General features: G+C 38.3%; 3 pseudogenes; all 3 read right to left on the reverse strand.

Annotated features, from left to right (window-relative positions):
- Nucleotides 1-14,913: 14,913 nt before the first annotated feature.
- On the reverse strand, nt 14,914-16,860 carry LOC105713814 (ATP-dependent RNA helicase DDX18-like; annotated as a pseudogene).
- A 10,502-nt stretch (nt 16,861-27,362) lies between these two features.
- LOC135275353 (ATP-dependent RNA helicase DDX18-like) lies at nt 27,363-29,284 on the reverse strand (annotated as a pseudogene).
- A 27,087-nt stretch (nt 29,285-56,371) lies between these two features.
- Nucleotides 56,372-57,367, reverse strand: LOC105713815 (breast cancer metastasis-suppressor 1-like protein; annotated as a pseudogene).
- Between the last annotated feature and the right edge of the window lie 14,722 nt (nt 57,368-72,089).

Raw genomic sequence — 72,089 nt, forward strand, 5'->3', positions numbered from 1 at the left:
ACAATATGTTAAAATGAAAAACACTTTCAGTATGTAAAATATGAATACATATTTTACAATAGTAAACCTTGCTACCCGTATTTGGTAAATTGGACAGTTTTCTCCTTTCTCTTCATTGAACCATGTACTTAATGCTGTTGTAGCAATTATAACACTTTATTTTACATATTGCGTCATATTTCTAATCTGCTTTCTGTAGGGTTTAGTGCCGTCACATGGCAAGAGATTGAAACATTTGTGGAATAAAATAGTAGTATCTGCCAGGTGTGGTGGCTCAAGCTTATAATCCTAGAACTTTGGGAGGCCAGGGTGGGCAGATGCTTGAGCCCAGGAGTTCCAGACCAGCCTGAGCAACATAGTCAGACCTTGTTTCTATAAAAAATAGCTGGGCATGGTGGCATGTGCCTATGGTCTCAGCTACTTGGGAGGATGAGGTGGGAGGATTGTCTCAGCCTGATGGGTGATTATTCTAGTACACTCCAGTCTGGTCAATAGAGTGAGACATTATCTGAAAAAAATTGTTATCAGTGTGAACAGGGACATCTGGGGTATGCTAAGAACTTCTGAGACAGATATCACAGGTATCAGCAAGGTTCTTCCTAAACATTCTAAAAGGGTGTCATAGTAAGAGAATATAGATGAGAGAATGAATTGTCCATGGACTGGAAGCAAGGCCAAGTGAATGTTCACTACACTGTATAGTGGCATTTAGGGCATTTAGGCAAAGGAGAGGCTGGCATATCTAGACTGGTCAAGAGACAGACCCATTCCTCAGTTTTGTTTTGACTTTGTGTGATTGATTCAATGGTTATTCTATGTAAGAGTAGGATAAAGTTGACATGATCAACTTAATTAATCCTCCCTTCTAGGCAATTTTTGTGCTATTTCTAAGAATGCAACTGGACACTTTATAGAAGGTCTTTTTCAAATTTAAAGCAAATGGGTTTTGATGTAAATCAAAGCATGTTATAAGTGCCAATGTGTAGCACGCAGAAATACATAGATTACCCATTATAATTCATTAGGGAAATAATTGAAGTGCTTGTTTTAATCTAAGATATTCAGATATTAAGTCATTCCCTTTGAGTAAAAGTAAACATTCTGCTTCTAACTAAGCCTTTGTTACAACAAAAATGATTCCCTCAGAATAGAGCATTATTAGATAATTATGATTTAAAAAAAATACTTGTTACCCTAATGCATGTTACAAGGACCGATCTATTGCCAGATCTCATACAAAATTGTATTTATACTTAATTTCATGTAGTGGAATATGATTTATTACAGAATTGATGCCTAAAAAATGCCAAACAAAATGGACTCTTTCCTTCCTTCCTTCTTTTTTTCTTTCTTTCTTTCCTTCCTTCCTTCCTTCCTTCTTTCTCTCTCTTTTTCTTTCTTTCTTTCTCTCTTTTCTTTCCTTCCTTCCTTCCTTCCTTCTCTCTCTCTTTCTTTCTTTACTTCTTCTTTCTTTCTTTTTCTTTCTTTTGACAATGTCTTGCTCCGTTGCCCAGGCTGAACCTCCTGGACTCAATTGATCCTCCCACCTAATAGCTGGGACCACAGGTGCATGCTACCCGGCTAATTTTGCATGTTTCTATAGAAATGGGATTTTGCCATGTTGCCTAGGCTGGTCTCCAACTCCTTGGGTCCAAGTGATCCTCCTACCTCGGCCTCCCAAAATGCTAGGAATACAGGTGTGAGCCACCATGCCTGGCTGCAGTTGACCTATTTTTAAGACCACTGTTGAAGTGGTAGCTCAACATGTTTTGTGAGATCTTTTATATAAGGATTCAGATAATTCTTGTTTGACTGTAGTTCTTGGAAAAAAAAATGTAAGTAACTCAACGTGTTTTCTGTAGACAGAAAATGGAACTCGTTACTCCGTTTTTGGCTCAATGTCCAAGAAATTAAGAGCCAGGTGAATTTCCTAAGTACTAATTCCTGTTTAACTGAGGTACCTGAAAATACTGTAACCTTTGATCCTCTCAAAACGTAAGTTCTACTTTATTCTTAAATGCCTCATCTTGCACTATGTTTATTTTAAATAAAACTATTTTTTTCTGGTGAAAAGAATGTGTATTCACAGCAGAAAATTAGAAGATATAGAGAAGTATATGATGAAAAAATCAGTAATTTCTATTCCAAAGAAAACTTACTACATTACATTTTCTTCAGTGTCTTTTTCTATGTGAGTTACCATATACTTGGTAAATATATTTATAGATATTGACTTATTCATAAATATTTACTTAATTGGGATTGCACTTATCACTTACCTTTTCTTTTCACTCAACAGTGTATCAAAGGCATTTCCTCAGCCCATAAACCATTCTTCTATTTATAAAGCATAATTTTTCTTGGATTCATGAAATTCCATTGTATTGACAGACACTTATTTTCCTTTTATCAATTCAGTGTAGGTAGATATTTATGTTTTTTTAAATGTAGGTAGACATTTAGAAAAAAACATAAATGATCTGTAACTAAGAAAAACAACCTTATGAATAATTTTGTGTTCATCCTAGAAATGAGATTGCTTAGTGAAAGGGTGTGAATATTTGTATATTTTTAAGACTATATCTATGTTGAGTTCTATTTCTACATCTCTAAATGTTGGATCACTCTATTTTCCTACCAGCTGCTTATGTGACTAGTCTGTTTCCTCATGCTCTCAATAATTAAATTTTCAACGATGCTTGACTGGTAAATTATATATAGTACTTCATTGTTGTTTAAACTTATTCTTTGACTATTAATTTATTGGCCACGTATGTTTTTTATTTTTACCATTTACAGGTGAGTTATCCTGTTTTCTTTCACATGGTTTCAATCTGCAACCCTAATTTATTTATTTTTTCTTTCCAACTTTTAGGTTTGCGGGGTACATATGCATGTTTGTTACATGGATAAATTGTGTGTTGCTGGGGTTTGATGTACAGACTATCTTGTCACCCAGGTAATGAGCATAGTACTCGATAGGTAGTTTTTCAATCCTCACCCTCCTTCCACCCATCACCAACAAGTAGGCTGCAGTGTCTGTTGTTTCTGTGTGTACTGAATGTTTAGCTTGCACTTACATAAGAGAGAACACATTGTATTCCTGTGTTAACTCGTTTAGAAAAACAGCCTTTAGCTGCATCCATGTTGCTGCAAAAGACATGATTTTGTTCTTTTTTATGGCTGCATGGTATACCATGGTATATATGTACCATATTTTCTTTATCCAGTCCACTGCTGATGGGCATCTAGGTTGATTCCATGTCTTTGCTATTGTGAATAGTGCTGCAAAACACATATATGTGCACATGCCTTATTGGTAGAATGATTTACATTCCTTTGAGTATATACTCAGTAATAAGCTTGCTGGGTTGAAATTCTGTTTTTCTTTTAATTATACTTTAAGTTCTGGCATACATGTGCAGAACGTACAGTTTCGTTACATAGGTATACATGTGCCATGGTGATTTGCTGCATCCATCCTCCCATCATCTACATTAGGCATTTCTCCTAATGTTATCTCTCCCCTATCCTCTCATGCCCTGCTATCCCTCCCCTAGCCCTCCATGGCTCAATAGGCCCCAGTGTGTGATGTTCCCCTCCCTATGTCGATGTGTTCTCATTGTTCAACACCCACTTATGAGTGGGAAAATGCAGTGTTTAGTTTTCTGTTCTTGTGTCAGTTTGCGGAGAATGATGGTTTCCAGCTTGACCATGTCCCTGCAAAGGACATTAACTCATCCTTTTTTATGGCTGCATAGTATTCCATGGTGTATATGTGCCACATTTTCTTTATCCAGTCTATCATTGATGGCCATTTGGGTTGGTTCCAAGTCTTTGCTATTATGAGCAGTGCCACAATAAACATATGGTATTTATAAATCATTTATAATAGAATGATTTATAATTCTTTGGGTATATACCCAGTAATGGGATTGTTGGATCAAACGATATTTCTAGTTCTAGATACTTGAGGATTCACCACACTGTCTTCCACAATGGTTGAACTAATTTACACTCACACCAACAGTGTAAAAGCATTCTTATTTCTCCACATTCTCTCCAGCATCTGTTGAATCCTGATTTTTTAATGATCACCATTCTAACTGGTGTGAGATGGTATCTCAATGTAGTTTTGATTTGCATTTCTCTAATGACCAGTGATGATGAGCTTTTTTCATAGGTATGTTGGCTGCATAAATGTCTTCTTTTTAGAAGTGTCTGTTCATATCCTTTGCCCACTTTTTGATGGGGTTGTTTGCTTTTCTCTTGTAAATTTAAGTTCTTTGTAGATTCTGGATATTAGCCCTTTTTCAGATGGGTAGATTGCAAAAGTTTTTTCCCATTCATTTGGTTGCCAGTTCACTCTGATGATAGTTTCTTTTGCTGTGCAGAAACTCTTTAGTTTAATTAGATTCCATTTGTCTATTTTGGCTTTTCTTGCCATTGCTTTTGGTGTTTTAGTTATGAAGTCCTTGCCTGTGCCTATGTCCTGAATGATTTTGCCTAGGTTTTCTTATAGGGTTATTATGGTGTTAGGTCTTATGTTTAAATCTTTAATTCATCTGGAGTTAATTTTTGTGTAAGGCGTAAGGAAGGGATTTGGTTTCAGCTTTCTGCATATGGCTAGCCAGTTTCCCCAACACCATTTATTAAATAGGGAATCCTTTTCCCATTGTTTGTTTTTGTCAGGTTTGTTGAAGATCAGATGGTTGTAGATGTGTGGTGCTATTTCTGAGTCCTCTGTTCTGTTCCATTGGTTCATATCTCTGTTTTAGTACCAATGCCATGCTGTTTTGATTACTTTAGTCTTGTAGTATAGTTTGAAGTCAGGTAGTGTGATGCCACCAGATTTTTGTTTTTGTTTCTGTTTCTTGCTTTGGATTGTCTTGGCTATGCAGTCTCTTTTTTGGTTCCGTATGAAGTTTAAGGTGTTTTTCTCCAATTCTGTGAAGAAAGTCAATGGTAGCTTGGTGGGGATAGCATCAAATCTGTAAGTTACTTTGGGCAGTATGGCCATTTTCACAATATTGATTCTTCCTAACCATGAGCATGGAATGTTTTTCCATCTGTTTGTGTCCTCTCTGATTTCCTTGAGCAGTGATTTGTAGTTCTCCTTGAAGAGGTCCTTTACATCCCTAGTTAGTTGTATTCCTAGGTATTTTATTCTCCTTGTAGCAATTGTCAATGGGAGTTCACTCATGATTTGACTCAGTTTGTCTATGACTAGTGTATAACAATGCTTTTGATTTTGCACATTGATTTTGTAGCCTGAGACCTTGCTGAAGTTGCTTATCAGCTTAAGGAGATTTTGGGCTGAGACAGTGGGGTCTTCTAAGTATACAATCATGTTGTCTACAAATAGAGACAATTTGACTTCCTCTTTTCCTAGTCAAATACGCTTTATTTCTTTTTCTTGCCTGATTGCCCTGGCCAGAACTTCTCATACTATGTTGAATAGGAGTGGTGAGAGGGCATCCTTGTCTTATGTCAGTTTTCAAAGGGAATGCTTCCAGTTTTTGCCCATTCAGTATGATATTGGCTGTGGGTTTGTCATAAATAACTTATTTTGAGATACGTTCCATCAATACCTAGTTTATGGAGAATTTATAGCATGAAGAGCTGTTGAATTTTGTCAAAGGCCTTCTCTGCATCTATTGAGATAAACGTGGTTTTTGTCTTTGGTTCTGTTTATGTGATGGATTACATTTATAGATTTGCGTATGTTGAACCAGCCTTGCATCTCAGTGATGAAGCCAACTTGATCATGATGGATAATTTTTTGATGTACTGTTGGATTCAGTTTGCCAGTAGTTTATTGAGGATTTTTGCATCCATATTCATCAAGGATATTGGCCTGAAATTTTCTTTTTTCATTGTGTCTCTGCCAGGTTTTGGTATCAAGATGATTTTAGTCTCATAAAATGAGTTAGGGAGGATTCCCTCTTTTGGTATTGTTTGGAATAGTTTCAGAAGGAATGGTACCAGCTCCTCTTTGTACCTCTGGTAGAATTTGGCTGTGTAACCATGTGATCCTGGACTTTTTTTGGTTGGTAGGCTCTTAATTACTGCCTCAACTTCAGACTTTGTTATTGGTCTATTCAGGAATTCACTTTCCTGGTTTAGTCTTGGGAGGGTGTAAGTGTCTAGGAATTTATCCATTTCTTCTAGATTTACTGGTTTATTTGCATGAGGTGTTTGTAGTAATCTCTGATGGTAGTTTGCATTTCTGTGGGATCAGTGGTAATATCCCCTTTACAATTTTTTATTGCATCTATTCGATTCTTCTTCCTCTTCTTTTTTATTAGTCTGGCTAGTTGTCTATCTATTTTTTTTTTTGAGACAGAGTTTTGCTCTTGTTACCCAGGCTGGAGTGCAATGGCGCAATCTCGGCTCACCACAACCTCCGCCTCCTGGGTTCAGGCAATTCTCCTGCCTCAGCCTCCTGAGTAGCTGGGATTACAGGCACGCGCCACCATGCCAAGCTAATTTTTTGTATTTTTAGTAGAGACGGGGTTTCACCATGTTGACCAGGATGGTCTCGATCTCTCGACCTCGTGATCCACCCGCCTCGGCCTCCCAGATAGTTGTCTATCTATTTAGTTGATCTTTTTAAAACACCAGCTACTGGAATTACTGATTTTTTGAAGGGTTTTTTGGTGTCTCTATCTCCTTCAGTTCTGCTTTGATTTTAGTCATTTCCTGCTTCCTTCTAGCGTTTGAATTTGATCTTGCTCCTCTAGTTCTTTTAATCGTGACTTTAGGGTATCAATTTTATATCTTTCCTTACTTCACTGGTGGGTATTTAGTGCTATAAATATCCCTCTGGATACTGCTTAATATATGTCCCAGAGATTCTGGTACATTGTGTCTTTGTTCTCTTTGGTTTCGAAGAACATCTTTATTTCTGCCTTCATTTCATTATTTATCCAGTAGTCATTCAGGAGCAGGTTGTTTAGTTTCCATGAAGTTCTGTGGTTTTGAGTGAGTTTCTTAATCCTGAGTTCTAATGTGATTGCACCGTGGTCTGAGAGAATGTTTGTTATGATTTTCATTCTTTTACATTTGCTGAGGAGTGTTTTTCTTTCAATTATGTGGTCAATTTTAGAATAAGTGTGATGTGGTGCTGAGAAGAATATATATTTTGTGGATTTAGGGTGGAGAGTTCCATAGATGTCTATTAGGTCCGCTTGGTCGAGATCTGAGTTCAAGTCCTGGATATCTTTGTTAATTTTCTGTCTTGTTGATCTGTCTAATACTGACAATGGGGTGATAAAGTCTCCTACTATTGTGTGGGAGTCTAAGTCTCTTTGTAGATAATTAAGAACTTGCTTTATGAATCTGGGTGCTCCTGTATTGGGTGCATATACATTTAGGGATAGTTAGCTTTTCTTGTTGCATTGATCCCTCTACCATTATGTAATGCCCTTCTTTGTCTCTTTTGATCTTTGTTGGTTTAAAGTCTTTTTATCAGAGACTAGGATTGTAATCCCTGCGTTCTTTTTTTCTCTCCATTTGCTTAATAAATCTTTCTCTATTCCTTTATTTTGAGCCTATGTGTGTCTTTGAATGTGAGATGGGTTTTCTGAATACAGCACACCGATGGGTCTTGACTCTTTATCCAATTGCCAGTCTGTGTCTTTTGATTGGGGCATTTAGCCCATTTACATTTAAAGTTAATAATTGTTGTGTGTGAATTTGATTCTGCTGTTTTGATGCTAGCTGGTTGTTTTGCCCATTAGTTGATGCAGTTTCTTCATAGTGTCGAAGGTCTTTCTGATTTGGTGTGTTTTTGCAGTGGCTGGTACTGGTTGTTTCTTTCCATGTTTAGTGCTTCCTTCAGGAGCTCTTGAAAGGCAGGCCTGGTGGTGACAAAATCAGCAGTTGCTTGTCTGTAAAGGATTTTATTTCTCCTTCACTTATGAAGCTTAGATTGGCTGGATGTGAAATTCTGGGTTGAAAATTCTTTTCTTTAAGGATGTTGAATACTGACCTTCACTCTTTTCTGGTTTGTAGGGTTTCTGCCAAGAGATCAACTGTGAGTCTGATGGGCTTCCCTTTGTGGGTAACCCGAACTTTCTCTCTGGCTGCCTTTAGCATTTTTTTCCTTCATTTCAACCCTGGTGATTCTAATGATTATGTGTCTTGGGGTTGCTCTTCTCGAGGAATATCTTTGTGGTGTTTTCTGAATTTCCTGAATTTGAATGTTGGCCTGTTTTGCTAGGTTGGGGAAGTTCTCCTGGATAATATCCTGAAGAGTATTTTCCAACTTGGTTTCATTCTCCCTGTCACTTAAAGGTACACTGATCAAATGTAGATTTGGTCTTTTCGCATAATCTCATATTTCTAGGAGGGTTTGTTTATTTCTTTTCACGTTTTTTTTCTCTAGACTTGCCTTCATGCTTTATTTCATTGAATTATCTTCAATCTCTGATATTGTTTCATCCACTTGATTCATTTGGCTATTGAAACTTGTATTTGCTTCATGAAGTTCTCCTGCTGTGTTTTTCAGCTCCATCAAGTCATTTATGCTTTGTCTACACTGGTTATTCCAGTTAGCATTTCATCTAATCTTTTTTCAAGGTTCTTAGCTTTCTTGCATTGGGCTACAACATGCTTCTTTAGCTTAGAGAAGTTTGTCATTACCCACCTTATGAAGCCTGCTTCTGTCAATTCGTCAAACTCATTCTCCATCCAACTTTGTTCCTTTACTGGTGAGGAGTTGTGATCCCTTGGAGGAGAAGAGGCATTCTGGATTTTGGAGATTTCAGCCTTTTTGTGATGGTTTTTTTCATCTTGGTGGATTTATCTACTTTTGGTCTTTGAAGTTGATGACCTTTGGATGGGTTCTCTGAGTGAAAGCCTTTTTGTTGGTGTTGAAACTATTTCTTTTTGTTAGTTTTCCTTCTAACAGTCAGGTCCCTCTTCTGCAGGTCTACTGGAGTTTGCTGGAGGTCCACTCTAGACACTGCTTGCCTGGGAATCACCAGCAGGGGATGCACAATAGCTAAGATTGCTGCCTGTTCCTTCCTCTGGTAACTTCCTCCTAGAATGGTACCCACCAGATGCTGGCCAGAGCTCTCCTCTATGAGGTGTCTGTCAGCCTCTGCTGGGAGGTATCTCCCTGTCAGGATACACGGGTCAGGGAACCACTTGAGGAGTCAGTCTGTCCCTTATCAGAGCTTAAGCACTGTGCTGGGAGATCCGTTGCTCCTTCAGAGCTGCTGGACTGGGACGTTGAAGTCTTCTGAAGCTGAACATGGAACCACCCCTTTTCCCAGGTCCTCTGTCCCAGGAAGGTGGGGGCTTTATTTGTAAGTCCCTGATGGGCTGCTGCCTTTTTTTAGAGATGCCCTGCACAGCAAGAAGGGAGTTCAGTGACACAGTCTGCCTGCAGAGGCCTTGCAGAGCTGCCATGGGCTCCACAGAGTCATTGAGTAAACTTCCAGGTGACTTTGTTTATACAGGCGAGGTTAAAACTGCCTACCCAAGCCTCAGCAGTGGTGGATGCCCCTTGCCCCACCAAGCTTGAATGTCCTAGGTAGAGCTCAGACTGCTGTGCTGGTTGTGAGAATTTCAAGCCAGTGGATCTTAGCTTGTTAGTTTTCATGGCAGTGGGACCCGCCAAGCCAGATCACTTGGCTCCCTGGCTTCAGCCCCCTTGTTAAGGGGAATGAGCGGTTCTATCTTGCTGGTGTTCCAGGCACCACTGGGGTATGAGGAGGTGCTGTTGTGGCTAAAACTGCTGTGGCTAAAACGGACACCCAGTTTGGAAACCCAGGGTGCTGTTGTTTTAGGCTGTACAGGGAATCTCCTGGTCTGCAGGTTGTGAAGACCAAGGGAAAAGCACAGCATCTGAGCCACAGTGCCAGAGTGTCAGGAAAAGTCCCTAATGGCTTCCCTTGGCTAGGAGAGGGAGTTCTCCAGCCCCTTGCACTTCCTGGTGAGGCATCGTCCCACCCTGCTTCAGCTTGCCCTCCTTGGGCTGCACCACTGTCTAACCATTCCCAGTGAGATGAGCCATGCACCACAGTTGCAAATGGTGAGATTACCCACCTTCTGCATTGCTCTCGCTGGGAACTATCCACCGGAGCTGTTCCTATTCAGCCATCTTGGTGGAAAAATCATGAAACTCTGTTTTAAGTTATTTGAGAAATCTCTACACTGGTTTTCACAGTGGCTGAAAAAATTTGCATTCCCACCAGCAGTGTGTAGGTATTCCTTTTTCTCTGCAACCTTGCCAGAATCTATTATTTTGTGACTTTTTATTAATAGCCATTCTGACTGGTGTGAGATGGTATCTCATTGTGATTTGCATTTCTCTTATAATTAGTGATGTTGAGAGTTTCTTCATATGCTTGTTGGCTGCATGCATGTCATTTTTTGAGAAGTATGTCTTCGCTCATTTTTTTTTTTGCTTATTGAATTAAGTTTCTTAGTGATGCTTGATATTAGACGTTTGTTGGATGCATAGTTTGCAGATATTTCCTCCCATTCTGTAGGTTGTCTGTCTGTTGATAGTTTCTTTTGCTGTCCAGAAGCTCTTTAGTTTTATTAGGTCCCACTTGCCAATTTTTGTTTTTGCTGCAATTGCTTTTGGAGTCTGTTATGAAATCTTTTCCAGGGCCTATGTCCAGAATGGTATTTCCTAAGTTTTCTTCTAGAGGTTTTATAGTTTTAGTTTTACATTGAAGTCTTTAATCCATCTTCAGTTGATTTTTATATATGGTGAAAGACAGTGCTCTTGTTTCAGTTTTCTGTGTATGGTTATCTAGTTATTACAGCACCATTTATTAAACGGGGAATTATTTCCTTGTTACTTGTTATCAGCTTTGTTAAAGATGATGTGGTTTTAGGTGCATTGCTTTATTTCTGTGTTCTCTAACCTGTTCCATTGTTCTATATGTCTGTTTTTATATGATTACGATGCTATTTTGTTTAGTGTAGCCTTACAGTTTCAAGGCGGATAGTGTAATGCCTATGGCTTCATTCTTTTTGCTTATGATTGCTTTATCTATTCAGCTCTTTGTTCCATATGAATTTCAGAATAATTTTTTCTAATTCTGTGAAAAATGATATTAGTAGTTTTATGGGAATAGCATTGAATCTGTAAATTGCTTTGGCTAGTATGGCCATTTTAACAATATTGATTCTTCCTATCCATGAGCATGGAATGTTTTTCCATTTGTTTGTGTTATCTCTGATTTTCAGCAGTTTTGTGATTCTTATTGTAGGGATCTTTTACCTCCCTGGTTAGCTATATTCCTAGGTATCTTATTTTTTTGTGGCTATTGTGAATGGGATTGCGTTCTTGATTTGGCTCTCAGTTTGGATGTTGTTGTGAAACCCTCATTTCTGTACTCAATGTTAGAAGAATTGGGTTCTAGTTAGTAACTCTGCTGCTAACTGAGAGATCTTGAAAAAAAAGTGACCTGTGGGGGTCTCTATTTTTCCACCTAGACAGTATAAAATATATTTTTGTCCTGATATCAGTTTGGTATGTTCAAGAAGCAAGTTTTGTTATGTCATTTTATTGTCTTAACTCCTTATGGGTATCCCTCAGTCTAGAAGGAAACATGTTTTTGGCCCCTGTCCTTAGTCATCTCTTGCTATGTGTGGTAGTGTCAGCTCTGTGGATAATTGATGAATTTCATCAATGCAGAATATGATAGTTGTAGCAGACAGCAGCATTGTGTTTCATTGGATTAAGTCAAACTCTGGTTTATGGTTTAGTGTTTACAAGTATCTCATTGACAAACTCTACTGGATTACTGGATTTGCAGTCCTCCAGTAAACATTATCCCAGTGGAGAAACCCAGTAACCATTTTCTGACTGTAAAAAATTGAATGAATGATGTCAAGTGGTTTATAAAATGGTCTGCCTATCAAAGGGTATCCTGAAAACCAGATGAAATAATACATGGAAAGATAATGTATCAGGAAATGAAATAATATTATGGAGTGTAATACAAATATAAATTACTCTCATTGGTCTGAATGTCATTAATACAGTTGACCTACATTATTTTTTAATGCTGAGAAAGTATGAAGAGTGACATGTTTTATATGAACGGATTTCCACCAAGTTGTCTATTGTCACTGACTTGTAAACTCGCGACTAGTTTTCTGCATTCCTGTGGATGTGATTTTGGAGCTCTGTTATTAAGACTTTTGCGATATTGGTGGAGTCACACAAAATGACCTAAAGACACTCTCAGAGAATCAGAAGCAGCATGTGAGCTTCAGGCAACTACATTCACACATCCTGGTACATATAATGGAAAAAGTATGAAGATACAGCACCTGTACTAACTGAAACACCCTTTTCATCATGAAACAGCTTTAATTCAATATACAGACCATGAGTAATGTATAGGGTGGCTTACTCATTACTCATTCACATTCATTCATAGAGTACACAACAGAATCAATACCAACTTTAAACAAAAGAATAGTAAAGCAGGGGAAATAGGGGAGGGACAGCAGGGGGTGGGGAGTTGGGGAGAGATAGCATGGGGAGAAATGCCAGATATAGGTGATGGGAGGGAAGGCAGCAAATCACACTGCCATGTGTGTACCTATGCAACAATCTTGCATGTTCTTCACATGTACCCCAAAACCTAAAATGCAATTAAAAAAAGAATAGTAAAGCATATTGTTATTTTCCATATACATTTTGTCTTTGCTTATGCCTAAGTTCACAGTATACTAGTTACTTGCTTTAATATTTTAATCATTGGTGTTTTCCATACTACTTCACAGCATATCATTGTGAGAAAACACTTTTAAAGCCAAGAATCAATGAATTGTTGGGAAGCTATTTTTATAAATACAACAGAAAATTATTAAGAATGCCAAGGATCCTTAAGAGCTGTGCTTGTCCATCTGTTGGGTTCTTGATAATATTGAACCTCATCTGTTTAGAATAACTGTTTTTTTCTAGTTAAAAGCTTTATACACAGGAAGTTTCAAGTACTTTTTTTGAGTGAAAAATATTCCAGTTGTTTCACACTCCTTCTTAGATGTCTTTTCAGTATTGCCCTACACAGTTATCTAACATTTCATGCAATGGAGTAAATTTTCCTGGGATTATCTCAGACTTACTCAAGTAAGTAATGTGATTGAATTTTATTTGTTTTATGTGAAACATTCTCTGAGCAGCTCCACTGCTATATGGGATCCTGTTGGAAGAGAATTATCTCTGAAGGATTTTTGGGGGAAGAAAGTGTTAAAAAGAATAATAGTGCTCTTGGTAGCCCAGATGTTAATACCACAACATCCTACAGAGGAGAGTCAGGTAGTGTTTCAGTGTGGCCTTCATCTGCCTATTGATACCAGTATGGAGTGTGGAGTTATGGTTAATCTGATAATGTAATTTTCCAAATCAACTGTGTGTTCTTTTTTCTTTAATTAAACCCTGTCTATAGAGTTACCATTCAGGTTGCTGCTGTTAAACTATGGAATCTTTTGATAATTGACATCATTTTCTGGTGTACAAACACTCCAAATATTCTAGTTTTCTCAGAAGCTTTTTTTTTTAAAATTTTTAAATTTATTTCACTTTAGGTTCTGGGGTATATGTGCAAGTCATGCAGGGTTGTTGCAAAGGTGCATACATAACCAGGTGGTTTGCTGCCTCTATTCCCCCTTCATCTATATCCGGCATTTCTCCTCATGTTATCCCTCCCCACCCTTCCCACTACCGGCTGTCCCTCCCCTATCCCCCCACCACTGCCCCCAGTGTGTGATGCTCCTCTCCCTGAGTCCACGTGTTCTCATTGTTCAATACCCACTTATGAGTGAGAACATGCAGTGTTTGGTTTTCTGAGAATGATGGTTTCCAGATTTATTCAAGTCCCTACAAAGGACACGAACTCATTGTTTTTTATGGCTGTGTAGCATTCCATGGTGTATATGTGCCACATTTTCTTTGTCCAGTCTATTATTGATGGGCATTTGGGTTGGTTCCAGGTCTTTGCGATTGTACACAGGGCTGCATTGAATATACTTGTGCATGTGTCTTTATAATAGAATGATTTATAGTCCTTTGGGTATATACCCATAATGGGATTGCTGGGTCAAACAGAATTTCTATTTCTAGATCCTTGAGAAATTGCCACATTGTCTTCTACAATGGTTGAACTAATTTATACTCCACCAACAGTGTAAGAGTGTTCCTATTTATCCACATCTTCTCCAGCATCTGTTTTCTCAGGTTTTTTAATGATCGCTATTCTAACTGGCGTGAGATGATACCTCAGTGTGGTTTTGATTTGCATTTCTCTAATGACCAGTGATGATGAGCATTTTTTCGTTTGTTGGCCTCATATATGTCTTCTTTTGAAAAGTGTCTGTTCATATCCTTTGCCCACTTTTGAATGAGTTTGTTTGTTTTTTTCTTGTATATCTGTTTTAGTTCTTTGTAGATTCTGGATATTAGTCCTTTGTCAGATGGGTAGATTGAAAAAATTTTTTCCCATTCTGTTGGTTGTTGGTTTGCTCTAATGATTGTTTCTTTTGCTGTACAGAGGCTCTGAAGTTTAATTAGATCCCACTTGTCTATCTTGGCTTTTGTTGTCATTGTTTTTGGTGTTTTAGTCATGAAGTCCTTGCCTATGCCTATGTCCTGGATGGTTTTGCCTACGTTTTCTTCTAGAGTTTTTATGGTGCTAGGTTTTTTTTTTTTTAAACAGTAACATGCATTTGTCTGTTTGAGGGAGGAATATTTAAAATTAAAATATTATATAATTATAAGAAAGACCAGATATTCCTTGCTCTGCCCTTGGGCAACCAAGAAAACAAAGCCTGTTTTGTATCTCAAAAATAAAAGAGAGACTTGACAGAAGTAACAGTGCTCAGTGCTTGCAACCCAAGCCAATTTGTACTCTTGTTATGAAGCCCAAATTCTAAAGGCTACAAAAATTCTGTTAAATCAAGGAGTAAAAAAAAATCACAGTGAGGGAACTGCCTGCTGTCGGATGATTTCTTGCTAATATGTTTAAAGATTTTGGATTTTTCAACTTTCTTTGTTTTCTGGTAGCCAAATCCACCACCGCCTCCTCGCTTTTTCTGCTTGCCTTCATTGCTGTTGACGTTCAGATCAACAAAGGGAGGCACCTTGAAACCAAATGACAGAGCAACTTGTGGCAAATTTAAGTTATTAACGTTAAAGATCTGTTTCAGAGAATGGGGATCATAGGCGCATATGTATGACTTATATGCTTCATGGGCTGACTTATGAAGAAAGTAGTTCTTTTCAATCGACTTCTCAAGCTGGGACTGAATGCCAGAAATTTTAGACCAGGAAAAGTCAAATTCACTTAATGGAACCTTGGATTGTTTCAAATAGCGAAGAAAACCCAATTCTTCTGGACGCAAAATGAGCAAGGCATGCCCTCTCCCATTTAGGACTCTGGTTGTTCTACCCACACGATGAATATATTCCTTAGGGTCATCGGGGGGATCATACTGAACAATCCAGTCGACTTCAGGAATGTCCAGTCCTCTTGCTGCCACATCTGTACACAACAGTGTTCCTGAATCTGCATTGCAGAACTGGAAGAATGTGGTTGTACACTTATTTTGTTTTTGCTTTCCATGAATGGCCAAGATGGGCAAATCAGTGTAATTCAGCAACTCATAGTGGGATTTCACAGACATACAAGATGAAAAGAAGACCATAAGTTTCTTCTTTCAGTTCTTCTTAAGGAATGTAGAAAGCAGAAGGAATCTCTTTTCAGAAGGACAAACAACATATCTCTGTTCAAGACCATCCACTGTTGCATTAGCTTTATCATCATCAACACCAACATACAATGGCTCTATAGAGAAATCCTTGCCAGGTCAACTTTTCGAGTTTGGGTGGCAGAAAAGAGCATAGTCTGTCTACATGTTGGCAAAAAAGTTTAATAATTTGCTTTAATTCCTCTTCAAATCCAACATCCAAGATACGATCAGCTTCATCAATAACTAGACACTGCAGGTTCTTATACATATATAAACCCTGGGGTATTCTGTATATGGTCCAGCAGACGGCCTGGTGTGGCCACAATGATGTTGATCCCATTAGCAAGTTTCTGTGCTTCAGCAGATCTGTTACTGCCACCCATTATCAACCCATAGGTATGCACATGGTGAGTCATTAGCTCCTTAAGAACACCGAAAGTTTGCATGGCCAGTTCTCTAGTAGGTGAGAGAATAAGGACTCCTGTTCCATTCCTGGGCATGAACTTTAACTTAACAATGAGTTCAACTGCAGGGATGAGAAAAGCCAGGGTTTTACCACTGCCTGTTTTTGCAGCTGCTAGAAGATCCCTGCTGTCCAGAAGTGGTCTGATACTTTTATGCTGAATTTCAGTCATGTTTGTAAAACCCATTTCTTTTATTGCCTTCAGAGTGTTTTCATTGACAAGATTACATAGAGAAGCAAATGAAGTATCCTCAAAAGCTCCTGTCAGTCCCAGGGGCAGGCTGGGCACCTCACTGTCATCTTCATTATCTGGCTTCTCCACATCATTTTCTGTTTCTTTAGGAGTCTCGGCACTTTCTTCTTCAGATTCTCCTTTGTTTCCAGTTTTTGCTTTTTTTGTGTCAGGCCCAGCATCATTCATCATTTTTCTCTTTTTCTTCTTCTTTTTCTTTTTTGATTCTGAATTGGGAGACTGCATTGCTGCCTCTCCATTGGTTAATACAATGGATTTCTGGGGAGATTTTTTAACTTTTGTATTTTCCACTGCTTCTTGAGACACATCTCCATTTTGAGCTTCTGATAAGCCCACATTCATAGAATGTTTTGATTTTTTAACCTGTGTACCTCCCATTGTTTCTTCAGACACATCTCCATTTTCAGTTTCTGACAGGGTCAGATTTGAGGCCCCCTGCAACTTTAGGTTCCGCTGCTGCAACTTTAGGTTCCGCTGCTGCAACTTTAGGTTCCGCTGCCGCAATTTGAGGCTCCGCTTCTTGATCTTCCTGCGTGGGAGTTTCATCGGGAGGTGAGACATGCTGTCCAAGAAGTGCGTAGACCACTGCGCCACTCAGCCGGTGTTAGGTTTTATGTTTAAATCTTTAATCCATCTGAAGTTAATTTTAGTGTAAGGTGACAAGAAGGGGACAAGAAGGGGTCCAGTTTCTGCTTTCTGCACATTGCTAGCCAGTTTTCCCATCACCATTTATTAAACATGGAGTCCTTTCCCAATTGCTTGTTTTAGTCAGGTTTGTCAAAGATCAGATGGTTGTAGATGTGTGGTGTTCCTTCTGAGGCCTCTGTTCTGTTCCATTGGTCTATGTCTCTGTTTTGGTACCAGTACCATGCTGTTTTGATTACTGTGGCCTTGTAGTATATTTTGAAGTCTGGCAGTGTGATGCCTCTGGCTTTTTTTTTTTTTTTTTTTTTTTTTTGCTTATGATTGTCTTGGCTGTTGAACTCTTTGTGGTTCCATATGAAGTTTAAAGTGTTTTATTCCAGTTTTGGGAAGAAGGTCATTGGTAGCTTGATGGGGATAGTGTTGAATCTATAAATTACTTTGAGCAGTATGGCCATTTTCATGGTATTGATTATTCCTAACCATGAGCATGGGATGTTTTTCCATCTGTTTGTGTCCTGTCTTATTTCATTGAGCAGTGGTTTGTAGTTCTCCTTGAAGAGGTCCTTTACATCCTTTGTTAGTTGTATTCCTAGGTATTTTATTCTCTTTGTAGCAATTGTGAATGGCAGTTCATTCTTGATTTGGCTCTCTTTACGTCTGTTATTGGTATATAGGAATGCTTGTGATTTCTGCACATTGATTTTGTATCCTGAGACTTTGCTGAAGTTCAGCTTATCAGTTTCAGGAGATTTTGGGCTGAGATGATGGGCTCTTCTAAATATACAATCATGTTGTCTGCAAATAGAGACAATCTGACTTCCTCCTTTCCTAACTGAATACCCTTTATTTCTTTTTGTTAGCCGATTGCTTTGGCTAGAACTTCCAATACTATATTGAACAGGAATTGTGAGAGAGGGCGTCCTTGTCTAGTGCTAGTTTTCAAAGGGAATGCTTCCAGATTTTGTCCGTTCAGTATGATATTGGCTGTAGGTTTGTCATAAATAGCTTTTATTATTTTATGATACGTTCTGTCGAGAACTAGTTTATTGAGAGTTTTTAGCATGAAGGGCTGTTAAATTTTGTTGAAGGCCTTCTCTGCATCTGTTGAGATAATCATGTGGTTTTTGTCTTTGGTTCTGTTTATGTGATGGATTATGTCTACGGACTTGCATATGTTGAACCAGCCTTGTATCCCCAGGATGAAGTCTACTTGATTTTGATGATTAAGCTGTTTGAAGTGCTGTTGCATTTGGTTTGCCATTATTTTATCGAAGATTGTTTAGTCAATGTTCATCATGGATATTGGCCTGAAGTTTTCTTTTTCAGTTGAGTCTCTGCCTGGTTTTGGTATGAGGATGATGTTGGTCTAATAGAATGAGTTAGGGAGGATTCCCTCTTTTTGTATTGTTTGGTATAGTTTTAGAAGGAATGGAACCAGCTCCTCTTTGTACGTCTGGTAGAATTTGGCTGTGAACCCATCTGGATCTGGACTTTTTTTGGTTGGTAGGCTATTGACTGCTGCCTTGTTATTGGTCTATTTAGGGTTTCAAATTCTTCCTGATTTAGTCTTGGTAGAGTGCAAGTGTCCAGAAATTTATCCATTTCTTCCAGGTTTACTGGTTTATGTGCATAGAGCTGTTTGTAGTAATCTCCGAAGGTAGTTTGTATTTCTGCAGAATCAGTGGTGATATCCCCTTTATCATTTTTTATTGCATATATTTGATTCTTCTCTCTTGGCTTTTTTATTAGTCTGGCTAGCAGTCTATTTTGTTGATCTTTTCAGAAAACCAGCTCCTGGATTTACTGATTTTTTTGAAGGATTTTTTGTGTCTCTGTCTCCTTCAGTTCGGCTCTGATCTTAGTTATTTCTTGTCTTCTGCTAGCTTTTGAGTTTTTTTGATCTTGCTCTTCTAGCTCTTTCAATTTTGATGATAGAGTGTCAATTTTAGATCTTTCCTTGTTTCTCATATGGGGATTTATTGCTATAAATTTCCCTCTTGACACTGCTTCAAAGGTGTCCCAGAGAGTCTGGTAAGTTGTGTCTTCATTCTGATTGGTTTCGAAGAACATCTTTATTTCAACCTTCATTTCATTGTTTATCCAGTTGACACTCAGAAGCAAGTTGTTCAGTTTCCAAGTAGTTGTGTGGATCTGAGTGAGTTTCTTAATCATGAGTTCTAATCTGATTGTGCTGTGGTGTGATAGACTGCTTTTTATGATTTCCATTTCTTTGCATTTGCTGAGGAGTGATTTGCTTCCAATTATATGGTCAATTTTAGAGTAAGTGTAATGTGGTGCTGAGAAGAATGTATATTCTGTGGATTTGGGGTGGAGAGTTCTGTATATGTGTATTAGGTCTGCTTGGTCCAGCTCTGCATTCAAGTCCTGGATATCCTTGTTAATTTTGTCTCGTTGATCTGTCTAATATTGACAGTGGAGTGTTGAAGTCTCCCACTGTTATTTTGTAGGAGTCTAAATCTCCTTTTAGGTCGTTTAGAAGTTGCTTTATTTATCTGGGTGCTCCTGTATTGGGTGCATTTATATTTAGGATTGTTAGCTCTTCTTGTTCGATTGATCGTTTTACCATTATGTAGTGCACTTCTTTGTCTCTTTTGATCTTTGTTGAAGTCCATTTTATCAGAGACTAGGATTGCAACCCCTGCTTTTTTTTTTGTTCTCAATTTGCTTGGTAAATCTTCTTCCATCCCTTTATGTTGAGTCTGTGTGTTTTGTATGTGAGATTGATTTCCTGAATACAGCACACTGATGGGTCTTGACTTTTTATACAGTTTGCCAGTCTGTGTCTTTATTGGGGCATTTAGGCCATTTACATTGTGTTAATATTGTTACGTATGAATTTGATCCTGCCATTTTGTTACTGGCTGGTTTTCTTGCCCGTTAGTTGACTCAGTTTCTTCATTGCCCTTTTGGTCTTTGCCAACTGGTGTGCTTTTGCAGTGGCTGATACTTGTTCCTTTCCGTGCTTAGTGTTTCTTTCAGGAGCTCTTGGAAGGCAGGTCTGGTGGCGACGAAATCTCTGAGTAATTGCTTGTCCTTAAAGGATTTTATTTCTCCTTTACTTATGAAGCTTAGTTCGTCTGGATATGAGATTCTGGGTTGAAAGTTCTTTTCTTTCTTTTTTTTTAATTGTACTTTAGGGTTTGGGGTACATGTGCAGATCACGTAGGATTGTTGCATAGGTACACACATGGCAATGTGGTTTGCTGCCTCCATCCCCTGTCACCTACATCTGGCATTTCTCCCTAAGTTATCCCTCCCTGACCTCCCCACCCCACTGCTGTCCCTTCCTTGGCCCCCTCCAACAGACCTCAATGTGTGATCCTCCCCTCCCTGTGTCCATGTGTTCTCATTGTTCAACACCTGCCTATAAGTGAGAACATGTGGTGTTTGATTTTCTGTTCTTGTGTCAGTGTGCTGAGAATTATGGTTTCCAGATTCATCCATGTCCCTACAAAGGACACAAACTCATCATTTTTTATGGCTGCATAGTATTCCATGGTGTATATGTGCCACATTTTCCCTATCCACTCTATCATCGATGGACATTTGGGTTGGTTCCAGGTGTTTGCTATTGTAAACAATACCGCTATGAACATACATGTGCATGTGTCTTTATAATAGAATGATTTATAATCCTTTGGATATATACCCAGTAATGGGATTGCTGGGTCAAATGGAATTTCTATTTCTAGGTCCTTGAGGAATCGCCACACTGCCTTCCACAATGGTTGAACTAGTTTACACTCCCACCAACAGTGTAAAAGTGTTCCTATTTCTCCACATCTTCTCCAGCATCTGTTTTCTCCAGATTTTTTAATGATCACCATCCTAACTGGTGTGAGGTGGTATCTCAATGTGATTTTGATTTGCATTTCTCTAATAATCAGTGATGATGAGCATTTTTTCATATGTTTCTTGGCCTCATATATGTCTTCTTTTGAAAAGTGTCTATTCATATCCTTCGCCCGCTTTTGGATGGGTTTGAAAGTTCTTTAAGGATGTTGAATATTGGTCCCCACTCTCTTCTGGCTTGTAGGGTTTCTGCTGAGAGATCCGCTCTGCGTCTGATTGGCTTCCCTTTGTGGGTGACCTGTCCTTTCTCTCTGGCTGCCCTTAGCATTTTTTCCTTCATTTCAACCCTGGTGAATCTGATTATGTGCCTTGGGGTTGCTCTTCTTGAGGAATATTTTTGTGGAGTTCTCTGTATTTCTTGGATTTGAATGTTGGACTGCCTTGCTAGGCTGGGGAAGTTCTCCTGGATAATATTCTGGAACATGTTTTCCAGCTTAGATTCATTCTCCTCATCACATTCAGTACACTGATCAAGTGTAGATTAGGTCTTTGCACATAATCCCATATTTCTTGGAGGTTTTGTTCATTTCTTTTCATTCTTTTTTCTCTTGTCTTGACTTCTCTTTTTATTTCATTGAGTTGATCTTCAATCTCTGATATCCTTTCTTCTGCTTCATTGATTTGGCTATTAAAACTTGTGTTTGCTTCACATAGTTCTTGTGCTGTGTTTTTCAGCTCCATCAAGTCGTTTATGTTCTTCTCTAAGCTGGTTTTTCTAGTTAGCATTTCATCTAACATTTTTTCAAGGTTTTAGTTTCTTTGCATTGGGTTAGAACGTGTTCCTTTAGCTCAGAAAAGTTTGTTATTACCCACCTTCTGAAGCCTGTTTCTGTCAATTCATTGCACTCTTTCTTGATCATGTTGTGTTCCCGTGTTGTTGAGGAGTTGTGATCCCTTGAAGGAGAAGAGGCGTTCTGGTCTTTGATGGTTTCATCTTTTTTTTGTGCTGGTTTTTTCCCATCTTCATGGATTTACCTGGCTCTGATCTCAGGAAGCTGCTTGATGAATCTGCCTATGGAGGTGCTACTGGGTTTCCAGGGTCTCCTTCAGGTTATTAGGTAGGCTTCCTGCGTCTTTTTTGTTGACACTGGGTGGTTAGGCCCGTGTCTTCCACTGACCTGGAGGCACTGCTGGGTGGTCAAGAACACTGTCCTGTTGATAAGTAGGCTTCCTGTGTGTTTTGTTAAACCATGAAGCCTAGTCCCACCTCTTTAATGGTGGGTTGTGCCCTTCCTCCACGGAGCTGGATCAGTCAGGGTTCAGCTCGGTCTTAGGCACTGAGGCACTGGCTGCGTGACCTGCTAGAGTTAGTGCTTCAGCCCTCTGGGGTTTGTGGGGGAGGGTAGGACCCGCCCGGCTGCACTGTCTGTCTCCCTGCTTTCAGCTCCCTCTCTCTCCGGGTAGGGGGAGGGGGCGATAGCTCCATCCGCAGGTCTCCTGGCTGGCTTATGGGGTTATGCGTCTGTTTAGGTCTGTGCGACAATCCGGGACACCGTCCCGGATTATTATTCAACTCTGCGCTTGTAATTCCCAGTGCTTGACTGGCAGAGATCCCCTGTTCTGTGTATGGCTGAGGCTTTGGGGGAAGTGATGTACTGGACCGGGGTGCCAGAGGAGGAGCCTCCAACTCACCGGTCAGATGCACTTTCTGGGTGAAGCAGCACCCCTCCCCGCCTTGGTCTGCTCTGCCCGGGCATTGCTCACCATCCAGCCGGATCCATTGAAATGTTCCTGGTACTTTGGTTGGAACTAGGAGATCTCTCGATTTCTGCATCTCTCTTGCTGGGTGTTGTTCACCGGAGTTGTGTCTATTTGGCCATCTTGTTCCCTCCTCTCAGAAGCTTTTAAAGAAAGACACTGTCTGCTTACCTTTGGACCCAGTAGGTTTGTAGCTTTTCGATATGGTAAATATTGTAGGATATAATTAAAATAAGTACTTATTTAGTTTGTAGAGTAATATTTTGGTATACTCATATGCTTTGTGTATTTTGGACACTTGGAAAAATGATTATCGTATTTAAGCTCCACACATCAAGTTATTGAAAAGCTCAGAGTTTTCATCAAAGCAGAATGTAGATAAGTTTTAGAAATATTTTATTGTATAAAGTTGTAAAGACACAATTAGACAACTTAGGCCAGCAGATGGCACTCTTACCTTTGTCCTCATTAAAAAGATGTTTGGGCTTGTGGCAACTTCTGTCATAAGTAGATCTCAGAAACTGTTGAGAATTGCATTTTCCTATTTTCTGTGTATGGTTATCTAGTTATTACAGCACCATTTATTAAACGGGGAATTATTTCCTTGTTACTTGTTATCAGCTTTGTTAAAGATGATGTGGTTTTAGGTGCATTGCTTTATTTCTGTGTTCTCTAACCTGTTCCATTGTTCTATATGTCTGTTTTTATATGATTACGATGCTATTTTGTTTAGTGTAGCCTTACAGTTTCAAGGCGGATAGTGTAATGCCTATGGCTTCATTCTTTTTGCTTATGATTGCTTTATCTATTCAGCTCTTTGTTCCATATGAATTTCAGAATAATTTTTTCTAATTCTGTGAAAAATGATATTAGTAGTTTTATGGGAATAGCATTGAATCTGTAAATTGCTTTGGCTAGTATGGCCATTTTAACAATATTGATTCTTCCTATCCATGAGCATGGAATGTTTTTCCATTTGTTTGTGTTATCTCTGATTTTCAGCAGTTTTGTGATTCTTATTGTAGGGATCTTTTACCTCCCTGGTTAGCTATATTCCTAGGTATCTTATTTTTTTGTGGCTATTGTGAATGGGATTGCGTTCTTGATTTGGCTCTCAGTTTGGATGTTGTTGTGAAACCCTCATTTCTGTACTCAATGTTAGAAGAATTGGGTTCTAGTTAGTAACTCTGCTGCTAACTGAGAGATCTTGAAAAAAAAGTGACCTGTGGGGGTCTCTATTTTTCCACCTAGACAGTATAAAATATATTTTTGTCCTGATATCAGTTTGGTATGTTCAAGAAGCAAGTTTTGTTATGTCATTTTATTGTCTTAACTCCTTATGGGTATCCCTCAGTCTAGAAGGAAACATGTTTTTGGCCCCTGTCCTTAGTCATCTCTTGCTATGTGTGGTAGTGTCAGCTCTGTGGATAATTGATGAATTTCATCAATGCAGAATATGATAGTTGTAGCAGACAGCAGCATTGTGTTTCATTGGATTAAGTCAAACTCTGGTTTATGGTTTAGTGTTTACAAGTATCTCATTGACAAACTCTACTGGATTACTGGATTTGCAGTCCTCCAGTAAACATTATCCCAGTGGAGAAACCCAGTAACCATTTTCTGACTGTAAAAAATTGAATGAATGATGTCAAGTGGTTTATAAAATGGTCTGCCTATCAAAGGGTATCCTGAAAACCAGATGAAATAATACATGGAAAGATAATGTATCAGGAAATGAAATAATATTATGGAGTGTAATACAAATATAAATTACTCTCATTGGTCTGAATGTCATTAATACAGTTGACCTACATTATTTTTTAATGCTGAGAAAGTATGAAGAGTGACATGTTTTATATGAACGGATTTCCACCAAGTTGTCTATTGTCACTGACTTGTAAACTCGCGACTAGTTTTCTGCATTCCTGTGGATGTGATTTTGGAGCTCTGTTATTAAGACTTTTGCGATATTGGTGGAGTCACACAAAATGACCTAAAGACACTCTCAGAGAATCAGAAGCAGCATGTGAGCTTCAGGCAACTACATTCACACATCCTGGTACATATAATGGAAAAAGTATGAAGATACAGCACCTGTACTAACTGAAACACCCTTTTCATCATGAAACAGCTTTAATTCAATATACAGACCATGAGTAATGTATAGGGTGGCTTACTCATTACTCATTCACATTCATTCATAGAGTACACAACAGAATCAATACCAACTTTAAACAAAAGAATAGTAAAGCAGGGGAAATAGGGGAGGGACAGCAGGGGGTGGGGAGTTGGGGAGAGATAGCATGGGGAGAAATGCCAGATATAGGTGATGGGAGGGAAGGCAGCAAATCACACTGCCATGTGTGTACCTATGCAACAATCTTGCATGTTCTTCACATGTACCCCAAAACCTAAAATGCAATTAAAAAAAGAATAGTAAAGCATATTGTTATTTTCCATATACATTTTGTCTTTGCTTATGCCTAAGTTCACAGTATACTAGTTACTTGCTTTAATATTTTAATCATTGGTGTTTTCCATACTACTTCACAGCATATCATTGTGAGAAAACACTTTTAAAGCCAAGAATCAATGAATTGTTGGGAAGCTATTTTTATAAATACAACAGAAAATTATTAAGAATGCCAAGGATCCTTAAGAGCTGTGCTTGTCCATCTGTTGGGTTCTTGATAATATTGAACCTCATCTGTTTAGAATAACTGTTTTTTTCTAGTTAAAAGCTTTATACACAGGAAGTTTCAAGTACTTTTTTTGAGTGAAAAATATTCCAGTTGTTTCACACTCCTTCTTAGATGTCTTTTCAGTATTGCCCTACACAGTTATCTAACATTTCATGCAATGGAGTAAATTTTCCTGGGATTATCTCAGACTTACTCAAGTAAGTAATGTGATTGAATTTTATTTGTTTTATGTGAAACATTCTCTGAGCAGCTCCACTGCTATATGGGATCCTGTTGGAAGAGAATTATCTCTGAAGGATTTTTGGGGGAAGAAAGTGTTAAAAAGAATAATAGTGCTCTTGGTAGCCCAGATGTTAATACCACAACATCCTACAGAGGAGAGTCAGGTAGTGTTTCAGTGTGGCCTTCATCTGCCTATTGATACCAGTATGGAGTGTGGAGTTATGGTTAATCTGATAATGTAATTTTCCAAATCAACTGTGTGTTCTTTTTTCTTTAATTAAACCCTGTCTATAGAGTTACCATTCAGGTTGCTGCTGTTAAACTATGGAATCTTTTGATAATTGACATCATTTTCTGGTGTACAAACACTCCAAATATTCTAGTTTTCTCAGAAGCTTTTTTTTTTAAAATTTTTAAATTTATTTCACTTTAGGTTCTGGGGTATATGTGCAAGTCATGCAGGGTTGTTGCAAAGGTGCATACATAACCAGGTGGTTTGCTGCCTCTATTCCCCCTTCATCTATATCCGGCATTTCTCCTCATGTTATCCCTCCCCACCCTTCCCACTACCGGCTGTCCCTCCCCTATCCCCCCACCACTGCCCCCAGTGTGTGATGCTCCTCTCCCTGAGTCCACGTGTTCTCATTGTTCAATACCCACTTATGAGTGAGAACATGCAGTGTTTGGTTTTCTGAGAATGATGGTTTCCAGATTTATTCAAGTCCCTACAAAGGACACGAACTCATTGTTTTTTATGGCTGTGTAGCATTCCATGGTGTATATGTGCCACATTTTCTTTGTCCAGTCTATTATTGATGGGCATTTGGGTTGGTTCCAGGTCTTTGCGATTGTACACAGGGCTGCATTGAATATACTTGTGCATGTGTCTTTATAATAGAATGATTTATAGTCCTTTGGGTATATACCCATAATGGGATTGCTGGGTCAAACAGAATTTCTATTTCTAGATCCTTGAGAAATTGCCACATTGTCTTCTACAATGGTTGAACTAATTTATACTCCACCAACAGTGTAAGAGTGTTCCTATTTATCCACATCTTCTCCAGCATCTGTTTTCTCAGGTTTTTTAATGATCGCTATTCTAACTGGCGTGAGATGATACCTCAGTGTGGTTTTGATTTGCATTTCTCTAATGACCAGTGATGATGAGCATTTTTTCGTTTGTTGGCCTCATATATGTCTTCTTTTGAAAAGTGTCTGTTCATATCCTTTGCCCACTTTTGAATGAGTTTGTTTGTTTTTTTCTTGTATATCTGTTTTAGTTCTTTGTAGATTCTGGATATTAGTCCTTTGTCAGATGGGTAGATTGAAAAAATTTTTTCCCATTCTGTTGGTTGTTGGTTTGCTCTAATGATTGTTTCTTTTGCTGTACAGAGGCTCTGAAGTTTAATTAGATCCCACTTGTCTATCTTGGCTTTTGTTGTCATTGTTTTTGGTGTTTTAGTCATGAAGTCCTTGCCTATGCCTATGTCCTGGATGGTTTTGCCTACGTTTTCTTCTAGAGTTTTTATGGTGCTAGGTTTTTTTTTTTTTAAACAGTAACATGCATTTGTCTGTTTGAGGGAGGAATATTTAAAATTAAAATATTATATAATTATAAGAAAGACCAGATATTCCTTGCTCTGCCCTTGGGCAACCAAGAAAACAAAGCCTGTTTTGTATCTCAAAAATAAAAGAGAGACTTGACAGAAGTAACAGTGCTCAGTGCTTGCAACCCAAGCCAATTTGTACTCTTGTTATGAAGCCCAAATTCTAAAGGCTACAAAAATTCTGTTAAATCAAGGAGTAAAAAAAAATCACAGTGAGGGAACTGCCTGCTGTCGGATGATTTCTTGCTAATATGTTTAAAGATTTTGGATTTTTCAACTTTCTTTGTTTTCTGGTAGCCAAATCCACCACCGCCTCCTCGCTTTTTCTGCTTGCCTTCATTGCTGTTGACGTTCAGATCAACAAAGGGAGGCACCTTGAAACCAAATGACAGAGCAACTTGTGGCAAATTTAAGTTATTAACGTTAAAGATCTGTTTCAGAGAATGGGGATCATAGGCGCATATGTATGACTTATATGCTTCATGGGCTGACTTATGAAGAAAGTAGTTCTTTTCAATCGACTTCTCAAGCTGGGACTGAATGCCAGAAATTTTAGACCAGGAAAAGTCAAATTCACTTAATGGAACCTTGGATTGTTTCAAATAGCGAAGAAAACCCAATTCTTCTGGACGCAAAATGAGCAAGGCATGCCCTCTCCCATTTAGGACTCTGGTTGTTCTACCCACACGATGAATATATTCCTTAGGGTCATCGGGGGGATCATACTGAACAATCCAGTCGACTTCAGGAATGTCCAGTCCTCTTGCTGCCACATCTGTACACAACAGTGTTCCTGAATCTGCATTGCAGAACTGGAAGAATGTGGTTGTACACTTATTTTGTTTTTGCTTTCCATGAATGGCCAAGATGGGCAAATCAGTGTAATTCAGCAACTCATAGTGGGATTTCACAGACATACAAGATGAAAAGAAGACCATAAGTTTCTTCTTTCAGTTCTTCTTAAGGAATGTAGAAAGCAGAAGGAATCTCTTTTCAGAAGGACAAACAACATATCTCTGTTCAAGACCATCCACTGTTGCATTAGCTTTATCATCATCAACACCAACATACAATGGCTCTATAGAGAAATCCTTGCCAGGTCAACTTTTCGAGTTTGGGTGGCAGAAAAGAGCATAGTCTGTCTACATGTTGGCAAAAAAGTTTAATAATTTGCTTTAATTCCTCTTCAAATCCAACATCCAAGATACGATCAGCTTCATCAATAACTAGACACTGCAGGTTCTTATACATATATAAACCCTGGGGTATTCTGTATATGGTCCAGCAGACGGCCTGGTGTGGCCACAATGATGTTGATCCCATTAGCAAGTTTCTGTGCTTCAGCAGATCTGTTACTGCCACCCATTATCAACCCATAGGTATGCACATGGTGAGTCATTAGCTCCTTAAGAACACCGAAAGTTTGCATGGCCAGTTCTCTAGTAGGTGAGAGAATAAGGACTCCTGTTCCATTCCTGGGCATGAACTTTAACTTAACAATGAGTTCAACTGCAGGGATGAGAAAAGCCAGGGTTTTACCACTGCCTGTTTTTGCAGCTGCTAGAAGATCCCTGCTGTCCAGAAGTGGTCTGATACTTTTATGCTGAATTTCAGTCATGTTTGTAAAACCCATTTCTTTTATTGCCTTCAGAGTGTTTTCATTGACAAGATTACATAGAGAAGCAAATGAAGTATCCTCAAAAGCTCCTGTCAGTCCCAGGGGCAGGCTGGGCACCTCACTGTCATCTTCATTATCTGGCTTCTCCACATCATTTTCTGTTTCTTTAGGAGTCTCGGCACTTTCTTCTTCAGATTCTCCTTTGTTTCCAGTTTTTGCTTTTTTTGTGTCAGGCCCAGCATCATTCATCATTTTTCTCTTTTTCTTCTTCTTTTTCTTTTTTGATTCTGAATTGGGAGACTGCATTGCTGCCTCTCCATTGGTTAATACAATGGATTTCTGGGGAGATTTTTTAACTTTTGTATTTTCCACTGCTTCTTGAGACACATCTCCATTTTGAGCTTCTGATAAGCCCACATTCATAGAATGTTTTGATTTTTTAACCTGTGTACCTCCCATTGTTTCTTCAGACACATCTCCATTTTCAGTTTCTGACAGGGTCAGATTTGAGGCCCCCTGCAACTTTAGGTTCCGCTGCTGCAACTTTAGGTTCCGCTGCTGCAACTTTAGGTTCCGCTGCCGCAATTTGAGGCTCCGCTTCTTGATCTTCCTGCGTGGGAGTTTCATCGGGAGGTGAGACATGCTGTCCAAGAAGTGCGTAGACCACTGCGCCACTCAGCCGGTGTTAGGTTTTATGTTTAAATCTTTAATCCATCTGAAGTTAATTTTAGTGTAAGGTGACAAGAAGGGGACAAGAAGGGGTCCAGTTTCTGCTTTCTGCACATTGCTAGCCAGTTTTCCCATCACCATTTATTAAACATGGAGTCCTTTCCCAATTGCTTGTTTTAGTCAGGTTTGTCAAAGATCAGATGGTTGTAGATGTGTGGTGTTCCTTCTGAGGCCTCTGTTCTGTTCCATTGGTCTATGTCTCTGTTTTGGTACCAGTACCATGCTGTTTTGATTACTGTGGCCTTGTAGTATATTTTGAAGTCTGGCAGTGTGATGCCTCTGGCTTTTTTTTTTTTTTTTTTTTTTTTTTGCTTATGATTGTCTTGGCTGTTGAACTCTTTGTGGTTCCATATGAAGTTTAAAGTGTTTTATTCCAGTTTTGGGAAGAAGGTCATTGGTAGCTTGATGGGGATAGTGTTGAATCTATAAATTACTTTGAGCAGTATGGCCATTTTCATGGTATTGATTATTCCTAACCATGAGCATGGGATGTTTTTCCATCTGTTTGTGTCCTGTCTTATTTCATTGAGCAGTGGTTTGTAGTTCTCCTTGAAGAGGTCCTTTACATCCTTTGTTAGTTGTATTCCTAGGTATTTTATTCTCTTTGTAGCAATTGTGAATGGCAGTTCATTCTTGATTTGGCTCTCTTTACGTCTGTTATTGGTATATAGGAATGCTTGTGATTTCTGCACATTGATTTTGTATCCTGAGACTTTGCTGAAGTTCAGCTTATCAGTTTCAGGAGATTTTGGGCTGAGATGATGGGCTCTTCTAAATATACAATCATGTTGTCTGCAAATAGAGACAATCTGACTTCCTCCTTTCCTAACTGAATACCCTTTATTTCTTTTTGTTAGCCGATTGCTTTGGCTAGAACTTCCAATACTATATTGAACAGGAATTGTGAGAGAGGGCGTCCTTGTCTAGTGCTAGTTTTCAAAGGGAATGCTTCCAGATTTTGTCCGTTCAGTATGATATTGGCTGTAGGTTTGTCATAAATAGCTTTTATTATTTTATGATACGTTCTGTCGAGAACTAGTTTATTGAGAGTTTTTAGCATGAAGGGCTGTTAAATTTTGTTGAAGGCCTTCTCTGCATCTGTTGAGATAATCATGTGGTTTTTGTCTTTGGTTCTGTTTATGTGATGGATTATGTCTACGGACTTGCATATGTTGAACCAGCCTTGTATCCCCAGGATGAAGTCTACTTGATTTTGATGATTAAGCTGTTTGAAGTGCTGTTGCATTTGGTTTGCCATTATTTTATCGAAGATTGTTTAGTCAATGTTCATCATGGATATTGGCCTGAAGTTTTCTTTTTCAGTTGAGTCTCTGCCTGGTTTTGGTATGAGGATGATGTTGGTCTAATAGAATGAGTTAGGGAGGATTCCCTCTTTTTGTATTGTTTGGTATAGTTTTAGAAGGAATGGAACCAGCTCCTCTTTGTACGTCTGGTAGAATTTGGCTGTGAACCCATCTGGATCTGGACTTTTTTTGGTTGGTAGGCTATTGACTGCTGCCTTGTTATTGGTCTATTTAGGGTTTCAAATTCTTCCTGATTTAGTCTTGGTAGAGTGCAAGTGTCCAGAAATTTATCCATTTCTTCCAGGTTTACTGGTTTATGTGCATAGAGCTGTTTGTAGTAATCTCCGAAGGTAGTTTGTATTTCTGCAGAATCAGTGGTGATATCCCCTTTATCATTTTTTATTGCATATATTTGATTCTTCTCTCTTGGCTTTTTTATTAGTCTGGCTAGCAGTCTATTTTGTTGATCTTTTCAGAAAACCAGCTCCTGGATTTACTGATTTTTTTGAAGGATTTTTTGTGTCTCTGTCTCCTTCAGTTCGGCTCTGATCTTAGTTATTTCTTGTCTTCTGCTAGCTTTTGAGTTTTTTTGATCTTGCTCTTCTAGCTCTTTCAATTTTGATGATAGAGTGTCAATTTTAGATCTTTCCTTGTTTCTCATATGGGGATTTATTGCTATAAATTTCCCTCTTGACACTGCTTCAAAGGTGTCCCAGAGAGTCTGGTAAGTTGTGTCTTCATTCTGATTGGTTTCGAAGAACATCTTTATTTCAACCTTCATTTCATTGTTTATCCAGTTGACACTCAGAAGCAAGTTGTTCAGTTTCCAAGTAGTTGTGTGGATCTGAGTGAGTTTCTTAATCATGAGTTCTAATCTGATTGTGCTGTGGTGTGATAGACTGCTTTTTATGATTTCCATTTCTTTGCATTTGCTGAGGAGTGATTTGCTTCCAATTATATGGTCAATTTTAGAGTAAGTGTAATGTGGTGCTGAGAAGAATGTATATTCTGTGGATTTGGGGTGGAGAGTTCTGTATATGTGTATTAGGTCTGCTTGGTCCAGCTCTGCATTCAAGTCCTGGATATCCTTGTTAATTTTGTCTCGTTGATCTGTCTAATATTGACAGTGGAGTGTTGAAGTCTCCCACTGTTATTTTGTAGGAGTCTAAATCTCCTTTTAGGTCGTTTAGAAGTTGCTTTATTTATCTGGGTGCTCCTGTATTGGGTGCATTTATATTTAGGATTGTTAGCTCTTCTTGTTCGATTGATCGTTTTACCATTATGTAGTGCACTTCTTTGTCTCTTTTGATCTTTGTTGAAGTCCATTTTATCAGAGACTAGGATTGCAACCCCTGCTTTTTTTTTTGTTCTCAATTTGCTTGGTAAATCTTCTTCCATCCCTTTATGTTGAGTCTGTGTGTTTTGTATGTGAGATTGATTTCCTGAATACAGCACACTGATGGGTCTTGACTTTTTATACAGTTTGCCAGTCTGTGTCTTTATTGGGGCATTTAGGCCATTTACATTGTGTTAATATTGTTACGTATGAATTTGATCCTGCCATTTTGTTACTGGCTGGTTTTCTTGCCCGTTAGTTGACTCAGTTTCTTCATTGCCCTTTTGGTCTTTGCCAACTGGTGTGCTTTTGCAGTGGCTGATACTTGTTCCTTTCCGTGCTTAGTGTTTCTTTCAGGAGCTCTTGGAAGGCAGGTCTGGTGGCGACGAAATCTCTGAGTAATTGCTTGTCCTTAAAGGATTTTATTTCTCCTTTACTTATGAAGCTTAGTTCGTCTGGATATGAGATTCTGGGTTGAAAGTTCTTTTCTTTCTTTTTTTTTAATTGTACTTTAGGGTTTGGGGTACATGTGCAGATCACGTAGGATTGTTGCATAGGTACACACATGGCAATGTGGTTTGCTGCCTCCATCCCCTGTCACCTACATCTGGCATTTCTCCCTAAGTTATCCCTCCCTGACCTCCCCACCCCACTGCTGTCCCTTCCTTGGCCCCCTCCAACAGACCTCAATGTGTGATCCTCCCCTCCCTGTGTCCATGTGTTCTCATTGTTCAACACCTGCCTATAAGTGAGAACATGTGGTGTTTGATTTTCTGTTCTTGTGTCAGTGTGCTGAGAATTATGGTTTCCAGATTCATCCATGTCCCTACAAAGGACACAAACTCATCATTTTTTATGGCTGCATAGTATTCCATGGTGTATATGTGCCACATTTTCCCTATCCACTCTATCATCGATGGACATTTGGGTTGGTTCCAGGTGTTTGCTATTGTAAACAATACCGCTATGAACATACATGTGCATGTGTCTTTATAATAGAATGATTTATAATCCTTTGGATATATACCCAGTAATGGGATTGCTGGGTCAAATGGAATTTCTATTTCTAGGTCCTTGAGGAATCGCCACACTGCCTTCCACAATGGTTGAACTAGTTTACACTCCCACCAACAGTGTAAAAGTGTTCCTATTTCTCCACATCTTCTCCAGCATCTGTTTTCTCCAGATTTTTTAATGATCACCATCCTAACTGGTGTGAGGTGGTATCTCAATGTGATTTTGATTTGCATTTCTCTAATAATCAGTGATGATGAGCATTTTTTCATATGTTTCTTGGCCTCATATATGTCTTCTTTTGAAAAGTGTCTATTCATATCCTTCGCCCGCTTTTGGATGGGTTTGAAAGTTCTTTAAGGATGTTGAATATTGGTCCCCACTCTCTTCTGGCTTGTAGGGTTTCTGCTGAGAGATCCGCTCTGCGTCTGATTGGCTTCCCTTTGTGGGTGACCTGTCCTTTCTCTCTGGCTGCCCTTAGCATTTTTTCCTTCATTTCAACCCTGGTGAATCTGATTATGTGCCTTGGGGTTGCTCTTCTTGAGGAATATTTTTGTGGAGTTCTCTGTATTTCTTGGATTTGAATGTTGGACTGCCTTGCTAGGCTGGGGAAGTTCTCCTGGATAATATTCTGGAACATGTTTTCCAGCTTAGATTCATTCTCCTCATCACATTCAGTACACTGATCAAGTGTAGATTAGGTCTTTGCACATAATCCCATATTTCTTGGAGGTTTTGTTCATTTCTTTTCATTCTTTTTTCTCTTGTCTTGACTTCTCTTTTTATTTCATTGAGTTGATCTTCAATCTCTGATATCCTTTCTTCTGCTTCATTGATTTGGCTATTAAAACTTGTGTTTGCTTCACATAGTTCTTGTGCTGTGTTTTTCAGCTCCATCAAGTCGTTTATGTTCTTCTCTAAGCTGGTTTTTCTAGTTAGCATTTCATCTAACATTTTTTCAAGGTTTTAGTTTCTTTGCATTGGGTTAGAACGTGTTCCTTTAGCTCAGAAAAGTTTGTTATTACCCACCTTCTGAAGCCTGTTTCTGTCAATTCATTGCACTCTTTCTTGATCATGTTGTGTTCCCGTGTTGTTGAGGAGTTGTGATCCCTTGAAGGAGAAGAGGCGTTCTGGTCTTTGATGGTTTCATCTTTTTTTTGTGCTGGTTTTTTCCCATCTTCATGGATTTACCTGGCTCTGATCTCAGGAAGCTGCTTGATGAATCTGCCTATGGAGGTGCTACTGGGTTTCCAGGGTCTCCTTCAGGTTATTAGGTAGGCTTCCTGCGTCTTTTTTGTTGACACTGGGTGGTTAGGCCCGTGTCTTCCACTGACCTGGAGGCACTGCTGGGTGGTCAAGAACACTGTCCTGTTGATAAGTAGGCTTCCTGTGTGTTTTGTTAAACCATGAAGCCTAGTCCCACCTCTTTAATGGTGGGTTGTGCCCTTCCTCCACGGAGCTGGATCAGTCAGGGTTCAGCTCGGTCTTAGGCACTGAGGCACTGGCTGCGTGACCTGCTAGAGTTAGTGCTTCAGCCCTCTGGGGTTTGTGGGGGAGGGTAGGACCCGCCCGGCTGCACTGTCTGTCTCCCTGCTTTCAGCTCCCTCTCTCTCCGGGTAGGGGGAGGGGGCGATAGCTCCATCCGCAGGTCTCCTGGCTGGCTTATGGGGTTATGCGTCTGTTTAGGTCTGTGCGACAATCCGGGACACCGTCCCGGATTATTATTCAACTCTGCGCTTGTAATTCCCAGTGCTTGACTGGCAGAGATCCCCTGTTCTGTGTATGGCTGAGGCTTTGGGGGAAGTGATGTACTGGACCGGGGTGCCAGAGGAGGAGCCTCCAACTCACCGGTCAGATGCACTTTCTGGGTGAAGCAGCACCCCTCCCCGCCTTGGTCTGCTCTGCCCGGGCATTGCTCACCATCCAGCCGGATCCATTGAAATGTTCCTGGTACTTTGGTTGGAACTAGGAGATCTCTCGATTTCTGCATCTCTCTTGCTGGGTGTTGTTCACCGGAGTTGTGTCTATTTGGCCATCTTGTTCCCTCCTCTCAGAAGCTTTTAAAGAAAGACACTGTCTGCTTACCTTTGGACCCAGTAGGTTTGTAGCTTTTCGATATGGTAAATATTGTAGGATATAATTAAAATAAGTACTTATTTAGTTTGTAGAGTAATATTTTGGTATACTCATATGCTTTGTGTATTTTGGACACTTGGAAAAATGATTATCGTATTTAAGCTCCACACATCAAGTTATTGAAAAGCTCAGAGTTTTCATCAAAGCAGAATGTAGATAAGTTTTAGAAATATTTTATTGTATAAAGTTGTAAAGACACAATTAGACAACTTAGGCCAGCAGATGGCACTCTTACCTTTGTCCTCATTAAAAAGATGTTTGGGCTTGTGGCAACTTCTGTCATAAGTAGATCTCAGAAACTGTTGAGAATTGCATTTTCCTATTTTTATTCAAACACAGTTTTATAACAAAGCAATAAAGTTATTTTTACTTTTATAGAGAAAAGTGGATGAATGGACAAAACCATTTCTATAGATAATCTGTTCAATTATTTGTTAGCACGTGAAATAGTTAAGATCCATATGGATGAAAAATGCTCTTTCTGCAAATGCGTTCTATAGTGTATCAGTGTCTTTTCTTCCTCATTTATAAACTCAGAATCTTAATCTGATAAATCCAGCTGGATGAACAATAGAATGAGAACAATGCTCCTCTTGTCCTTTGTTTCTGGGATTTCATAATATCTTGAAATCATAGGATTTTTGTGCTGTAAGGAGCCTTGGATATCATCTAATTGAACATGCAAACTTTTACATGAGGAAACCAAGGCCCAGAGAAGTGAAATGACTTGTCCAATTTGAAGGTAGAAATGCTTGGTTTTAATTAAAAGCAGAAAATGGGACTCACTATCTTCAGAGCAAAGCTGCACAGTAACCTTAGGCTTTATAATCATATTTTGCCATGTTATTCTCTGACGGCATAGAAGGCAAGGAAGCTTTGACCACTTGACATATTGGTGGAAATCGATACATTTTCATGCTTCCTCTGCTTTTGCTTTTTTTCTAAATAAAACTTCACAAAGCAGCTAAGAATTCAGAAATGCCCCTCAGATATATCTAAAAAGTCAAATCAGGCAAAAAATATATGGTAGGAAATTTTTTCGTGGTAATTACAAATTTAAAGAGGGATGCATACATCTTTAATCAAATTTGATTTAATAAAAAAGGGGCATACCAAGACTAGGGTAATCTACATGTTGCAGTCATAAAATTTCCAAACCCTGAATTAGTTAACTGAGTAGTTAGTTTATTTGCAGTGGATATATTTGTGGAACCAGGGATTAGTGGGGTAGGGTATCCAGTTGGTCTTCAAGAATATCAGTATACAAAAAGCATCTCTTCCCAGCGTGGTGGCTCACACCTGTAATCCTCGACTTTAAGAAGTCGAGGCAGTTGGATCACCTGAGGTCAGGAGTTTGAGACCAGCCTGACCAACATGGAGAAAGCCTGTCTCTACTAAAAATAAAAAATTAGCCAGGTATGGTGGTGCATACCTGTAATCCCAGCTACTTGGGAGGCTGAGGCAGGAGAATCGCTTGAAGCTGAGAGGTGGAGGTTGCGGTGAGCCGAGATCACGCCACTGCACTCCAGTTTGGCGACAGAGCACAACTCCGTCTCAAAAAAAAAAAAAGCATCTCAGTTCTTTATTGTTATGAATCAAATTAAATATGGATTATTCCATTTGCCTGGATAGCAGTTTTTTTTTTTTTTTTAAGGAGAACTTCCCTACCTTATTCAGAATGGGAAAGCACCCAGGGGATTTAGTGAACCAGGAAAATTGGACTAGGGTCTCTGTTCTCTGTCTTTGTTGATAGTTGCTGAGATGTTTGTGGTTTAAGTGTGTGTGTCCCTTTTGGAGGCGTTTCCCCTTTACCATTCACTGCCTCCATTGGGCACTGACCCGGAACCTTCAAGCTGTGCAGAGTTCTAGACATTCACACAGAAGCTCTGCTACTTCTTAGGTGCTGTGAAGGGTCAGCATGTCTTCTCCCAACCTACCACCACTGCTCGTGTCCAGCATCCCCAGCTGCCAATCTCTGGATATCCAGCTCACTTCAGGGTCTAGTGGGGTGAAATCCTCCAGGCCCTTTGGGACTGTATTGCTTAATTTGCTCCAATGGGTCTGAAACCAAAAATGGTTCCTTGTCTCCTGGGGGATTCAGAACACAAAAGGATGTCTGAGAGAAGAAAAAAATCTCCTGTTTTTTTGGACAGTGTGTTTTCATCAAGAAGGATAGGACAATTTTTAATTTCTCAGTAATGTGGCCTGTTTCATAAGGCTACATTTTATTCTACCCGTACATTTTTATGACGAGTGGCAATACAGGAGGAGGTGAAAGGAAGATCCAAATTCACAGAAGCTGCTGCTTCTAAGTGTTGATAGTAACCAGGTCCCTGAGCTCCCGCTTGGTAAAAAAGTAGGTTGGCTTTAAGTGGAACAACTGTTAAAAGTACAAAGACTGGAGTACGTGGGGAGAATAAAGAGCAGTGGTGTTTTTCCCAGAGGACAGGGCCTCTTCTTTGCAGCCAGAAATGTTTATTGCTGCTTAATGTTCTATTGCCAAACTTGATTTCTTATCTTCTCAGAAACCTTTAGCTTCCTATAAAATAGAATCTACTTCCTCCTTAGGGATCCTTGAAAATTCGCTAGGTTAATTTATGCTAAGTGCTTTGTTCTAGTCAATAATAATACTAATTAGGGCTATGAAGGCATCATCTAGGTGAGTGAGTGAATGCCTCCCCGCCATTTTTTTTTAGTGTTTTTTTTTTTTTTAGTTGTTTTTGACATATCTTCTAGACTAGGACCTGAGATAAATGTAAACTCCTAGAAAATATCCCAGTGAGCAAAGCTTGTCAGATCTGTAAGGCAGAAGAAAAATATTATTTCTGATATGCCCGCCCATTTCTCCACATGGTGGTACAAGAGCTGGAAGTTGGAGTTGTGCTTCCTCTTCTAGCCAAGCCAGATGGGTTCATACCTGCTTGTGGGAACTGACTGGGTGCATCTCTCCCCAGCAGCATGTCGGGGCCATCATGGTATAGTTTGAGATCTGCATGGTGGAATTATTTACAAACAGGGGCAAAGACTAAAAATAATAGCTGGTTGATAAACCAGCACATTACTACTGAAAAATCACATTTGAACCAGCTTTTTGAATAATTTATTAAAACAACAACAACAATGTAAGGACCTAAAGGCTTTTGGTTTCAACTTTATATGATAAGAATACCTAGAGAGAGAGAATTTAGGTGATTCATAATGGGAAGGCTGTTCATTCCCCATTTCAGTATATATTAACTATAATTTTAAAATTCCAGCACCACTTTTGTTTAACAAAAATTAATTGCCTGGGTGCCAATAATAACATATCTTTAGAGCATGCCACAACTTTGCCCCCTTAAAAGAAAAATAGAAGAAAATGAGCAGAAAGTCTTTTGAGTTAATGTTTTAAGAAGTAGGTAGAGAGATAATAAAGAATACCATCTGAATGCTATTGCAGGTGATATTTTTAGGAAGTTATTTGTACCTTAATGCTCCTTGCTTTCCCCACCCCCCCCACCCCAGCTTTGCCAGAGATAACTCCTGTTGAACCTAAATTACTTTGACAATTACCACAGATTTAAAGGAGTGTTCTGGTAATCCTTAGGGATGCAACTGGATTAAATGAAATAATAAATAAGCCTCCAGGAAGCTTAGGTATCAAATATTAGTTTGAAAAGCAAAAAAAAATACAAAGAAAACAAAAAAAAACAAAGGCCAGGTGTGGTGGCTCACGACTGTAATCTCGGCACTTTGGGAGGCTTAGGCGGGCGGATCGTTTGAAGTCAGGAGTTTGAGACCAGCCTGGCCAAAATGGTGAAACCCCATCTCTACAAAAATACAAAAATCAGGCATGATGGCAGATTCCTGTAATCCCAGCTACTCCTGAGGCTGGGGCAGAAGAATTGCTTGAACCCAGGAGGTGGAGGTTGCAGTGAGCCAAGATCATGCCACTGCACTCCAGCCTGGGCAACAGAGCGAGACTGTGTATCAAAAAAAAAAAAGTACGAATGATAGGAGGCTTTCTTTAAGATAAGGAGCCCTGAATTATTGTTGATTCTTGATTCTGTTGTCTCTGCAATTTCTAATGTTCACATTTCAAGGATTGTCAACTGCACAGCTGTAGAATCACCAAACAAGGCCTCCAAATCCCTCAAGAAGTCAGCCATACAGCCTTCTAACTTCAGGAGCATCTCATGTTGACTTCTTTGAATATCTCAGGATCCATCATGAACCATAGATGAACTAGGGCTCCGATCTTCAACATCAGAGAAGGAGATATTTTCCTGCATTTGGTTCTCACACACCTCTACAGACGTGGCTGAATCCCCTCTTCTGTCCCTCTAGGGAAGAGATGGCCTGGAATGGAGTCTGGCTAGAGTACTGAAAATTTATCATAATGTTTATACTTCGTCATCTTCTATTTTCGTGACTTCTAGCCTTACAATTATTATACAGAAGTTATTCCCCAATTTCTTAGATCTTATTTGGAGGGAAATTTTGGATGTTTGAGGGCAAGAGAGGCACATGAATGACTGGGTTTGAACCTCTGCATGTCAGATCTTAAAGTTCATGGAATTAGGCACACATTGCTATAGTCAGTGGAACCCTCAAATCTGATCTTACTAACCCTACATAGTATTTAAAAAATGCTCCAGATTTCTGAAACACTATAAAACAAATGCTCTGAATTTCAGACATGTGACCATTTGTAAGTGAAGATATTCAAGTTTGATTATGATATGTCCATGCCTTGAAGTTTATGAGGAGAGTTATTCAGTAGACATTTCTTGGGGCTAAACATATATATATGCAACAAATAAATAAAACAATAAAGAAGCTAGAAATAATAGTGCATCACATTTACTGTCTACTTTTCCTGTTCCAGGAACTGTGATAAGGGCTTTTAAGGGATTATTCATTAAGAAAATCTAGGATCACACATCTAATAGATTTTAGAGCCAGTCTATTAGCACATCTGGACTGAGTCTAAGGGTTTAACCCCCACAATACAACAGTTACACTATACAAAATACAGTTTAAATTGGTACCAATGGGACATCTGCAGAATGATTTAAGGAGAAAAAACTTCTTGAAACACACATTTAAAGCCAAATTTTGACGTACAATCCTATGGCTCCAGGCTATAGGTTGTATTAACAACTTAAAGTACATAGATTTACAAGTTTGAAAATCAGTTAAAATTTTGGAAGGAATAGATGCCACATGTACTAACTTAAATTTACAGCACAAATCATTTACTTCCAATTCGCATTCCTTCATCTCTCCAGTCCACCAAAACACCACGAGAAAATATTCATGAATTGTCATTTCAACTCAAAACGCTTCCCATCATCACCTTCCCAGGATTTGTTTTACAAATTCATCTAAGTTGCCTCTTCTTCAACAGAAAACCTTCATGATCTTAGTCCTTATCAGAGGCTTTTATAGACATTGGTTGAATAAAGTCTAATGATTGTTTCATTTATCTTCAATTGTCTTTCTTGTTTTTACAGCCACATCATTTTCTTTAATCAAACATTCTCATTCCAAACTCCCTCCATCTCTTCCCTTGCAAAGACGAAAAATACACAAAATTGAGCTCTTAATGAGATTGGTAGGAAGTGTTACTTAGAAGTATTCCATCAAAGACTTGCAGTGGATACAGTTCTAAGACAGGAGATGGGACCCTCTTGAAAGATAGAGTTCAATTTAGACAGAAGGGCTTTCTGATTTTCATTTGTGTTTAAGTGGTGTGGGTTGAATAGTTGTTCTATCAATGGCTGCCTGAGAGAATCAGCCGACGATTTGACTCTGAAAGTATAAAAAGGAGTGCCTGTAGAAGTAAGTGGTCAGCAATCAGCTAACTGTTTCTTTAGACTGGACAAATACACTTCTTTTTGGAATACATTCATGCCTTTCCCAAAGGGACATTGTCACACAGTGTTTACACAAGTGCTTCCTATTTGTAACTTTGCCAGAATTGTGTTCTGTGTAATTCTGCTTACACACCCTAGACTTCTTGAATTGCCAACATTCAGACATCATTAGTGACCTCATTAATGCCATTTTGATAAAGCATTTACATCACTGCTTCTCTTATATCTTGTTCTTGACGCATATTGGGATGTCTGCTCTACATTTCCCCACATCCTTCATTTACCACATATTTGTTTGATGGGGTGTTTTTCAAGTTGTTAGTGTTCTGTACTTTTAATCCTTTTGGGCTAGAACCCAAATATTTGGTGTGCCAGGTCATGAGTGTTGCACCTTGACAAGAAAAATTCTGGTAAAGGCACCATAATGAGAAAAGTATTGTCTCTCCGGAGGTCTTATAGTTCACCTCCCTCCCTCAGTGTTACGTCAGGAAGAGTCACTTTTCTCTGTACTTCTATAAAATAAAGACAGCCAGTTAGACTTGGATGTCTACAGCTGCTGTTTTTTTTTTCTTTTACCAATTCCAGCTAATTTCATTTCCACAATGGCTCTCTTCTATGGGATGTGAGCTGCCTACTCTCTGGAATTGGTTACTTTCCTAATGGAAATAGCTTCTGCCTCAGATCACCTCATCATCTCCTAGGTCCTGATATTGACTCTCCTGTCTTTTCAGTTCCTGAATGACAGCCTTAACCTTAGCCTTTGGGCTATATGCTCCTTAAAACAGGATAAGACACCCTATTTTATAGATGAGCTACAACCAGGGTTGTACAGCCCTGCTTTATCCTGGTTGTAGCTCATCCATGTGTAATCTATCTTGGAAATTTCTACATGAATCTCTGGGATTAGTAAAAGGAGCTTTTGTTATTGGTGCTTCCCTCAGCAATTAGCTCTTCCCTTTATTCTGTTTTCTATGACCTCTCTTTGTTAAGTAGCCAGCAAAAACAATGTTAACTTTCTTTACTATTGAACATTTGACGTGCAGGTGTACACTTGGACTGTTTAAAGGGTTAACACTATGCAGCTGTACCTACAACAGCATCTACTTCTTGGCTGCCTTCTATCCAACCCCATCTCTAGCTTTTGGGGTACATTCTACTTTAAAGTAGTATTTTTGATTCATGGCTACACTCAGATCATCCGGAGAGCTTTGAAAACATAAAGTTGCAGCCCCACCCCAGACATACTGAATTGGAGTCTTTGTGGGTAAGGAAACTGGGTGTTCTAAAAAATACCTTCTAGGCAATTCTCAAGTGCAGCAGCAACAGAGAATCGTTAAGTCTCAGCCTTCAATGTACTTCGACATTTACTCTACTGGCTGTGATTGGTTTACTCCTTAAGCAAGGATGCACATTCACACTTAAGGGCAAAGTGAACACATGTGGTCCAAGTTGCTGATGACTCTTATCTCGTGACCATCCTTAGGAAGAAATTGATGCTTTGGACAAGAAAGCAGAGAGAATGCTCTCTGATGACATCTCTTAGCCTTTGAATCAATTAACCTCTAAATTTGCCATACCTCTGGACTTCTTGTTATTTAAGAAAATATATTTCTGAGTTGAGGAAACTGAGATCAAAGGGATTAAATGACACGTGAAAGAAACTAAAACTTAAGTCTTACAGTTCAGTGTTCTTTCTATGCATTCTATGAAGATACTTGTCAAACGAATTGGTGAGATTTCATCTCCTTTGGGTATATATCCAGAAGAGGGATTGCTGAGTCATATGGTGATTCTATTTTAATGTCTTTAGGAATCTCCATACTGTTTTTCATAATGGCCATTAACGTTCCTACCAATAGCATACTAGGATTCCCTTTTCTTCACATCCTCACTAACCTTTGTTATCACTTGTCTTTTTGATAATAGCCCTCCTAACAGGTGTGAGGTAATACCTCACAGTGGCTTTAATTTTTATTTTGCTGATGGTTAGTGAGGTTAAGCCCCTTATAATATACCTGTGGGCCATTTTTTTATGGTATACACTAAATATTTTTAATTTTTAAAAACTTTATAATTGACACATAATTGTACATTTTTATGAGGGAGAGTGTGATGTTTCAATATGTGTGTACATTGTACAAAGATTAAATCAGGATATTTAATCTCAGTCACCTCAAACCTTTATCATTTCTTTGTGGCAAAACCTTCAAAAGCCTCTTTACTAGCTATCTTGAAATACACAATTTATTGGCTTTTCCTCATTCTTTTTACTTTTTGTTTTTATTTAGTTTAATTTTTATGAGTACATAGTAGGTGTGTATATTGTGGGGTACATGAGATATTTTGATACAGGCATACAATGTGTAATACTCCCATCAGGGTAAATGGGGTATCCATCACCTCAAGCATTTATCCTTGCTTTCTATTGTTACAAACAATCCAATTATACTCCTTTACTTATTTTAAAATGTACAATAAATTATTAATTGTAGTCACCTTTTTGTGCTGTCAGATACTAGATTTTCTTTACTCTGTTTAGCTGCATATTTTTACCCATTACCCATCCCCACTTTCCCAGACCCTCACAATTACCCTTCCCATCTTTCTGCTCTCTATCTTCATGAGTTCAGTTGTTTTGATTTTTAAATCCTACAACTCAATGAGAACATGTGAAGTTTGTCTTTCTGTGCCTGGCTCATTTCACTTAACACAGTTTCCTCTGGTTCCATTCATGTTGTTGCAAATGACAGGCTGTCATTCTTTTTTAATGGTTGAATAGTACTTCATTGTGTGTATGTACCACGTTTTCTTTATCCATTTGTCTCTTGGTGGACACTTGGGTTGCTTCCAAATCTTGACTCTTGTGAATAATGCTGTAATAAACATGGGATTGCAGATATCAATTCAATATAGTAATTTCCTTTCTTTTGGGTATCTACCTAGCAGTGGGATTGCTGGATCATGTGGTAGCTCTGTTTTTGGTTTTTTGAGGAACTTCCAAACTGTTCTCCATAGTGGTTGTACTGATTTACATTACCATCAACAGTATATGAGGTGCCCTTTGCCAGCATTTGTTAATACCTGTCTTTTGGATAAAAGACATTCTAACCAGGGTGAGATAATGTCTCATTGTAGATTTGATTTGCATTCTCTGATCAATGTATTGAGTACCTTTTCATAAACTTTGCCATTTGTATGTCTTTTAAGAAATGTCTGTTAGATCTTTTGCCCATCTTTTAATCAGATTATTAGATTTTTTTTTCCTATGGAGTTGTTTGAACTCCTTATATATTCTGGTTACTAACCGCTTGTCAGATGAGTAGTTTGCAAATATTTTTCTCCCATTCTGTGGGCTGTCTCTTCATTTTATAGATTTTTTCTTTTGCTGTGCAGAAGCTTTTTCACTTGATGTGATCCTATTTGTCCATTTTTTTTTTGCTTTGGTTGCCTGTGTTTCTGGGATGTTACTCAAGAAGTCTTTGCCTAGTCCAATGTCCCTGAGAGTTTCCCCAGAGTTTTGTTTTAGGAATTTTATAATTTGAGGTCTTAGATTTAAGTCTTTAATCTATTTTGAGTTGATTTTTGTATATGGTGAGAGACAGGGTCTGGTTTCATTCTTCTGCATAGGGATATCTAATTTTCTCACACTATTTATTGAAGAGACTGTACTTTCCCCAATGTATGTTCTTGGCATGTTTGTCTAAAGTGAGTTCCCTGTAGATGTGTGGATTTACTTCTGGATTCTCTATTCCATTGGTCTGTGTGTCTGTTTTCATGCTAATACCATGCTGTTTCGGTAACTATATCTCTGTAGTATAATTTGAAGTCAGGTAATGTGATTCCTCCAGTTTTGTTCTTTTTGCTCAGGATAGCTTTGGGTATTCTGAGTCTTTTATGGTTCTATAGTCATTCCATGTAAATTTTAGGATAGTTTTTCCTATATCTGCAAAGAATGTCGTTGGTATTTTGATAAGGATTGTATTAAGGATTGTACTAAATCTGTAGATTGCTTTGGGTAGTATGGACATTTTAATGATATTGATTCTTCCAACTTATGAACATAAAATATCTTTATTTTTTAATGTGCTGTTCAATTTCTTGCATCAATGTTTTACAGTTTTTATTGTACAGATTTTTTACTTCTTTGGTTAATTCCTAGGTATTTTATTTGTAGCTACTGTAAATGGGATTATTTTCTTGATTTCTTTTTCAGTATGTCTTTAGGTTTTGTAAATATAAAATCATGTCATCTGCCAACAAGGATAATTTGACTTATTTCTTTTCACTTTGGATGCCTTTTATTTCTTTTGCCTGACTGCTCTAGCAAGGACTTACTGCAATACATTGTTATTAGCTGTAGTCACTCTACTATGCAATAAAACATTAGAATTTATTCTTCCTATCTAACAGTAAGTTTGTATCCATTGACTAACTTTTCAGCTCCCTCTACCCTCTGATAACCACCATTTAAATCTACTTCTATGAGATCAACTTTCCTAGATTCCACATGTAAATTAGATCATATAGCACTTGTCTGTCTTTGCCTGGTTTATTTCACTTAACATCATAACCTTCAAGTTCATCCATTTGCCACAAATGACAGACTTTCATTCCTTCTTCATAGCTGAATAGCATACCATTGTGTAAATATACCACATTGTCCTTATCTATTCATCAGTTGATGGACATTCAGATTGATTCTTAGGTATTATGAATAGTGCTGCAGTAAATGTGGGAGTGCAGGTATGTCTTTGATATACTGATTTTAATTCCTTGGGATGTATACCCAGCAGTGGAATTGCTGGATTGTATAGTAGTTCCATTTTTAATTTTTGAAGGATTTTCACACTGTTTTCCATAATGACTGTCCTATTCTATATTCTCACCCCTGTTGGCCTTTTTTTTTTTTTCAGACAGAGTCTTGCTCTGTTGCCAGGCTGGAGTGCAGTGGCTCAGTCTCGGCTCACTGCAACCTCCACCTCCTGGGTTCAAGTGATTCTTCTGCCTCAGCCTCCCGAGTAGCTGGGACCACAGGCATGTGCCACCACGCCTGGCTAATTTTTGTATTTTTAGTAGAGACGGGGTTTCACCATGGCCAGGATGGTCTTGATCTCTTGACCTCGTGATCCGTCCGCCTCGGCCTCCCAAAGTGCTGGGATTACAGGCATGAGCTACTGCACCCGGCCCCCACCTTTTTTATCTTATTTGGAGAAATATGTGTCAAGTCCTTTGCCTACTTCTTAATTGAATTATTTATTTTTATGCTATTGAGTTGTGAGAGATCTTTACAAATTTTGGATATCAACCCCTTATCAAATATATGATTTAAAAATATTTTTTCCCAGTTCATAGCCTGCCTTTTCATTTTGTTGACTGCTTTCTTGCTGTGATTAAACTTTTTGGTTGGATATAATCCCATGTATTTATTTTTGCTTTTGTAGCTTGAGTTTTTGGTTTGATACCCAAAAAAGCATTGCCAAGGCCCGTGTCAAAGATTTTCTCCCCCTATATTTTCTTCTAAGAGTTTTATGGTTTGGGATTTTACATTTAGGTCTTTTATCCATTTTAAGCTGATTTTCATATATGGTATAAGATAAGGGCCCAGTTCTTTTGCATGTAAAAATCGAGTTTTCCATTTATCAAAGAGAGACTGTCTTTTTCCCATTGTGTTCTCTTGGTGCCCTTGTTGAAAATTAGTTGACTGCATGTGTTTAGACCTATTTCTTGCCTCTTCATTTTTCCCATTGCTCTATGCTTCTGTTTTTATATCAGTGCTATACTGTTTTGATTACTATAGCATTGTGGTGTAATTTTAAATTAAGAAGTATGATGCCTCTAAGTTTATTTTTTCTTTTTCAATATTGCTTTGCCTATTCTAGGATTTTTTTTTTGGGATTCTATGTAAAATTTTAGAATTATTTTTGTCTTTCTATGAAGAATGCTATTTAAATTTGATAGAGATTACATTAAATTTGTATATTGCTTTGGATAGTACAGACATTGTACCATATTCTTTTAATCTGTGAACACAGAATATCTTCCATTTATTTGTTTCTTCTTAAATTTCTTTTATTGATATTTTATTGTGTACAAGTCTTTCACTTCCCTGGTTAAATTTATTCCTAAGAATTTTATTTTTTTAAAAATGAGGTTGTTTTCTTGATTCCTTTTTCAGCTATGTTGTCATTTGTGTATAGAAATGCTACTGATTGAGCTGAGTCTTGTTTTCACTTAAAAGAAATGCTATTAATTTTTGTATGTTGATTTTGTATTCTATAACTTTACTAAATTAATTTATTAGTTTTAACAGTTTTTTTTGTGGAGTCTTTAGGGTATTCTACATGTAGAATCATGTCATCTGGAAATAGATAATTTTACTTCATCCTTTCTGATTTGAATACCTTCCTTTTATTTCTTTGTGTTCCCATGTTAATTGCAGCATTATTCACAATAGCCAAAATATGAAAAGCACCTAAGTATTCATTGATTGAGGAACAGATAAAGAAATGGAATATTATTCAATCTTAAAAAAATAAGAATTTAAGGTTGAATATTATTCAACCTTAAAAATGGGGTTTGAAGTTGAATATTTAATTCAACCTTGAAAAATGAGATTCTGCCATTTGCCACAATATGAATGCACCATTTTACTATTTATATGTTTTCCATATAGTATTAACTTCAAATATGCACAGTAGAATTTATTAAAAATAGAAACAGCCAGGCCCAATGGCTCATGCCTGTAATCCCAGCACTTTGGGAGGCTGAGGTGGGCGGCTCACAGTGTCAGGAGATTGGGACCATCCTGGCTAAAATGGTGAAACTCCTTTTCTACTAAAACTACAAAAAATTAGCCAGGTGTACCTGTAATCCCAGCTACTTGGGTGGCTGAGGCAGAATTGCTTGAACAGGGAGGTGGAGGTTGCGGTGAGCCGAGATCACACCACTGTACTCCAGCCTGGGCGACAGAGTGAGACTCCATCTGAAAAAAAAAAAAAAGAAGTAGAAACTAAAAAACATAAAAAGTAGAAATTGGTGACCAAAAAAGAAATGGGAAAGCAGTACATGCTTCCAAAGAAGTCACAATCTCTTTGAGGGAGATTAGACAGTTTTTGGAAACCTTGTCAAACAATCATTATAACAAACTTTTATAGCATGTTAGAGTTTACAAAGAATTTTGACGTCTATTATATACGTTATCCTCTCAAAAAACTCTGAGGTAAGATATCATTATTATTATTCATATTTTACAATAGAGAAGATTGAGGTTTAGCTAGAATTTACTATTTGCCCAGGATTAGCCAATTGGTAACAGAAGTAGGAGTTAATCCCAGTGAGTCAGGCTCAGAATCAAGTCTCCTTTTTGCTATACCTCTATTTGTGAATGGTCTGATTTGGAATTTCATTGTTTACTTTTTACCTGGCTACAGAGTCACAGAATTGAGAAAAGGATAATGTGATATTATCCCCAGGAACAAGAGCGACTTGGTATACATGCCAATCTAACCTATAGGAGGAGTTGTGGGTTTCTGTTCTTACATCTTGAAGGCAGGTGAAGTTTGTGGAAATTGTTGAGTTCAAGGGAGGGAAGTTTTTGTCTTGGGATGTTAGAGTCTAATTCCTTCCCAATCAATTCTTGCTTGGGAAGATTTAATATGAGTTAAATGGCTTAAGTTTACCCATCAGTAGGAATTGGGTTCAATTGTGGGAGCAGAAGGCACACTTCTATTTTATTCCTATATATTTTTTATTATCTGATCTTATGAAATTTTGTTGCATCCTTTTCTGGATACAGTAGTCACATGCTTAATATACACTGAATGTACAGAAGTTTCTGTCCTGTGTTCTGGAGCTTTCTGGTCTTTCCCCCAATCCATTAAATTCAAGGCAAACAAACTGCCTCCATCTTCCATCTACAAGTTAAACTGCTTCATGACAAGCTTTCAACAAACTTCCTACAAGATAAAAAGAAGAGTCTAGCAATATTTCCCTTGTATTGCTCATAATTCTGGGCAGATAGGAAACCAATTAAATAGCACAGCTGGATAAACATTCCAACTATAATTTATAAAGTTCAGATTGTGAGCACATTTTCATTGTCTTCTTTCTCCATATGGAATCAGTTTCTTTTAATTATTTTTTTTAAAAATGTGTTTATGTAAGATGGCATGTTCTTTAGTTAAAATAAATTTTTGCTGCATTTGAAATGAAATGAATTTTTTTCACACTCAAACACACCTTTTAATTATATACTAAATTTAAAAGTACAAATCTTATTAAAAATGCTTATCAAACATTGCCTCTAGATGGTCACTAGAAATACAGGTAGAAGCATGTTATCACTTGACACTAATTTTACTCATTAAGTGTAATTTGTAAAAATAGGTCACCACCCCACCATGCAATCAAGGAGAGGAAAAGAAAACCTGCTATTCTACAAAAGTGCTCCTTTTAGCTTTCAAATCCAATAGCTTAATTTTAGGTAAAACAAATTGTAAGGTAAGGCCATCAGTTCTAAATAAGCTGATGATGCCATATATACCTCCTCATATATATATGTTTAAATTTCAGTTCTGATTTAACACTAATGTACTAGTACAAACCATTTATAGGAAACATTTTATCAGTCTTATTTACAAACACAATGAATGACAAAGATATGGAAAATTTTTAAAATTGCAGATAAATGTAGTCATAGTTTACTAAAGACAAATTTGCATAACTTTTTTAAAAACCAAAGAAAAATGCTTAGAAAGAAACCCCTACCATATACAGTATACCTATTGGTCATTAGACCTAAAAGGCAAATCAATGTAAGGCTCATGATAAAATTTTTATTTTATTTTATTTACTATTTTTTTTTTATTTTTATTTTTTTTTATTTTTTATTTTATTTTATTTTATTTTATTTTTTTATTGCATTTTAGGTTTTGGGGTACATGTGAAAAACATGCAAGGTTGTTGCTTAGGTGCATACGTGGCAGTGTGATGTGCTGCCTTCCTCCCCTTCACCCATATCTGGCATTTCTCCCCATGCTATCCCTCCCCAATTCCCCTCTCCCCCGCTGTCCCCCCCACTCCCCCACAACAGATCCCCATGTATAGTGCTCCCCTCCCTGTGTCCATGTGTTCTCCTTGTTCAACACCCGCCTATGAGTGAGAACATGCGGTGTTTGATTTTGTGTTCTTGTGTCAGTTTGCTGAGAATGATGGTTTCCAGGTTCATCCATGTCCCTACAAAGGACGTGAACTCCTCGTTTTTAATGGCTGCATAATATTCCATGGTGTATATGTGCCACATTTTTCCTGTCCAGTCTATCATCGATGGGCATTTGGGTTGGTTCCAGGTCTTTGCTATTGTAAACTGTGCTGCAATGAACATTCGTGTGCATGTGTCCTTATAGTAGAACGATTTATAATCCTTTGGATATATGCCCAGTAATGGGATTGCTGGGTCAAATGGAATTTCTATTTCTAGGTCCTTGAGGAATTGCCACACTGTTTTCCACAATGGTTGAACTAATTTACACTCCCACCAACAGTGTAAAAGTGTTCCTATTTCTCCACATCCTCTCCAGCATCTGTTGTCTCCAGATTTTTTAATGATTGCCATTCTAACTGGTGTGAGATGGTATCTCAATGTAGTTTTGATTTGCATTTCTCTAATGGCCAGTGATGATGAGCATTTTTTCATATGCTTGTTGGCCTCATGTATGTCTTCTTTTGTAAAGTATCTGTTCATGTCCTTCGCCCACTTTTGAATGGGCTTGTTTGTTTTTTTCTTGTAAATCTTTTTTAGCTCGTTGTAAATTCTGGATATCAGCCCTTTGTCAGATGGGTAGGCTGCAAAAATTTTTTCCCATTCTGTTGGTTGCCGATTCACTCTATTGACTGTTTCTTTTGCTGTGCAGAAGCTGTGGAGTTTGATTAGGTCCCATTTGTCTATTTTGGCTTTTGTTGCCAATGCTTTTGGTGTTTTGGTCATGAAGTCCTTGCCTACGCCTATGTCCTGAATGGTTTTGCCTAGGTTTCCTTCTAGTGTTTTTATGGTGTTAGGTCTTATGTTTAAGTCTTTAATCCATCTGGAGTCAATTTTAGTGTAAGGTGTCAGGAAGGGGTCCATTTTCTGCTTTCTGCATATGGCTAGCCAGTTTTCCCAACACCACTTATTGAACAGGGAATCCTTTCCCCATTGCTTGTTTTTATCAGGTTTGTCAAAGATTGGATGGTTGTAGATATGCTGTGTTGCCTCTGACGCCTCTGTTCTGTTCCATTGGCGTATATCTCTGTTTTGGTACCAGTACCATGCTGTTTTGATTACTGTAGCCTTGTAGTAGAGTTTGATGTCTGGTAGTGTGATGCCTCCTGCTTTGTTCTTTTTGCTTAGAATTGACTTGGCTATGCGGGCTCTCTTTTGGTTCCATATGAAGTTTAAGGTGGTTTTTTCCAGTTCTGTGAAGAAGGTCATTGGTAGCTTGATGGGGATAGCATTGAATCTGTATATTACTTTGGGCAGTATGGCCATTTTCACGATATTAATTCTTCCTAACCATGGACATGGAATGTTTCTCCATCTGTTTGTGTCCTCTCTTATTTCGTTGAGCAGTGATTTGTAGTTCTCCTTGAAGAGGTCCTTTACATTCCTTGTTAGTTGTATTCCTAGGTATTTTATTCTCTTTGTAGCGATTGTGAATGGCAGTTCGTTCTTGATTTGGCTCTCTTTAAGTCTGTTATTGGTGTATAGGAACGCTTGTGATTTTTGCACATTGATTTTGTATCCTGAGACTTTGCTGAAGTTGCTTATCAGTTTCAGGAGCTTTTGGGCTGAGATGAGGGGGTCTTCTAGATATACAATCATGTCGTCTGCAAATAGAGACAATTTGACTTCCTCCTTTCCTAATTGAATACCCTTTATTTATTTTTCTTGCCTGATTGCTCTGGCTAGAACTTCCAGTACTATATTGAATAGGAGTGGTGAGAGAGGGCATCCTTGTCTAGTGCCAGATTTCAAAGGGAATGCTTCCAGTTTTTGCCCGTTCAGTATGATATTGGCTGTCGGTTTGTCGTAAATAGCTTTTATTATTTTGAGATACGTTCCATCGATACCTAGTTTATTGAGGGTTTTTAGCATAAAGGGCTGTTGAATTTTGTCGAAGGCCTTCTCTGCATCAATTGAGATAATCATGTGGTTTTTGTCTTTGGTTCTGTTTATGTGGTGAATTACATTTATAGACTTGCGTATATTGAACCAGCCTTGCATCCCCGGGATGAATCCTACTTGATCATGGTGGATAAGCTTTTTGATGTGCTGTTGTAATCGGCTTGCCATTATTTTATTGAAGATTTTTGCATCTATGTTCATCATGGATATTGGCCTGTAGTTTTCTTTTCTTGTTGAGTCTCTGCCAGGTTTTGGTATTAGGATGATGTTGGTCTCATAAAATGATTTGGGAAGGATTCCCTCTTTTTGGATTATTTGGAATAGTTTCAGTAGGAATGGTATCAGTTCCTCTTTGTATGTCTGGTAGAATTCGGCTGTGAACCCATCTGGACCTGGGCTTTTTTTGGGTGGTAGGCCCTTAATTGCTGCCTCGACTTCAGACCTTGTTATTGGTCTATTCAGGGTTTCGGCTTCTTCCTGGTTTAGGCTTGGCAGGAGGCAGCTGTCCAGGAATTTATCCATTTCCTCCAGGTTTTCTAATTTATGTGCATAGAGTTGTTTGTAATAATCTCTGATGATGGTTTGAATTTCTGTGGAATCTGTGGTGATATCCCCTTTGTCATTTTTTATTGCATCTATTTGATTATTCTCTCTTTTCTTTTTTATTAGTCTGGCTAGTGGTCTGTCTATTTTGTTGATCTTTTCAAAAAACCAGCTCCTGGATTTATTGATTTTTTGAAGGGTTTTTCGTGTCTCTATCTCCTTCAATTCTGCTTTGATCTTAGTTATTTCTTGTCTTCTGCTAGGTTTTGAGTTTTTTTGATCTTGCTCCTCTAGCTCTTTCAATTTTGACAATAGGGTGTCAATTTTAGATCTCTCCTTTCTTCTCATGTGGGCACTTATTGCTATATATTTTCCTCTAGAGACTGCTTTAAATGTGTCCCAGAGATTCTGGTATGTGGTGTCTTCATTCTCGTTGGTTTCGAAGAACGTCTTTATTTCTGCCTTCATTTCATTGTTTATCCAGTCAACATTCAGGAGAAAGTTGTTCATTTTCCATGAGGCTGTGCGGTTCTGGGTTGGTTTCTGAATTCTGAGTTCTAACTTGATTGCACTGTGGTCTGAGAGACTGTTTGTTATGGTTTCCGTTCTTTTGCATTTGCTGAGGAGTGATTTACTTCCAATTATGTGGTCAATTTTAGAGTAGGTGTGATGTGGTGCTGAGAAGAATGTATATTCTGTGGATTGGGGGTGGAGAGTTCTGTAAATGTCTATTAGGTTTGCTTGTTCCAGGTCTGAGTTCAAGTCCTGGATATCCTTGTTAATTTTCTGTCTCGTTGATCTGTCTAATATTGACAGTGGTGTGTTGAAGTCTCCCACTATTATTGTGTGGGAGTCTAAGTCCCTTTGTAAGTCTTTAAGAACTTGCCTTATGTATCTGGGTGCTCCTGTATTAGGTGCATATATATTTAGGATCGTTAGCTCTTCTTGCTGCATTGATCCTTTTACCATTATGTAATGTCCTTCTTTGTCTCTTTTGATCTTTGTTGCTTTAAAGTCTATTTTATCAGAGATGAGAATTGCAACTCCTGCTTTTTTTTTGCTCTCCATTTGCTTGGTAAATCTTCCTCCATCCCTTTATTTTGAGCCTTTGTGTATCCTTGCATGCGAGATGGGTTTCCTGGATACAGCACACTGATGGGTTTTGGCTTTTTATCCAATTTGCCAGTCTGTGTCTTTTGATTGGGGCATTTAGTCCGTTTACATTTAGGGTTAATATTGTTATGTGTGAATTCAATCCTGTCATTTTGGTGCTAGGTGGCTGTTTTGCCCTTTGGTTGATGCAGATTCTTCATTGTGTTGATGCTCTTTACCTTTTCGTGTGTTTTTGGAGTGGCTGGTACTGGTTGTTCTTTTCTATGTGTAGTGTCTCCTTCAGGAGCTCTTGTAGAGCTGGTCTGGTGGTGATGAACTCTCTGAGTTCTTGCTTGTTCACAAAGGATTTTATTTTTCCTTCACTTATGAAGCTTAGTTTGGCTGGATACGAAATTCTGGGTTGAAAGTTCTTTTCCTTAAGGATGTTGAATATCGGCCCCCACTCTCTTCTGGCCTGTAGGGTTTCTGCTGAGAGATCTGCAGTGAGTCTGATGGGCTTCCCTTTGTGGGTAACCCGACCTTTCTCTCTGGCTGCCCTTAGTATTTTCTCCTTCATTTCAACCCTGGTGAATCTGATGATTATGTGTCTTGGGGTTGCTCTTCTAGAGGAGTATCTTTGTGGTGTTCTCTGTATTTCCTGGACTTGAATCTCGGCCTGCCTTGTTAGGTTGGGGAAGTTTTCCTGGATAATATCCTGAAGAGTATTTTCCAGCTTGGATGCATTCTCTTCGTCACATTCAGGTACACCTATCAAACGTAGATTAGGTCTTTTCACATAGTCCCATATTTCTTGTTGACTTTGTTCATTCCTTTTTACCCTGTTTTCTCTAATCTTGCCTTCTCGTTTTATTTCATTGAGTTGATCTTCGACCTCTGATATCCTTTCTTCTGCTTGGTCAATTCGGCTGTTGAAACTTGTGCATGCTTCACGAAGTTCTCGTGTTGTGTTTTTCAGCTCCATCAATTCGCTCATATTCCTCTCTAAGTTGTCCATTCTTGTTAGCATTTCGTCAAGTCTTTTTTCAAGGTTCTTAGTTTCTTTGCATTGGGTTAGAACATGTTCTTTTAGCTCACGGAAGTTTCTTATTATCCACTTTCTGAAAGCTGATTCTGTCATTTCATCACACTCATTCTCCTTCCAGTCTTGTTCCCTTGCTGGTGAGGAGTTGTGGTCCCTTGTAGGAGGAGAAGTGTTCTGGTTTTGGGTGTTTTCATCCTTTTTGCGCTGGTTTCTTCCCATCTTTGTGGATTTATCCACCTGTTGACTTTGTAGTTGTTGTCTTTCTGATTTTGGTAATTTTAAGTCTGCTGTGGCAGAACTCATAAACCCCCTGCTCTTCCCCCGAGGTGTTCTGTCCCAGGGAGTTACTGTTTTATGATGTTCCCCTGTGCGGTTGCTGTTTTCCCTGCCCACAAGGTGGCAGCCTAGTCTCACTCAGGTTGCAGAGGCTTCGCTAAGCTGCTGTGGGCTCCACCCAGCTTCTGTGTGAACTTCTGGGTGTAGTTAGAACTGCTTCCGCTATGTTGGCCCGCCCCTGTAGTGACGGAGTCTCTGTAGTGGCGGATTGCCTTGGTAGAGAACAGCAGGGTGCCTATGGAGAACGCCCCTCCTCCACAGAGCTGGACCGTCCCGGTTTCAGTTGTGTTTCAGGTCTTCTTGCTGGGTAAGAGGGGACACCGTCTCATCTGATCTGCCTCCGGAGCCGCTGCGTTGGCTAAAGCCGCGGCTCTGAGATTCGTGGCGCTGGCCTGGCTCCCCGTTTCAGCTCCCCTTGCTGGCTTATAGGGGACTCAGACTCTCTCACTTTATACAGTGAGCCGTTGCCTCAGGGTGCCGGCCCAGCGGCTGCGCCGTTCAAGCCAGCGGCGCCAGCGGCGCTGGCGACCCGTGTGGCTTCTCTGCGTGTGAATCTCCTGGTCTGTGGGCAGTAAAAATCAGTCTGGAAATACGGCGTCCACTCACCCTCTGTGCTTTCTCTCGGAGCTGCATTCCCGAGTTCCTCCTAAGCGGCCATCTTGGATCTCCAGCCTTATTTACTATTTTTTAAGATGGAGTTTCGCTCTTGTTACCCAGGCTGGAGTGCAATGGCACAATCTTGGCTCATGGCAACCTCCGCCTCCTGGGTTCAGGCAATTCTCCTGCCTCAGCCTCCTAAGTAGCTGGGATTACAGGCATGTGCCACTATACCCAGCTAATTTTTTTGTATTTTTAGTAGAGACGGGGTTTCACCATGTTGACCAGGATGGTTATTTTTTTTAAAATAACATATCAATGAGATCCACTTAGAGCACTACCTACAATACACATTCTCTCATGATTCAGTGAGAATATTAAATTATTGAATACATTTTTTTACTCTCATGGCACATTACATTTGGTAACACTAATAAGGTAAATTTAGATAACACTTAAATCATGATTACAAATGTTTAATTGAATATTTTCCTTTCTGTAGCTGTGAAATGTAAAGCTTAGATTTGCTTCCATCAGGCCTCTTAATCCAAACTTAATCATGGTTAACTGTTGTAATTACAGCACTTGCAGGACATTCATCATTTTTATCAATACATATTGTTTGTCCACATATATACCATTCACCATCATAATACAGTCTTCCCTCTTCAGATCTAGCACTGTGCAGATGTTTTTCCAGTTTCACAGGTGGTTCTGTTTTCACTGTGTGGCCCCAATGTGGCCATTGCCTTCCTAATTGTTGTCCACTCCTCAAGGGTATCAAGATCTTGCAGCATATAAACTATATATGGACCTGAAACAACAACTGGCTTCTTTTTGTCAGGACTGAAAGGATCCTTCCTCTTTTTTCTTGACTGAAGCTCATCATTCCACAGCTCTGAGGTAATGTCAATGCTGTGCCTATCCTCTTCAAGCCTTCTTATCTTCTCTAGTTCACTCTGGACTGTATCATATAACAACAGCTTTTCACTCTCACAGTGCCGGCGAGAAGCTTGACTTTCACATTCATGTTTCTTCTTTACAGATTCTAAGCAGAGCGCTCTATAGATTCCTGCTACCTTTGTACGAATTTGCAGCGGTTCCAAGTATTCTTGTGCTTTTCCAGCTATGACTTCTAGTAGTTTTGCATCCATCTGACTTAATCATTCTTTATAAAGTTGATCTTTGAGATCGGTAAACTGTTTCTCAAGACTGGACATTTCATCCAAACATTCCATTCTTCTTTCATAGTCCTCATCATCCATTTCTGAGCTATCTCCATCCTCGGAGACCGACGAGTTCTCCGTGTCGTCGTCCTCGGAGCTGCTCCCCTCATTTTCGGTGTAGTCCACCTCCATCTCATCGTGATGGTTGGTCTCCTTCTTATCCCCTCGGGAATGGACCGGCATTTCCCACTCCCGGCGCCCAGTCCGGCCACCGCCGCTTCAATGAATGGCACGTGGAATGCCCCGACCCACCCCGCGGCCGAGCTTGCTCGCCCCCTTGGCCATGAAATGAATTTTTTGAGGGGAACCATTTTGAGGAGAAAATTTATTTAGAATAAATAATATTATTTGAAGATAGAAATGATTGAATTTCTGAGTCTAGCTTAGGCTGTGTTGGCACTGAAGTTTCCTTTCCAGCGTTTCTCAGCAGTTACCTAGTGAGGTGACCTATTGGGATAAGTGTATAACTTAGTAACCACCTGTCATTCTGCTGAAGTTAGAGCCATCGCAATGAGCACTTGGTTTAAAGCAGAGCCTGTTCCAAGTGCTTTATGTTAGTTGTGCTGTTTTGCCTTCAAAATGACCTGATGGTGTGCTTATAGTTACCCTCCCATTTTGTAGATAAGGAGACAAAGGTATAGAGAGGTGAGTAAATTGCTCTTTGTCACCTAGCAAGCTAGTATGTAAACCTAGGAACTGTGATTCCAGATCTGTACTTTTAACCTTGATGCTGTATTACCATCTTTCAAAAGAAGTGACCCATTTCATTGGTTTTTAAGTGACCTCTTCTTTCTTGGAACCACTAACTGATCAACTACTAACTGGTTAACAACTAACTGGGCAACCAGCCTTCAAATGACAATGACAGCTTTCCTTACCTCATTATCAAAAGGCAGACCAGAAGAAATTACTTCCTGGAAACAATGAGAGAAAGATAAGTAAGTTTTGTAGCTCTATTTAAAACATGTGAACAAAATTGACTATTGATTTTTTCCCCTTAATTTCTTGAATGTTGAGACACCTTCACTTTGCGTGTGCTTAAAAATAGAACCATCTGATGAAAATTCCATACTTAAAAAAGTTTCCATTTTAAGTTCAGGGGTACATGTGCAGGATGTGCAGATTTGGTATGTAGGTAAACGTGTGCCATGGTGGTTTGCAGCACAGATCATCCCATCACCCAGATATTAAGCCCAGCATCTATTAGCAATTATTCCTGATCCTCTCCCTCCCCAAACTGGTCCCAGTGTGTGTTGTTCCTCTCCATCTGTCCATGTGTTTTCATCAGTTAACTTCCACTTATATGTGAGAACATGCAAAATTTTGTTTTCTGTTCCCATGTTAGTTTGCTAAGGATAATGGCCTCTGGCGCCATCCTTGTCCCTGCAAAGGACATGATTTCATTTTTTTTTACTACTGCATAAAATTCCATGGTGTATATGTACCACATTTTCTTCATCTCATCTTTCACTGATGGACACTTAGGTTGATTCCATGTCTTTGCTATCGTGAATAGTGCTGCAGTGAACATACACATGCATGTGTCTTTATGGAATAAGAATGTATACTTCTTTGGGTATATACCCAGTAATGGGATTGCTGGGTGAAATGGTGTTTCTGCCTCTACATCTTTGAGGAATTGCTACACTGTCTTCCACAGTGATTGAACTAATTTATACTCCTACCAACAGTGTATAAAGCATTCATTTTTCTGCATAACCTCACCAGTATCTGCTGTTATTTCACTTTTTAATAATGGCCCTTATGATTGGTGTGAGATGGTATCTCACTGTGGTTTTGATTTGCATTTCTATAATGATCAGTGATGTTGAGCTTTTTTTCATATACCTGTTGGCTGCATGTTTGTCTTCTTTCGAGAAGTGTCTGTTCATGTCCTTTGCCCACTTTTTAATGAGGTTGTTTTTTTCTTGTAAATTTAAGTTGCTTAAAGATGCTGGATGTTAGACCTTTGTCAGATGGATAGATTGCAAATATTTTTTCCCATTCTGTAGGTTGTCTGTTTACTCTGTTGATAATTTCTTTTGCTTTGCAGAAGCTTTAAAGTTTAATTAGATCCCATTTATTGATGTTGCTTTTGTTGCAATTGCTTTTGGCATCTTTGTCATGAAATCTTTGCCTGTACTTATGTCCTGAATGGTATTGCCTAGGTTTCTTCTAGGGTTTTTATAGTTCTGGGTTTTAAATTTAAGTCTTTAATTTATCCTGAGTTGATTTTTGTATGTGGTGTAAGGAAGGGATCCAGTTTTTTTTTTTTTTTTTCTGCATATGGCTAACCAATTCTCCCAGCACCATTTATTAAATAGGGAATCCTTTCCCCAGTGCTTGTTTTTTTGTCAGCTTTGTTGAAGATCAGATAGTTGTAGGGTTTGTGGCCTTATTTTTCTGGGTTCTCTATTCTGTTCCACTGGTTTATGTGTCTGTTCTTGTGCCAGTACCATGATGATTTGGTCATTGTAGCCCTGTAGTATACTTTGAAGTCAGGTAGAGTGATGCCTCCAGCTTTGTTTTTTCTTTTTTTTCTGCTTAGGATTGCCTTGGCTATTTGAGCTCTTTGAATCTATAAATTGCTTTGGGCAATATGGCCATTTTCACAATATTGATTCTTCCTATCCATGAGCATGGAATGTTTTTCCACTAGTTTGTGTTATCTCTGATTTCTTTCTCCAGTGACTTGTAGTTCTCCCTAAAGAGGCTATTCACTTCCCTTTTTAGCATGTTCCTAGGTATTTTATTCTTGTGGTCATTGTGAATGGGAGTTCATTCATGATTTGGCTCTTGGCTTGCCTGTTGTTGATGTGTACGAATGCTGGCAATTTTCGTACATTGATTTTGTATCCTAGGACTTTGCTGAAGTTGGTTATCCACTTAAGAAGCTTTTATATATCCCATATATAAAAGCTTTTTTTTTTTTAACTTTACTGCATTCTTATGAAAATAATCATTGAGTCTCAATAAATAATTCATTTTTTCTAGTTCACACTTGTAACTAGGAAGTAACAAATTCTCAAATGAATTATTCCAATTGGTTGCTCACTGTTCATGGGCTCTGTTAGAATGTGACTGTGCTCCTCCATAGAGGGCAGAAAGTAGATTAGTAGTGGCTAATGATAAAAGGAATTTACTTCCTTTAGTTCTTGAAATTTTTTTTAAATAAACTTTTCCAATCTCATGTTTTAGATGCTTTAGATACGTAGGATGTACAGAAGGTACGTGGCGTTTCAAAGCTCATGTATTTACAGAGGCAGAGCTGGAGTCAACTGTCTTAGTATAGACCACTTCCAGCTAAATTTATCTTCCTCTCTCATCTTAATTGGACGTTAATCATTGTAGATACTAGTCAAGCAAAAAACTGTGCTTTGAAGTGTTCTGTCTCTTTGAGGGCTTATCATTTATATATAAATTTGAAAATGTACCAAATATAAATTCTGCTATGTTCTTAGGAACTGTGGAACTCTTGCTTTGGTTTCTGTTGAACTCTTGATCAGCATCTCTAAGGATGATAAAGATTTAAGAAGCTTAGTCACACTAGCAAGACAGGAAAGAAAAAGGTTGGCAAATTGGAATGCTAATTAGCCCGCTTTCCTTCCTTGTGAAGTATTGCCTCTATTGAGCTGTTATTACATTTTTGAAGGAATGTTATAAGAAACAGTCTTACGAAATCTGATGCTCCATTGGCAGTAGAAATGCTGTCAAGTATGTTTCCTACAGCATGGCTCAGTGCTCCATTAGGAAAGTCCCAAGCGAGAAATTTCCATGTATCTCTAAGAGATAAGAAAAGTTCTGCTTTTTCTGAGGAGTGATTGTATCCTTATTCCTCATTTTAACAACATAAATCAACCATAACTTCCATTTCTCTTTGACTACCTCAGAGAGAAAAATGAATTATGTAGACACTTAGGATCTGAATATTTGTTTTTTTACCTGCCTACTTGTGCCTTAAAACTTTCCAAGAATGTATTATTATTGATATTTTATTATTTTGCTATGTACATTTTTGTTGCATGTTGCTTAAAATTCTTTGCAGGATTTGGTTGGGGTACAAAACACTCTATAAATCTAATTTGCTGCAAGAATAACAACTGGGTGAGGAATAAGTTTTGTTCTTTATTTGAATAAATTTATGAGGCCAGACTTCCTTTATGAAAGGAATTCCTTTCCTTCTTCTGTCAGGGAGAAAAATCCTTTTCTTTATTCTTTTAATTTTAGTTATTGGGAACCTGTGAATTAAACTGACAGAATATTGATTAGCAAAATTAATAAATGAATGAAAAGGCAGATTTTCATTTCTGTACCTATATGGGAATTCACAGAATCATGTGACTCAAAAATCAAATCAGATTTAGAGGCTCATATACAGTATTAACAGGAAAAGGAGGAGGGAGAATGGCACTTATGGGAAAACAAATGATTTTTAGAAAAGATAAATGAACACTTAGGAGAATAGATGGGAGTTATGTTATTTTGTGACCATATCTGTTTAGGCAAGTTCTTATCTTTGTGCTGGTTTCTAATTTGTGGTTGTAGAAGTCCATCTTTCCTGGTTGTGAAACTCCTCAGGGAGGGCATTTATGACAGCTGAATATTGTTGGAAGATTTTTCTTTTAGGCAGTTAAGGGAAGTTCGGGAGGTGGGGGTGGTGGGAAACAAACCCAGCTCTTGACAATGGTATATTCCAGGTCCCTGCACTCCTAAGAACACTGCTCTTGGGAAGGTAAGTTCATCTGGGTAGAACATTTGACTTTGCAAAATTTGGTTGTGGGTTAGAGTGGGTTCCAGAAACACAATTCTCTAAGTTTTAGTTAAATTTAATAGCTCGACACATTCTTCTCTTAGTTAGTAATGATGTATTCCCTAATTAAATTTCCAGAGTGCTGGGCTGACATTCTGATTTCTTAAAACTTTGTCTCCAACTCACCATGCACACCTTCTGGGTTATGGTATTTCCTGGCATCTCATTTCCTGTTGTTTTTTTTTCCCCCTTCAACTGGTAAATGCATTCTTTTTTCTCCCTTAAAATGACAAATTTGTGCTTATTTTGTGTCAGTTGATACTTTTTTTGGGGGACAGAGTCTTGCTCCACCCAGGCTGGAGTGCAGTGATGTGATCTCAACTCACTGCAACCTCCACCTCCCAGGTTCAAGCGATTCTCATGCCTCAGCCTCTCAAGTAGCTGGGACTAAAGGTGTATGCCACCATGGCCAGCTAATTTTTGTATTTTTAATAGAGGCAGGGTTTCACCATGTTGGCTAGGCTGGCCTCGAACTTCTGACCTCAAGTGATCCACCCACCTTGGCCTCCCACAAGTGCTGGGATTATAGGCCTAAGCCACTGTGCCTGGCAAATACTTCTTTTGAACAGAAACTATACTATTTAGCACTTCTTATACCAGATATAGTGACAATTTTTGTTAAAAGTACGCATAAAAAAATCCTTTCTTTTTCCACTTTGACTTTGTACTAATTTGTTTTGTCTTTGGTCTAACTAGGCTTGTAGGCTCCTAATTACATTATTCCTGCCAAGATTAGAGAGTTAAGTACTAAAATAGAAAGAAGTTAATTCAAATGCACAAAATCTTCTCAACCAAAAATACGTATCTTATAAAAGATAATGCATATCTTATAATAATACAAATCTTATGGAAGTATAAAATATATCTTATAAAAGTCTAAAATATATCTTCAATCTATCTAGGTCCTTATGTCTCAACTATTATCCTGTTTTTGTTTTCTTTTTACCAAATATATTCTATTTGTACTACAATAACTTCCTAATTTGTCACTCTGCTGCCTTTCTTTGAATCAAGTAATTTGTCCAGTAGTATAGACAATGTGCTTTTTTAAAAGGTAAGAGAAATTGTTAAAGGTTAAAACCCTTTCATGGTTATCCAGTGCCCTTAGCTCAAAACTCTGACTTCTCAACATGACCCACAAGGCCCTGTATGATTTTGTCCCTACATCTTATCTGACTGTTATTGCCTGACTAGGGTTTTTACCCACTGTGCAGATAGAGCCAAATACGGAGACAGCAGGTATTGCAGCAAAGGAAGAGTTTAATCGTCACAAGGCAATTGAATGAGAAGGATAGCAGGTATTTCTCATATGTGTCTCCCTGAGAATCCAGAGGCTAGGGATTTTAAAGGATAGTTTGGCAGGAAGATTGGGGATGAAATCATAGGAGTGTTGAGATTGTCTTCATGTGCTGAGTCAGTTTGGTGGTGGTCACAAGACCAGTGGAGTTAGTTCCTTAGTTGGGATTATAAGCCACTGATCTGGGTGGTGTCAGTTGGTCCACTTGCATGCAGAATCTGAAAAATACCTCAAAAACCAGTCTTAAGTTTCACAATAGTGTTTGTGATTCTTGGTTACTAAGGAAAAGAAAGGTAGGAAACAATGACAGGCTACTGTTTATGCCTATAATTTTGCAGAGAGGTTTGCAAGAGCTGAGATCTCCAATGGTCACAGCTGCTCGGTTCCTTGGCCAGTCTGACTTCTGGAATCCATCAAGGAGGTCTGCATGACCCAAGAATCATTGCTCTTTAAGAGAATAACAAGTTTATTAATCTTGTAGGCAGCCTGCCCAGAGGCTAGGATAGGAAGATTATTAGTTATTAGTGACTACTGTTTATTGAAGTGACTATTGCAAGCAATCATATATGGAGAAAAGGTCAGCGAGAAGGGAAAATATTTTACCAAAATGTAGTCCCTTACCATAATTCCAATCTTGTAGTCTTTTATTAATTTTATGAACGTGGTTTCAATACATCATTTAGTATCAACTCCCGTTGTTTGTCCTTTCCAGCCACAATGACTGCCCTTCTCTTCCTGCAAAGCACCATGCTCATTCTTGCTCAGGGTCTTTGTACAATGTGTTTCCCTTGTCTTGGCCATCTTTGTCCAGATTTTTTCAGGGCTAGTTCTCATCATTTGAATGTCATCTTCCCAGGAAAGCCCTCTCTGACTGCTTCCCTTGAAGTCATCCTCTTCTACCTTACTTACTTTCTCTCATATTTCTCTTCATATCATAACAGCACCTGAAATCCTTTCTTTTGGAAACAAAATCTCACTCTATCACCCAGGCTGGAATGCAGTGGCACAGTCATGGCTCTCTGTAGCCTCAACTTCTCAGGCTCAAGTGATCCTTGCACCTCAGCTTTCTGAGTAGCTGGTATTACAGACTTATGCCACCATGGCTGGCTAATTAAAACAATTTTTGTATAGATAGGGGGTCTCACTATGTTGCTCTGGCTGGTCTCAAACTCTTGGCCTCAAGCAATTCTCCTTCTTCGATCACCCAAAGTGTGAAATTAGAGGTATGAGCCGTCATGCCTGGCCTGAAATTATTTACTTGTTTATTTTCCTTCCCCTAAACAGAATGTAAACCCAGTAAGAGAAAGGCATTGTCTACCTTATTCCCTGCTATGACCATATCTGCTCTAAAATGTACTCAATGACTCTTTGTTAAGTGAATCATGTCAAATAGAAAAAGAAACTGTACTGCTTTCTAAATAGTTACAGGGTGATAAATTTTCCAATCAAACAGTAAATTCATAGAATGGACATAGAAACTTGGTTTTGAATGTATTTTATGCAAATATTTTGAATACAGTTTTACTGAAATGCTTGGATAGACATTCCTGCACAGTATTATATTTTAGAAATTTTGGAATAAGCATAAACATAGAAAAGTTGGAAGTGCAGTACAGTACTGGACCTATTTTGTTCTTAAATCATTTAGTAGTATGTTGCTCAATTCTTTGATGTGTATTTCTTAATAACAAGGACGTTCTCCTATATAAGCAAATCCAACCGCCAAATCAGGAAATTTACAATGATACGTTACTATGGTATATTCCTTAGCATCCATTGAAGCTTCATCAGTTGTCCCAATCATGCCACTGATAGCAAAACGGTCCAGTAGAATCACTCATTGTAATTAGGTCTCATGTTTCTTTATCTTTCTTCATTTTAGAACAGTTCCTTACTCTTACCTTAACTTTCATGACCTTGACACTTCGGAAGATAAAGGCCGATTATTTTGAAGAATATTCTTTAATTTGTATTTGTGAGGAACATGACAGATGTGATGCTAAGTTCTCATTGCATCCCATCCATCGTGTGGTACCTGATTTTGATTTTTCTTGTTGCTGATAGTATTTACCTTGATCATTTGGTTAAGATGGTATGTGTCAGACGTCTTCACTGTAAATGTACTCTTTTCCTTTTGTAATAGTATTTTGTGGGGCAGTCCTTTAAGATTGTATGACACATCTCTTTTCTCATCAATTTTTCAATTATTCATTTATTTAAATAAGTGTGTTTTCTGTTTTTTTTCCAGTGGGTTATACTTTGTTATTATTTTTACTTGATATGATACTCAAATTGCTCCCAATTTAGCCGGGAATTTGCTCAAGCTGGCTTTTGTGTCTTTTGACGTACCTTTAGCATTTTTTTGTGTGCTTCCATGATTTTTGGCATAACAAGACATTCAGCTCATTTTGCACTTCACGTGTTTTAATTCTGTCTATAGTCAGCTGTTTCTCTATGAAGATTTAGTTTCACTTAGTGAAGAATGATAATTAAAGGCCAAGGTCTGAATGTTAGGTGTGTTCATTGATACGGAGGTATCATTGCTTCCAGGTCTTCCAATGGGCAGATAAGGTAATAAACATATACAACGTTTGCATATTTATAGCTATACTTACTTCCATATGTATGCACGTGTGTGTGTGTATGCGTGTGTGTATGTGTATACATATATATGTGTCAAAAAATGGTAAGTTCACATAATTCTCCCAGTTCTAATACTCTCTAACCATATCCTAATATGCCCCTTCCGGTGAGTTTACATGGTAATGGCTTTGTCAGCCTAACTGTGCCCCAAGTCTAGTCTGACTCTTGATTACAAATTAAAAAAAATCTTATCCATGATGGATGTTGTATCCATTGAAATCTAAGAAAAAGTGTTGGCAGTTGGGACATTTTGGGGGAACACATAGGGGAAAAGATTGAGAAATGTATACTTATTATAGAAATGCATGTATAATAATACATTTCCACAATTATACTGTATTTATTTACATTCATTAGAATGCACCCTTTCCCCATCTCCCTCACCTGGGTTCAAGTAATCATTGGTTATGCTTTTGCTACTTTTTAAGCTACAACAAGTTGTTCAATATTTTTAAACCTGGTACTACTTTATTATTATTTACAGATATTTAATATATCTTATTATGTATTTGTGTAATGTATGATAGTTGTATAAAAATAGGATCAACATATGATGTAGGAATGGGCAAAATGAGATGTTTAGCAATTTCACACATCCTCGATAAAAATCAGTGCCAAATCATTTCAAGACTGGTAAGTGCTGAGAAGCTGAGCAGAAGGAGAGCAAGCATTTGAAATGTCAGAAATAAGATGTCCACAAAAATGAGAATATGAGCGCTGCCTGATGACTGAGTAACAATTCCAAGTACAAACTTAGTGTTTTCATAAACCCATGTGAGTAAGTTGGCCTTCAAAATATTAAAGTCCACTTTAACATCAGTAAAAAAGAGAAATTATAGTGAAAAGTAATTATGAGAAAAAAAGGAACTGCATTGAGATCGGAAAAGCCAGTAAGCCAGAAGTGCTGCAGGTGGGATTTCCCTGCTAGTGAAGGATAACTCATAACTGGAAGGCAAAGTGAAAACAAAATACCTCACCTGTTAAACGCCTCTTCTGGGTTTCAGCCTCAAGCAATATCCCAGACTGGTCTTTTGAAATGACTAACATCAATAACTAATTTACTGATGTTAATCATTTCAACTTATTAACTTAAAAAATAAAAACATTGTATCAGTTTCCTTAATAATGTACCCTTTGACGTCCGGATCTAAATGCTCATTCTTTTCTTTGGCTCCATAACCCTCCAGGAATACCTAAATACCTGAGAAGCAGTTACTTTTTCCATTCCAGCAAGAAAGAAAGCTAATCAGGAAAATAGCATTTGCCTTGAAGTAAGTTTTTCCTTAATTTTCCATCTCATTTAAAATAAAAAAGCAAAAAAATTTCTATAAAAGAGGCACATATGAAAATCTCTTAAGGATGCTGAATGGTTTAATTAAGAGTCACTGTTATTTTCTTTTATTGATTTCAATTGGGATATAGAGCATTCGTTTTCTATTAGTTTTTTTATTATGGTCATATGGCTTTATAAAGTAATACTATTAAACTAATGTTCTACAGCATAAAAGGGAATTGGTTTATTGTGGTTTTTAATGTTTCTAGAAAGATTAATTTTGGTATAACGATTATTTTACTTCTTGATAGTACTATGGCTTAAAAAGATACAGAAACCTGATGAGTAGAAATCCATCTTGGTTATAAACCTAGTTTTATGTTATGAAAAAGAAAGAAAATTTACTTCAGATTCTTTGCTTTTTCATGCATTTTTTTGTTGTTCAATTGCTGTTATAAATACCATAAATAACCAATATTCAGAGTTCAGGAATTTTTTCCCCTCTTAAATAAGAAGATAGAGCAAAGGTAAGGTTCCTATATTGTCAAGGAGTCCATCACTGCATTGATTTATCTTTGCCACTAGATGTCCCTGTATTGATGCTCCTTCTACCCCAGAGGCTTCTTTGAAAAGAAACTGACAAAATCAGAGATGTTTGCTACTCTTCAAGTCTTCTTCCTTCTTCTAAGTTAGCACCCTGGGACTTCCCAGATGCGATCCCCTTCTTTCCAGAGGATTAATTCCTGAGGACTGGACAGGAATGGAATTCAGTGAAATGCGAGTAGAATTAGGTTTAGGCATTGTCCTTAATATATGCATCTGTTAACTACTCAGCCTAGAAAATGTGAGAAGCTGTATAGTTTAGATTGACAGAGAACGTTAAACATGCTAAAATGAGTAGGGGCTTGAATACGGATTACATAATCAAAATGGCAGATAATTTAAAGTTACATTTGGTAATAGTTTTATGTTTATGTTTTTTAAAATTTTAGGTTTGGTGGTACATGTGAAGGTTGTTATATAGGTGAACTTGTGTCATGGGGGTTTGTTGAACAGCTTATTTCATCACCCCGGTGTTAAGCCTAGCACCCGATAGTTATCTTTTCTGCTCTTCTCCCGCCTCCCACCCTCCACCCTTAAGTAGACCCCAGTGTCTGTTGTTTCCTTCTTCATGTTCTTGAGTTCTCATCATTTAGCTCCCACTTACAAGTGAGAACATGCGGCACTTGATTTTCTGTTCCTGCATTAGGTTGCTAAGGATGATGGCCTCCGGCTCCATCCATATTCCCTCAAAAGACATGATCTTGTTCTTTTTTATGGCAGTATAGTATTTGTGTTTGGAATATGAGAATGTTTGGTGTTCTGGGAATGAATGAAAATTTCAGTAATAGACTCATACAGATAATATTGATCTTCAAGGAAATTTGTAGTTGTTGAAATCTCTTACACAGCTTCTTATTTAATTACTCTTCACTGTTTTTCATGCTTGACAAAGATTGACTGTGTCAGCTACCAGAAAAAAGTGACAAGATAGCTTTACCCAAGCTAATTTTTTTCATAAGTTTGATTTTTACCTCTTAGTTTACCTACAAAAGAGGAGATAACTGAATGTTTTGATTTAAAATACCTCTTGTTCAATTTTAGGTTGTATGGAGTCACAATGTTGGATTGGAATAACAATAAAATATTTTTTATACTCTATTTTTAAATTATTGGACTAATTCAGTATATTTTTAGTAATAAAATACAATGTTAATATAAATAATCCATTTAAAATCTGAACTGATTAAAAACTTTTGAGGCAATATTTATTATAATGGTTCATTTCAAGAATATTAGACCCTGTATTTAAAATACTCTAGGCATTCATTTATCAATTGGATATATTTTATCTGATTTTGTGGTTAAATGATCTTTTCTCTTAAATTTAGTATTTCATGACATGTTACTTATACCTGAACATAGGGACAATTTAGGTAAATGAAAAATAAATTAATGTTAAATAACCAAAATTAATGTAACTTAAAAAATCTACAAATAAAAATAATATATGTTTCAGAGGTTGCTTTTGTGCAAATTTTATTCTGAGTGTTGAAGAAAAAGACACAGTGGATAATTAGTCTTCTGTTTGCCTTAATACAAAGTGATCTTTGAGAAATGGCAAGCCCGGAGAATGGGAGTGACTGCAGGGAACTCATAAAGATGGTTATCCAGACCGTCTCTTAAACATAGAAAGAAAAGACCAGGCATGGTGGCTCATGCCTGTAATCCCAGCACTTTGTGAGGCTGAGTGGGGCGGATCACCTGAGGCTGGGAGTTTGAGACTAGTCTGACCAACATGGAGAAACCCCGTCTCTACTAAAAATACAAAATTAGCCAGACATGGTGGCACATGCCTGTAGTCCCAACTACTCAAGAGGCTGAGGCAGGAGAATTGCTTGAACCCAGGAGGCGGAGGTTGCGGTGAGCCAAGATCGCACCATTGCACTCCAGCCTGGGCAACAAGAGCGAAACTCTGTCTCAAAAAAAAAAAAAAAAAAAATTCTACAATCTAGAAGCTGAGGAATTTGATATCCTGGACAAAACTCTTGAAAGTATTATTGAATGAAGCTTGTAGGCCCTTTGAAGAAGGAGAAAGTGATCATTGGAAATAAGCATGTGGAATAAAAAAGTCCGATTAGAAGTGTTGGAGAGGATGTGGAGAAATGAGAACTCTGATATACTGCTGTTAGGAATGTGAGGTGGTGCAGCCAGTTTGGAAAAGTCTAGCAGTTCCTCTGATGATTAAACATAGTTATCATCTGACTCAGTAAATTTGCTGCCGGTTAGATACCCAAGAGAAGTGAAAATATATGTGAACATAAAAACTTGCACTTCAATGTTTATAGCAGCATTATTCATAATAGCCTAAAGGTAGACACATGTTCATCAATGAACAAATGGATAAACAAAATGTAGTGTATCTATGCAGTGTGATATTGTTTAACCATAAAAAGAAATGAGGAGATAATGCTAATACATGCTACAAGATGAGTGAACCTTGAAAACATCATGCTATGTGAAAGAAGCCACTCACTAAAGACCACATACTATATTTTTCCACTCACATGAAGGTTCAGAAGAGGCAAATCCATGTAAACAAAGTAGATTAGTGGTTGCTTAGGGTTGGGGGAGATAAGCCAATAGGGTGGGATAGTTCAAGGATGTGGGGTTTCTTTTTGAGGTGGTGAAATATTCTTAATTGACTATGGTTATTGACGCACCTACCTGTGAATATGCTAAAAGCCATTGAATTGAACACTTTATTATTAAAAAAAATTTTTTTTTAGAGATGGGGTCTCACCATGTTGCCTAGGCTGGAGTGCAGTGGTGTGATCACAGAGCATTCCAGCTTCCAGACTCCTGGGTTCACGTGATCCTCCTGAGTAGCTGAGACTACAGGTGCATGTCACTGAGCCTGTCTTATTTTATTTATTTATTTTTGTAGAAACAGGGTCTCACTTTGCTGCCCAGGCTGGTCTGAAACTTTTGACTTCAAGCTATACCACTGTATTGGCCTCCCAAAGTGTTGGGATTACAAGGCATGGGGCACTGTGCCCAGTGAATCGAACACTTTAAATGGGCGAACTGTACGTTAGGTGAATTATATAGCAAGAAAGCTATTTAAAAAAGAAAAGAGAAATACTATTATTTGCTACAACATGATGAACCTTGAAAACATGATGCTGACTGGCGGAAGACAATCATAAAGGATCATGTACTGTATGACTCCATTTATATAAAATGTCCAGAATAGGTAAATCTACACACACACAACTTGATTAGTGGTTGCCTAAAGCTAATGAAAAGGAGGGAATTAGGCAAGTGACACGTAAGGGGCATGTGGTTAGTTTTAGGGGTAACAAAAATGTTCTAAAATTGCTTTCAGTGATCGTTGCACAACTACGAATATACTAAAAGCCATGAATCGTATACTTTAAACAGGTAAATTGTATGGCACGTGAATTGTATCTCAACAAAGCTGTTAAAAAAAGAATAAGCATGCATTTATTTAGCACATATACAGTAGAACCTGAAGAGGGTTCAGTAGTTCCAGACCTTAAAGCAGATGTGCCATCCTGAGTCATTCTCATATGTTCTCCCGGAACGTGGAACCTCATCCTCCTGACACATGTGGACACTGCCTCAGTTGGTGGCTACTCTTACTCCCTTTAGGACCCCATGTACCCTCTGTCCTTGAGTTGGAGACTTTCCTCTTTGGGATTCTGAAGAGGGAGCAAATCACATCTTCTACTTCTGCCTTTGTTCCCTTTTCTCCATGATTCCAATGAAGTAAATGCCTGTCTTTCACAATTTATAGGCGTAATTTTGAATATGATTATTTGATAAAATTTCTTTTATATTTTGAAACGAATTTAGGATGCTGTAGGTTGGGAAATAATTTGAATTCTATAGTAACAATTGACTGAATGATCTAGAAAGTTAGCTTGTTATTTAAAGTCTTCTGATGTTCCTGCTATCTGGTACTACTTTTTTTAAATTAGTGATGTGAATAAGAAGGCTATCAATGGCATGCTGACCATATTTCAGAGGGTGTGGAGTAAGAATGCATTATAAATACATTGACACCAGAATCAGAATCTAAGATAATTTTGCTAGGTTGAAATGTTGGGTCTAATAAGAAACCAATAGCACAGGAAAAAGGATTATATGGCTAATATTTGTACATGTGTAAAACCTCGTAGCTTTGGTTTATTATAATCTTAATGTAAATTAACACCTTATGAGAGAAGAAAAAAGATCAATGAAGTCTTTTTTTTTTTTTTAAAACTTAAGTTCTGGGGTACATGTGCAGAATGTGCAGGTTTTTTACGTAGGTATA

The sequence above is a fragment of the Aotus nancymaae genome, unplaced genomic scaffold (assembly GCF_030222135.1).
Source record: "Aotus nancymaae isolate 86718 unplaced genomic scaffold, 86718_ANA_hifiasm-v0.15.2.pri h1tg000016l, whole genome shotgun sequence".
In the NCBI taxonomy this organism is placed as follows: Eukaryota; Metazoa; Chordata; class Mammalia; order Primates; family Aotidae; genus Aotus; species Aotus nancymaae.